The sequence below is a fragment of the Ictidomys tridecemlineatus genome, chromosome 7, assembly GCF_052094955.1.
Source record: "Ictidomys tridecemlineatus isolate mIctTri1 chromosome 7, mIctTri1.hap1, whole genome shotgun sequence".
In the NCBI taxonomy this organism is placed as follows: Eukaryota; Metazoa; Chordata; class Mammalia; order Rodentia; family Sciuridae; genus Ictidomys; species Ictidomys tridecemlineatus.
In genome coordinates, this window is record NC_135483.1 from 135,034,691 (window position 1) to 135,106,779 (window position 72,089).

Here is a 72,089-nt window from a genome sequence, read left to right on the forward strand (position 1 = left end):
TACCCATTAAACAAACATAAAATATTTAAATACTTTACAAAAATAGTACAACTGTACAACTTGGACATGAAATCGTGCTCAACATCATTATCAGATAAGTAAAATTTTTTTTAAAAAATACAAAATACCATTTAAAAAAACATTGTGACAAACATGACATACCTTTTAAAGCGAAACATACATGGAGTCCATGAATTCATTCGTGTCTCTTTTTAAAAAGTGAAAGCATATGTTCACTAAAATATTTGTACTTGAATGTTCATGGCATCCACGTTCCACAAAGCCAAAAATCTGAAACAAGTCAAATATTTGTCAGTGGAAGAATAGATAAACAAACTGTGGTATTTTGGAGCAACGGTTTGTGCAATATTATTCAGCAATTCAAACAAAGTCTACACATAGATAAACCTCTGATTTATCTGTAAAACATTATAACAAATAACCAAACCAGAAACAGAAAGCATAAAATGTATATGATTTTATTTATATGAAACAGAAGAATTACAAGCACAAATGTATGCTGATATAAATCATAAAGAGGTTGCTTCCTGGGTTGAGAATTTAAGTGGAGAGAGACACTAGGACACTTTCTGGTATTGGTAGAAAGAAATCTATTTCTATTTGGGTAGCAGATATAAGGAGATATACAAGTCAAAACTCCTAAAACTGAACCCTTAAGATCTATGTTGTTTACTGTATACATCGATTCTATGTTAACAAAAATTATTATTATTATTTTTATTATTTTTCATGGTGCTGGGGATGGAACCCATGGCCTTGGGCATGTGAGGCAAGCACTCTATCAACTGAGCTATATCCTCAACGCCCAACAAAAATTAATTTTAAAAAACAAAATAATAATATTTTCTGTAATGGAAAGGAACTATGAATACACTATCTTCTAAGGTTGAGATGTGTTTATTCCTCTAAGGATTCATGTGTCCAAAGACTGGTCCCCACTGTGGTGGTTTTAAGAGGTGGTAAAACCTTTAATAGGTGAGGCCTAATGGTATGTACTTAGGTAACTAGGAGCACCACCCTCACTAATGCTGGTCTGATGGAATTAGTTCTTAGGAGGATGTGTTGTTACTAAACAGCCAGCCTGGCACCTGAATCCCGCTCAAGTTTCCTGTCTTAGGTGAGTTCTTCTGCACTCAGCCATTTCCTTTCCCACTTCTTTGCCATGTTGTGGCCTAGCATTGGAAACCTTCTCCAGAGGTTGAACAGATAGAGCTACCTGATCTTAGACTTTGAGCCTCTAAAATATTGAACTAAATAAACCTCTTTTCTTCCCCAGCTTCTGGTTTTTTGTTATAGCATCAGTAAATGGACCAATAAACTGTCTAAATCTACAGAATACAAAAATTTTTTAAAAAAATCTTTGAGCTACTTAAGAAGCAAAAGGTAGGGCATAAAGAATATGCCCACAATGAGTACTTACCATGAATAGTATTTTGTGCCAATCAAAATCATTTGTAGATGTTGGCTTTTATGGTTAAAGGAAAATATAGGAAAGAATACAGATCACACTATAATTTACAAACCCAGATTTTTTTACTATAGTCATTAGTCATTTAGCTGTTAGGCATCTGAATTCCTTTCCTAGAAGTTTCATAGACTAAAATTTCCACTTTCAACTGCAGGAACTTCAAAGCCATATATTGCTTCCATAGGCTCTATTGTCTTGAGGCAGGGCACATGAATAGACTCAGTCAATCAACAACCATATAGAATATGTACTTATAAGCTAGTGAGAAAACAAACTGGCAGTGAACTCCTTTTGGCAGCAACACTAGCAGTACCTTCGAGAATCCAGTCATAGCTATTGCAGGGGAGGGGTGTTCATCCAGTAGCCAATGTCAGCAATGGGCAATGCCCATGCCAGGGGGAAGCAGTGCCAACCACTCATGTGGTGCCCAATGGCAGCAGAAACAGCATCCTCACTAGACAAGACTAAAGCATAACTGTGGCTTCAAAGCCATGCACTTGCTTAATCCTGCCTGCCCAATTCTTTTTAACAATTTCTATGGTGTTTCAAATTATTCTGTGAAGGACTCAATAACCTTTCAACAAACTCCTTTTCCTCTTAAATCATCCAGAGTTAATTTCTACTGCTGGCAATAAATACTCTGATGGAAAAATAAAATAACAAATGTACTCTGATACAGAATAACAGAAACAATGCCCCTCCTAGTTAACAAAACTTTTACAAGTAAGTAGAATTATTTGGTTTCCTCTAAAAGAAAAAAAAAAAACTTGTTAAAACTAACCTTTTTAACACCCTGAATTCCACTCATACTTTCAAAGAAAAATGTTTTTACAATTAATGCTATGTTTTAAAGAGGAAAGATTTTCAAAAGACCCACTGGAAAAATTTAGAGTTCTTTAAAAATTTGTACAATGGATGGCTGAGATTCTAAAGAATATCATAAAATTACCAGATCATTAAATAGAAATAAATAACCTCAGAACTAATCTTCAAAGGAATATGCTGCCTCTGACTGATGGTAGTATTCAAGGAAATGTCTTGGGAGATGCTGTCATCTGCTGCATTACTCTGAAAGGCTTGGAGACATGCTAAACATCCTACCTTTCCTATTAACTGTGAATTTCTCAGCCATCAATTTTGCTGACTCTATTTTAGAGCTATTTAACATTTTTACCTATATGAACACTTCAGGGAATGAATTCCCATAGACTCAATATTTGTTTTGTGAACTAGTGCTTCATTTATTTTTGTTCCATTATTCTTATCCTTTTGGATTAGTAATTAAATCTGTGTGTTTCATTACATAACTTTTGAAGAAATAATGCATCCATTCAAAAATTTTCAAAAGTTGTTCATCAGTCCAAGAAACATTTGTGTTTTTGTTATTCTTTTTTTTTTAAACCATTTTACCTCTTCATTCTCAATCCAATCCTCATCACCCATCAATCCATTTGGCATCCCTTCTGTGCTTAATATTAGCATCTTTAAACAAATGCAGTTGGTTTGTGTAAAAGACACACTTAATCTACCTAAATTGTAATGTGGTGTGGATGTCATTGTTTCTTATCTTGTGTTCATGAAGGTGATCTTAGTGGAGATGAAAGACAAGTTCACACATAAAATAAGATAATAACTTCAGGTAGTGGCAAATATCATAAAGGAAATAAACATGGAGATTCAGTGGTGATTGGGTTATTTTATAAAGGAAAGGTCTTTTCTGAGAACATTATTTGAGCTGAGAATTGAAAAGTGTAAAACACGTTGTTACAAGGAGAATCCAGACAAAGAAAGTACAGGTTCTGAAGCAAGAACAAAGTTGACATAGGAGACAAATACAGAAAGCAACTGCTGAGCCTGGAGCACAATGAACCAGAGGAAAAGTGGCCCTAGAGGAGGTAGGGGAAATATATGCCGCAGGCTGATGGAGTTGTGCAGCTGTGGAGGCTGTAGCCAGGAGAGTGAATTTTATTTTAGGAATGATTGGGAGCCACTGGAAGGTTACAAAAGCAAGTGAACAATGCACATTTTATTTTTTTTAATTTAAAAAGTTAACTTGAGTTGCCTTTAAAAATATATCAGCTAAAGGAATAAACAAGAAGCAGTGAGATTAGCTACAAGATTGTCTGCTACCCATGAGATATAATGATGGCTTGAAGCAGGACAGAGATGTAAACTTGCAGTGCTGTGACTCCTGAGAGTTACACAAATTTAGTGAACTTGTAGTCAGTTTCAAATGCTGCAGAGCTTACATAAATGAGAGCAGGTAGGGGTACAGGATGTGGCAACTTGGAAGTTGTTAATGACAGTAGAAGGAGGTCATTGAAGAATGAGTGGAGATTTTCCATCAAGAATACCAGATCCTACTCTCAATTTTTACTTTTCCTTTCCAAAATCACATGAAGATACAGGGAGAAATTGGTAGATCCATAGGGAGAAAGAACAGGAGAAGTTTGATGACCATACCATATTGAAGCCCAGGAAGCAAATCAGCAGTGAGTGCTGACAAGAAATCCATAGTCAGTAGTGGAGAAAGCAGAGCAGAAATTGATTTCACACTGCAAGACCTCAGAGAGGACGAAGAATTGGTGGTATCCGGTGCCTCTGAAAGTGAGAGAGAAAGTGGGGTGTTTGGGCAGGATGACTAGCTTATCAGTCTATTCACTGATAATAGACTGATAGATCCTCAGTCTTCTATATTAAGCAGAAACCTAGACATTCTCTCACCAGAGAGGTTAAAGCAGGTTCTCTAGAGCATGGGACAGCAGCATAGTGGAGGACAATAGTCATATACTGAAAATGAATCCCAGTTCAATGACAGTAGGCTTATACCCACTAGGCAGGAGACTGGAAGATTCTTCTCTGGGGATTTAACCTGTCATTTAGTTTTGCAGTACAAGAGACCCAATCTGGTCACTATTTGGGAAGATCACAGTCAAAAAATCTCTGCCCACACTATGAGATTCTAAGAAGATTTATCAAGTAGGCTAGGCCCTTCTGTTAGTCAATGAAGAATCACAAGACATTTGAGAAATGGATTCATTTTGAAATGCAGAGAGTAAACCCAATAGAAGAAAAACAAACAAACAAAACCAGTCTGGAGAAAACAGACTATGAAAGTAGATAGAAAGTTAGGACAAAGAAAATAACCATTAAAATCCTTAGAAAGATAAGAAAGATATGTCCATATAATAGCAAAATAGTATACAAGAAGCACTATGAAAATAAGAATGAGATCTTGGAAATTATAAATGATATAAACATAACTTGGTAGAAGGCTTTGAGGGAAAAAATGTAAAACACCTTATTTTCTTTCCTAGAAAATAGGAATAGAAGACAAAGATATGGAAGATTGGTGAGAAAAGTTACCCATCCCAAACGGAATAGTAAATCAACATATTTGGGAGCTGATATAATAAGATTTCCAGAAAGCTACTGAGAATACAAAAGAGACAGAATTAAGAACTATTTGAATTTTTTTTTTTCAGAATTTAAAGACATGGGTACTTAAAGAGCATAGTAATGTGGGTACTACTAGGAAACTTCCTATGAAATTTCAGAATATTGGGGCAAAGAGAAGATCTGTGAGTATTCAGAGAGAGAGAAAAAAATAATGATAAATAACCAAGAATCAAGAATCATCAATGGATTAGAGTTTTCAATACTGTGATTTAGAAAATGATGGAGTCAGGCCTTCAACATATTTATTTACAACCAAGAAATCTATACTTACTACACTTATTATTAAGTGTAAGGGTACACTGGAATGTAAATGTCATATGAGGCTTTATAAGACTTATTTTTTGTTGTCTGTAGTAGTGGAATTATCAAATTAAGTATATGCAAAGGATGTAGGAACTGCCAGGAAACCATAACGACAATAAAGAATGATAGGTATTAACTTACAGTGATACCTAAAGTAATAAGGAAAACAAAGCATGGTAGGAGTCACTGTAGTCTCAAAGAAGCTAAGGCACTGATTCAGAAGGCAGCAAAATGTGGTTCCAGAACCAAACCCTTGATGTTACTTGAGAGTATATTAGAAATACAGAATTATCAGTTCCACTCAGGCTTAATCGTTAAAATTTGCATTTTAATAAGCTCTCCAGGTGTGTACAATAAAGTTTAAGAATCATTTATAATTTATATCTTTCCTGCATTAAAGATCCATTTATTTTTGTTTTCGTTAAAGTGAATTGTAAAGCAATTTCAGTTCAGAATCTAAGTTTTTTATTTCAATTAAAAAGTCAAATTCAAACTTATTCAAATTTATTTTATCAGAAATAGTAGCTCCCTTCCTTTTTGCATTTTTTTGGGGGGTGGGGAGGTAACTGGAGATTGAACCAGGGTGCTTTACCACTGAGCTAAATCCCCAGACCTTTCTGTTTTAAGTTTTCACTCTGAGATAGGGTTTAAATTGCTTTTGAGTTTTACTAAGTTGCTGAGGCTGACCCCAAACTTGCAATCCTCCTGGCTCAGCCTATGGCACCTGGCTGTACTTTTGTTTTGATGGTTTACATAATATTTTGTTATTTAACTATGAAGACCATTCTCTAGTAAAAAAGGAACCTAAAATATGTCATCATTGATCATAGTAATAGCCAATTTTATCATACAGCTTATTTTATCTTATGGCTATTTGTGTGGTCACATCTCAGCTTTCAGTGAGACTGCCCATCAGTTTGACCGGAGCAGGTTTGGCAGTGCCTCTTATTCACCCAGAGATCTGAGGACTTGGTGCTCTGGAATGAAGGCAACGTGCCAGGTCTTCTGTAGCAACTAGACCATTTGCCATGGCAGCTTCAAATTGAGCAAGAGTTCCACAATTTCACACTTGAGTACATTCAAATTGTTCAGGTGGATGGCAGCCAGGCTCCATAAATAACTCCCTGTTAGCACTGTTCCAAAACTCAGACTTTAAAAAAGGCCACTACCCACCCCAAAGGGCCAATCTTTAATGAAATTACTGATATGACACTTGAGCAACAGCCTGAGGCTCCCATATCAGGTAAGAACTTTCCCTGTGGATGCATTTAACTCAGCCGTAATAAAACCAACTAATCTAAATAGATTTCAGTTGGATCACAATATGACAACATATGACTGATACATGGAAGGACCTCAGTTGGTTTTGTTGTTCTAAACACACTTTACTTAAGTTCATTTATAAGATATCTTTGAAAAATTGTGGGTTTTTTGTATTATTTCTGGAGACATAACAAGCTTTATAAGAAGCATTTGGCAGTGGATGTTTATGTCTAATATAACCAACAGAGAAATAAAAATTGCACATGTAAGTGGGCCCTACTACTCATTTAACAACATAGATTATTATGAGCTATACTAGAGAAATATATTTGCTTATTAATGAAATATCAAATATGAATAGAGAGCTGCCATTTGCATCATAAAATGTAACTTCATACTGGCACTCACTATTTCAGAATTATTTATCTTTAGTTTTGCCCCTGGAGGCACAGCTCAAAGGCAAAGACAAGACTTGCTATGTTTACTCCTGATCCAAGTTAGACACACAATAATAAGTGCTAGCTGAACTGAAATAAAAGGTGGCATTGTAATCAAATAGTGCAGGACTTTCATGCAAGTTTAAAGTTATAAATGAGAAGATGGAACCCATAATCAAGAAGTGTTTTCTTTTGTACAGTTGATTCTCTGCCTGGCTGCCAACCACCTAAAATACAAAGCCAATCAAATTCCACCTGTGGAATAAGAATATAAGATATCTCTATATAAAATTACCAAAAAGAAAAAAGTGTTTCATGTCTTAAGTAAGCATGAAATATTTTAAAAAACATTATTCTATTGGATGCTCAAAGTTATCAAAAATTCATGTAAAATTTTCTAAATACCTAACACACCATTTTCTCCATTCTCCAATTTTTATGCCAATCCCATCAAAAATTTAAATTTTTCTTAAAAAAATATAATGGCTCTACAAATAATAGGGTCCTAGAAATTCAGTATATAAAAATTTTTGTCTCCCCCCCGCCTTCTGTCAATTACATATTTTATCTAGAAAAGGAAAAAACTTAAACAAGTGATTACAATAGTGTTTTGGATATTTTATTGTGTTTTCCACATAGATAAAAATAAGGCTCTTTTGACAAAAAAAAATCCATTACAAAAACAATCTATAATAAATCAATAACATAAAATTTAGCATTAAGTCAGTCAAGTATTCTGCATTTGAAATTCAATATCATGAATCTTCAAGATTAGTGTTTTTTGGTAACATAAAAAAAGACTAGTAGGAAGGAAAAGGACACCTTATCAACATATAATAATCTGTGAAGTTTTTTAAAATTACAACGGGAAAACACACAGTATAGTTACTTAGGAAAAGCTATTTAGGGAAGACTTAAGTGCATCCGGTGGAGTAGACTTCAGATTACAAAATAGTTTTAAATTTGCCAAGAAATTTAAGTGTTAAAAATATTTTTCTCCTTATTTAAATTCATGTACTATTTTTGACAGATAAGTAAACCAAAGACAGAAACATTTTACCTGCATTTTAAAATAACAGATCTACAAATTCTAGATCTACAAAAAGTTCCTGGTTTGCATACAAAGGCCAATGTTTGGCCTTCATTGATCCATTTCTATGTAGTTAAAAAAATACAGTATCAAAGTTTTCTCCATCACCCCACAAAACTAGGGGAAATATTTTAAGTCTTGAGTGTGTGAATGTAGCTATGCAGACCCTCAAGTGTGCAGAACACAAACATCACTCTCCTAGGAAGATTATTTTCATCACACTGTAAACATTTCTTCTATATCTGGACAATAATCTTTGGTATCACTAGCTATTGTGCTTTGAAAGAGAATTATGGGATTTTTGTAGCAGTGCTACATAGACATTTTAGAATATAAATAAGAAAAATGCACTTGGAAATAAGTTACAATTAGCTGCTTTTGCATAATTTTCAAAAACTACAGTGTATGCCTAGTCACAGTTTTATGAGAAAAAATATCTCCTTTTCAACTCCTTAATTTTAAGGAACACTTAATCATTTTGGTTAAAAATCCATTTTTGGAGTATATCTGATGGATTGCATAACACTAAACTCGGATGCTCTCCACTTGCTGAAAGGCACATTTTTAAGAATGGATTATATAGAAGTTGATCCTGCAATAAAAGAAAACACAACAGACGTTAAGTTCCAAGACTCATAGCTAAGTGATCAATACCAACATGACATTATGGTCTTATTAAAGCTAAAGGGAGAATTGCATTCCAAATGTATATCTTTCTTAACTTTAAATCTGCCTAAGATGAATCATGTTTGATAAAATATTATGGGTTTCTGATGTAAACAACACTGCACACCACTACTGATTAACTAATATAAGGCATTAAATGAAAAAAGAGGTATCCAGGCAAGGTCTGAATCAAGTTTTCAAGCAAAAAACAGTCCACTGATATATACATGTGAGAAACTCCTAAAAATCATAAATCATAAAATCCAGTCTTACAATATTCTGGTATTACACTAAATATTTTTTAGTTAAGTGGTGGTATAGTCTAGCCAAACCTTAAGATGTGTTTTAAAACAAGAGATCTGTCATGCAACCTCTCAATCCTACATTAATGAAAAACTACTAAAATGGAGAAGAAAAATTAATCACTTCACATTAAAATATGAACATTTTTTTCTCTATGCATGCCAAGAAAAATAGTGACTGCTGCAAAAAGTATTGTAAGAAACACTAAAACATAAAAATGGAGTAACTGTTTTTAATAATTCACAGAAGATCTTGAGATACACAAACTATGCTTTAATCAAGCAACTTTATGACTCTTTTGTTTCTAGGAGTACTTAATTCATAGGTATATTCTCTTATCACATGGGTAGAAACATATAAGAAAGTTAATAAAGGCAGAAAAGTTCTAATGGATAACAATGAACTATATTTCATGCATTTTCCTAGATAAGCAATTAGAGCTCATCAAAATCATTAAAGTAGTGGGTGAATTAACTGCATTGAGGTACCTTCTGGATCTCCCATATCTGTTCTCCAGCAGCAACTGTCTTGTGACCTTTATAGGCACATGCCTGTAGCTGAACGATACCTTGGACAGCATGAAGACACAGTTCTTTCTGGATGTTATGCCGGATTTCATGCTGCACTGAATATTCAAAGTACTGTGAAAAAAGAGTGCCATTACCGATAAAAGCACCTGGTGTGTTTGGTTGCAAAACAAAATTAGCCACTCAAGGAATAATAAAGGCATGCCCCCAACAAAATATTACACTAAGAAGTTATCAGAAACATAAGCTGAGCATTTATGATAGGAGACACTATAGTCCTCCTTCAGTCTATCATCAACAGTGGTTACTTAATAAACAAGGTGTTTCTCTCCACACCAGAAACTAAGTCATCAAGTAGAGCTGGACTAGCACAGGCAGACACACTGCAGAAAAGGGCCTCTGAAGCTCATCAAGTCTTTGACTGGTCTTCTCTCCTCAAAATTTTCCTTCACTCCTTCGTCTCAATCAAAAGCACTTGCACTGAATTAGAAACTACAGGCACTCTGTATCTGTTTCTTCAACTGTAAAGTGAGTAACTTAAGAGTTCCTCCCACAGGATTATGAAGATAAATGTATTAGAACAAAGTCTATGAAGTGGTAAGCAGCTGATTCACTTTAAGCTGTTGTTACTATTATTGATGCACTCAATTAATTAGTCTCTGAGTTTTCCTCTCAGATGTTACCATCCTGTCCATTCTTACTGTTCTGTTCTTTTCTTTCTTAGACTCATAAAAATTTATACTGCAATGCCTCCAGCTACCTCCAATTTCTCATCCTGTACTGCAGCAATCCTACCTGCTGTCAGTTGGTCTTTCATAGCAGTGGTCTGATCCCCTACTGGCCCAGCTTAAGTGCATTACTGCTGTTGCTAAGATAAACTCCATCTTCCTTAATTGGTGCCTGAAATGGCCAATTTTCAATCTTGCATCAACGATTGCCCCAGTGGTATACTCTGCTCCTTTCATGCAACTCTACCAGTGCAGAATACATGCATCCATAACCTGTGGCTTTGCTTTGCAGTCTGTGCTGATGTCTGGAAAGCCCTTCTGACCCTTTTCTGCCTGCCTGACTCCTTTTCATCCTTCAGCAACCAACTAGAATATTACCTTCCCTCTTTGGTACTCCCTGAATTCGTCCTATTGTACAAAATTTCACCTTTTCAAGGCTTCCACATACGTTAGAGATTACTTTCTATAGTATACTATTGGAATTGTGTGTGTGGCTAGCTGATGTTTCTACTTAGAACACCCATTATAGAGCAAATACTTAATAATGTTGACATTCTAAAGGTAATAAGGGTTAGCACAACTGATTTTCAATAATGAAATAAATAATATTAACACCAATATTTATTGAGTCCTTATGATGTACTGAGCAGATACTATGTTAATCCTCTTATGTATTTGAGTAGGCACTCTATAAACATGAACAGAATGAGTGCCCTTGGTCTTGATCTCAGGCTTCAGTTCTATTTTCCTACAAATAAAACATCAACCATGTTTGTAACTCGTACTTCTTCCAGTGGAAACATTGGAATAAAATGGATTTAGATGTTGACAGGAAATGGCATTCTAACTAGACTTAGCCAAGAAAGATAAACCTTAGAATCCCAAAGATGGTAACAAAGGTTGTCTAGCATTCTGCCTCACTATAAAAAGTCATTAAAATGATTCTAATAAAGAATGGAAAATAGTTGAAAATCCATAGTAACAAAAAAAGTATGTAATTAGGTCGCTGAGAAAATTATAGAAACCTGTAACTTAGATTCAGGCCAAATACCCTGTAGGAGAAAGTGAATGAAGAAAAGCATTAAATGCCATAAAGCTGTAATGACTTAAACCATATCATACCAGAATACTGGCCAGTTCAGTCACATAAATCAAAATGCTTACTTTTACTTAGTATATATAAATGTTGTTATAATAGTAGAAGTGTATGCTATAAAAATTATTATGTTGCTTAAAATTGAAGGCAACATGAGAAGATGTTCAAGTGATAGGATATCTCAAAATTTTAATACTCAAAAATTAATTTGCAAAGTAAAGTGCAATGTTTCATTGAAAATAAAATTTATAGGATATAAACCAAAATAAAATCAATGTTTTAATTAGAATGACAGATGCCAGTGTCATTTTAAAATATAGACAACATTATTCTCCTGCTTGAAAACCTCTTGTAGCATTTGTTGAACTCAAAAATAAATCCAAGTTCCTTAATGGGGCTTGCAAAGTTGTATATGACAGCTCTCTTACTGATATCTCTGATCTCATTTCCTACTTCTCCTTGTCTGAACCATTCTGCTCTGGTACAACAGCTTTATGCTGTCTCTGTGAATGTGCTACTGGGCCTCTACTCTTCCCATTCCTCCTCCAGGATGCTCTTCTCCCAGAATGTGGTTATTCTCTCAACTTATTCAGGCCCTTGCTCCAAGGTCACCTTCCCAGAAAAGTCCTCTCTTGCCTGAAACCCGACACTCCACCCTGCAAATCTACCACACACTTATTCCCTGACCCACTTTGTTTTTCTTTATAGCCAAAGTTAAATATTTATTTTCTCTTTTATTGTGGAAAAAAAATGTTCCTGTGGAACAGAAGCTTCAAAAGTTAGGGACTTTGTCCTTTTTATTATTATAATAGTGCCAGTTATATTATGGGCTCTAAATAAGTTTTTGTTGAAAGAACATGTTAATTTTTCTCCATTTCAAAATTTCTAAAAGGCAGCTAGCTATATTCTATTGAAAAAAAATTAACATCATTTTATATAATATTATAAAAATATCTTTGTGGCAAGGATAATAGAAAAATAGACAAAACAATATATACAAAATCTCTTCAACTTTTTTTTTTTTGTATCAGGGATTGAACCTAGAGGTACTCAGCTGCTGAGCCACATCCTCAGCCCCTCTTTTTTATTTTGATACCAGGGATTGAACTTAGGGGTACTCAACCCCTGAATCACATCCTCAGCCCTATTTCATATTTTTTTTAGAGACAGGGTCTCACTGAGTGGTTTAGCACCTCATCATTGCTGAGGTTGGCTTTGAACTTGCAGTTCTCCTGTCTGAGCCTCCCAAGCTGCTGGGATTACAGGCATGTGCCACTGTGCCCAGCTAACCCCAGCCCTTTTTGTTTTATTTTGAGACAGGGTCTTGCCAATTTGTGTAGGGTCTCACTAGGTTGCTAAGGCTGCCCTTGAACTTGCAATCCTCTTGTCTCAGCCTCCAGAGTCACTGGGATTACAGGCATGCGCCACTGCACTAGGCTAATATCTTCAATTTAAGAGAAGATAAATGTAATACTAGAGAAATTTATTAAGTAATTACATTTGTTGACTTGTTTTTACAAATGAGGAAATACTTCCCTTTGCTTAAAACCTTATTTTTATTCTCATAGTTTAGTGTTATTTTCAAAAGATTGTAATTATTCATTTAAAAAATTAAAAAAAATATATGTATATATACATATATACATATATATGTATTTATATACACACATGAAGATATATTTGCACATAGATGTAAATATATGTATGTATGTCTAAATGTATTTCCACCCCATTTCAGAATTACCCCTTGACCATACAGTGATAGATCCAGTTCACTAGCACTGGCTTCTGGTATCTATATAATCTACCCTCAGTGGATTGATTGCTTCAGGTGAAAAAAGATCAGAACTGGATTAAGCAAAGCCCAATGATTAGAAAGATGTATGGAAGAAAACAGAACAATTGACCCTTTCTTCCTAAAACTGAAAACTTCAAAGTTACATCGTGTTAAAATAGGATATTATGAGTACTTAATACTGTAAAACTCCTAACCACATAGCCTGGACTCTACATCAAAATACCTTCTGTTCCCAGAAAACACACATTCCAGGCTCCACTTCTTATTAAATCTCTCTTCACATTCTTCATTTTGTTCTCATTTTCAGTAGCTACCTATCTTGTTCCTACTTACCCTTCAAAAACATGTTTCCAGTGTCATCTTTCCCAGGAAAATGTATGGGTACCCAGTCTAATTCAAACCCCACAGCACTCCGAATGCTTTATCTCAAACCCTTCATACTGACTATAGCTGTCAGTTTTGAAAGAGGTTTCCTGAAGGAGTTAGAATCTAAATGGTTTTAAGCCCCTCAGAGTATCTGGCATGCAGGGGTCACTCAGTGAATTTGATTAATGATAAACAAGAGAGAGAGAATTGAATCCTTCTGGGAGTTAACTTGAAAATGGTAAAGAAAGGAAGATAAAATACAGAAACTTAATATGTAATATGTTACCTACCCATAGAGCTAGATAGTAACATTTAGCATTTTAGTATTAACTGGTAAGATAGATGGTAACAAGCTGGGATCTGACTAAAGTGAATAAAGAACATACATTTTTGGAGAGCAGAGGGTGTTACTGAAATAATATCATGGCCCACAAAAAGAGCTTACAATGTAGCTGTGTTGTTATTACCACTGGATATAATTTGCTATTAAGTCCTGTTAAACAGGGGCTTATTTATAATCTTGTTAAATCACCATGTCAAGAGTCACAAAAACATTAAAAAATATATAAAAGATCATGTTCTAAACATTTCTAAAGGCATGTACTCTGCTATTTTCCCATTTTCCTTTTTACTGAATGGGTAAGCAACTTCGAATTATTTTCAGAGCCAGACTGGAAACCAAGGCAAAATACTTTACAACTTCAGTATCAGTCATCAGTCTCAGTCTAAAAATATGTCACACACTAGCTTACTGGAATAAAAAAGATGAGTTAGGACATCTGAAAAATAAGTAACATCTTAGTTGTATCTATAGTTGCTAGTGAGAAGGCAGGATTTCTGACACTCACCTGGTTTCCCCCAAGTCCATGACATGTGTACAGAATCAATGGTTTGCCTCCTTGATTATTTTCTCCAACATCCAGGCACAGAGGCTGACTAACACTTTTAATCTAAAGGGAAAATTTCAAATCATAAAAAATTAATCTATGTAGTTTACATTTTCCAATTAATTCCTAGGAAGTAATGTTGTAAAATTGTAAATGTAAATGTAAAATCTTAAAAGGAATATACCAGAAAGTATTCCAACATTTTTCCCTAAACCACATAAATATTAGCGGCAAGGAGTAAAGGAACAGGAAAATACTTACATATCCAGATATAACAGGATTAAGGTCTGGCACATACACTTCTGGATAAATAGTTTTCAGATACCATGTAAAGTTCTTACACTGAAGGCGGTTTTTTATTTCAAATCTTTTTGAAAGATCACCAAACGATTTCTAGAGAAGGATGAGAAATGAAGGAATGTTTCATCAAAATAGCTCTACTAATGGACTTCAAAGCTCCTGTTTGTGTTTATATTTAGGAAGAAAAAAATAAAATTGTGGTCCAAAATACAAGACACATCTTAACAGCATTTGCCATTCATTTAGGCAATGAGCATGCCTTCCCAATCCTTCCTGGCTTCAGGGAGAATCAAATATCATTGTAGTGCTGACCAGACAGTATTTCATTCTTCATTTGTGCCACAAACTTCTTTATACAGTACAAAGATCTCTACTGAAATTCTGTGGGCACAGGCGTGGCAGTGGGAGCATTCTAAATTAATCCCAACTTTATACTTAGTTGTCTATAGAGCAAGGTGAGAGAAAGTAGGAGTACATAAACAGTATACACAGTGTAACTTCCATCCCCTTGTCAAGAACACAAAAACAACCACTACAAAACAGCACAATTGGGAATACATTTTTTTTTCCTAGTGTAAGAGCTTTACTCTTAATATTCCAAACTAGATTTTTAGTAGAAAAAGAAAACTTTCTTTTGAAAACATCATTAAACTGAAAATGTATTGGGCTAATAGGCAAATTTTCACAGATAAATTATGTTTGATATCTAACTGTATGACAAAAAAGTAAATACTCAACTTATCATTTCAATAAAGGAAAATATTTTCTCATCCCAACTTCAATGTCATGAACTCTTAAGGATTCTGCTTAGCTCAAGTAAATTTATGTGCTTTATGGTAAGAAGAGGTGCCTAATGGCTCACTCACCCCTCTGTGGGTGACAAGCAGAGCTTCATTTAGTTAGCATCCACTTGCTGCCTTAGCCAAGTAATCTTGTGCAATACATAATCTACCTAATTTGTCTTAGTGGTCTTGAGTTAAAAAGATTGCAGTCTAACCCAGTAGTGCTCTAAATTTGCATCTTACTGACAAGTTACAGGGAGACATCAGAGAACAATGAGAACATACAGTTAACCAAATCTTTCTTTACTACCATTCAAAATGTTGATGTCCTTGACTCCCAATAAATACCACCACCACCTCAAATTAGAACTGTTTCCTACAAAGACAGGCTCGGGTGCCATTTACTGAAGCATGTTCTGAAACTGTCTGGTTAATTTATACCACACCCAGTGCTTTCATACTGCTGTTCATGTAGATGGAACTCAGCTCTAATGTGCTAAGCATTATGTTTTTGCTGACTAGGTGATCTCTGACAGGTTAGAGACAGGGTCACTGTATGTTTGTTATCATCTTCTTATTTCACAGCTACTCTGGGGAAGAGCCAAGGCATGTATTCCATCCCTTAAGTCAGGCAAGGAGAAAGGAAAAGACCTGTCACACATTCCACCTCCAGCTCCCAGACACCACTCTATGAAGTGCCATCCCCACCGTATGTTCCTAAAGGGGCTCTGCCAAGGTACACCTCCAGAGAGTAGCAGAACTGAAACTTCAAGGGGAAAAGGCTTGATATTCCTGTCCATCCTCGCATCACACTGAGACATCTTTTCTACCTTCAGTTTGAAAAAGCACTTAAAACCAATATTTAGTTGTCAATCACATCCCCCAAAACCAATAAAAAGCACTTTTACTTAATCTAATTTTTAAAAGCAAAATACTGAAACAAGATTGTCACAAAATATCTTTCAAATGAAAAATGATAATATCAAGCAGAATGTCTGAAATTTTGAAAAGTAGTTTGCTTAATATTTTTTCTTAAAAGAGGAAATGATCATCCTTCAGTTACACATTTTAAGAGTTAAAATTGTAGCTTCAAAAATAATTTTGACAAAATGTTTTGTACTTGAGGCAATCAAGCAAAAGTATATGAGACATTGGTATAGGTTTTTTATTTATCATAACATAATAATCTTGCTTTAACTTACTTGTTTAACAATTTTTGCTGCATCTGTGTTTCTCCTATAAAATATCTCCTTATATTCATCCATCCAGACTTCTGCAAGGCGAACTTGGTTGCGAGCAATCACCTGAGTGCCTTTTGGAAAGGTATGAGGGCTTTTGCTGCGAAAAACATGTCCAACAACAGAGCAAGGCATAATCTCCAACTGCCCACCACATTGCCATACCTGATAATTAATGATATTTGTTTAAATTTACAGTATTTGGGGAAAAATCAAAGTGTTGCTTTTAAATTCACCTTTAAAATATTAATAAAAACAAAACAAAGAAGATGTTTACTCCAATTTCAAATAGTCTCTGTTCCCTGCCAGTTCAATATAAGTTCTGTAAATGTAAAGAATAATTTTATTAAATAGTATAAACCCTAAAGACAACAAAAGGGTATCTTCAGAAAGTAGGTAAACAAAATAATGATTTTGGGATTTTTCATAAAAATTAATTCCCAAATTACTTTTTGCAAACAATCATGCAAGTTCTCTAGTATACGCAGAAGAACAAAGGCTCTTGTTCACTGGCTTCCATCTTATACAACTTACATGGTCACTTCACTTAAACCACAGTGCTTCTTCTAAGGCATGAGCCAGCAATCTGGGGATAAGTGCACCCTGACTCTTTATCTTTTATATATTAAATTTGATAATATAAAAGCAAAACAATTGAAAATAGTCATTATTACTGAAATATGGTCTCGTAAATTTGTAAAGTAGTTGGTCATTATACTTATTTGCACTAATTCCAAATAAAACAGAAAATCATGAAATGAATACATTTCACTCAACTGTCTTAATAATTGGTTCTGCCATAAATAATTGCAAGCAAAATATCTGAAAAGAAGTCATGTTTAAAAGTAAATGCTAGTACTAAGGAAAGTGATCGCATACACTTTTTTCTTCTTTAAACAAAAATAAGAAAACTCAGTGATATGTTCTATTCGACAAATTATGCTTGAAATACAAGGGCTAGGGGCTGAAAACACTGAAATGAATAAAACAAGACCCCTGGCCTTAAGCAGTCCAAACTGGGCTAAAATCATCACTGTCAGTATGTGATGAACCCACGTCCCAAACTTAAAACTAGTTCATTTCTTTTTTCAGTACATTCCACCCTAAGGGATAATAGATGAATGATAAGGTCATAGCAAAAAAACAAAACAAAACCTTATGAAAATGAATACATAAGATACATGTAGAGACTATCCAAAATCTTCATTTTGATTTTTCATATTAACTTTTAACATACATATTTTTTAAAAAATAGCTCATTTAATCCAAAGAGTTAAGTTCAATATACTTTAAAAGTATACACAAATGTTTTTCCACAGACTCCCTTGATAATCAACTCATTTCCTGAAGCACTAGGTTTAATTATATTTGTCTTGGCTGGAATTCAGTAGCTACAAGTGCATTAATTGGTGTTATTGCCTGGACATGGGATTTTAACCAATTCCTCTTGTTACATTGGCAACCATGAATAAATATATCAAGTTACAATTTAAAAGGAAATATTCTTATTTCAAAATTTCCAGCAATTAAAACTTAGAAAGCAAAAGAAGTAAAGACTGCATACATCCATAACAATCTGTACCAGCCAAGTAGAGCATAACACATTTCATTGTTTAACATGTGTGCTGTATTTAGTCTCCTAAACTTACTCTGAAAGACATTTCTATATTTTCACCTCCCCAAATTTCCATTTCTTCATCATAACGTCCAATATGCTCAAAATATTCTTTTGATATGGAAAAAAGGCCTCCCGCAAATGTGGGTGTTCTGAAAAACAATCCATTGTCAAACTTTGTTATAAAAACGAAACAAAATTAAGTAGCTTATTTAAGAACTTAACTTTATAAGGTATATATTACAATTTCAAATTTTTCCTATGCATACTGTCTTTAAAGTCAAGTTTTTTTGGGGGAAAAATAAATTCTCAGTGTATTCTCCAAGGTTAGTAAGTGTCTTCTCCTAACCTTGTTTTAATATTCTTAAGTGGTGATTTATGAGGAAGATATGAGATAAATTTTACTTTCAACTTATTATTCAGTAATATCATGCATATGTGCCTAAGTAAATTACTTTATTATTTTCTATGTACAGAATTGTGTTCTTTGCTTTTATTAGTATGAATTACCTCAGAGGCAATTGCTGCAAATACAGAGTCCATACATATTTAATATAAGATATTACAGTATGAATATAAGACTTTGAGAGCAGTCCTCTTACTTAATTGGGTAGGTTTCATCTTGCCTTCTTCGCTTTTCATGATCAGGAAGTGATTCCCAGCCAAATGAAAGGCTCCAGTCAAAATTTCCACGATTATGGTTACCTCCATATGGAGAAGGTTTGTTGAATTCAAATGTGTTCATATCTATGGAGGCAATATCTGGACTCACCACCGCAGTGTTGTTCTCAGCTATTCTGGCCAGCAAAGGTTCTAACCAACCATAGAAACACTCACCTGAAGAAGACAGAAGTTTAGTTCATTCAGTGAGAACACTGAAGGTTTTTTTCTTTAGTCATTAAAATTTTCATTTTAGTCATGAAAATTTATAGAGAAATGAGAATAAGAAAATAACTTATGTCTTGAACATGTATGTAACAGTGATTTACTTTTTCCAGCTTTCATAAGTTATAATAGACAAATAATAACTTTATGTATTTATGATGTCAAGTTTTTATATATATACATATATATACATATACTCATGAAATAATTATCACAATCAAGCTAATTAAAATATCCATCATCTCATATGTGCGTGTTTGGTGAGAATATTTAAGATATAGTCTTGACAAATTTAAGTACACAGTATATTCATACTATAGTCACAATGTTGTATGATAGATCTCCCAAAGAGAGTATTTTCCAAATGTCTCTCATGAGGAGAACAGGATGAAAAGGGTAAAGGAAGATTGAGCATGGCTAGGAAAATCTTCCTCCAGATGGTCTTTTTCTCCTAGAAGAAGCAAAATGATACTAATGTGTTTAAGCTTCAAATGATATGTGTCCCTTTAAAAGAGGATATGAATCAAAGATAACCTTTCCATCTAGTCCCCAAAGTACTCTAATTTAAACCTGTCCCTTTGGAAAACTTCATTTCTCTCTGTAGGGCTTAAGAAAAAGTAAGTGAAAGAGTCAAAATATTCTGATTTTAGCAGTTGAAGAAGAGCCATTCAAATCTGCCCCAGACCAAGACAGTAGGGGCCATGGAGTCCCATGAAAGGTGTAGATTTTCATCATGGGATAGTCTGTCCCACATACTGAGCAGAGCCAAACAATACCTATGCAGTTCTATTCTGGGATCCCCATTGAGGAATACTTGGCAGTCATTGTGCAGAAGGCTATTAGACATATTCTCCAGAAGAGTAAGAATGCCCAGTCGGATCACATTAAAATTTGGATCAAAAGAAGAAATACTAGAGAACGGTGTTTTCCTTTACAAAGGCATCTTTAGATCTCTCTTCATCTTTTAAATGCCCAGTATACAGAGAATACAGGATACAACATCTCTAAATAATTCAAGCAAACCCAAAAGTTCTTCTGTATCAATGTATACAAAATCAGTTACTGGGTCAAACATAACCTATAGGCTGGCCAGTTCAAAGATTAACACTCATATAATAAGTAAAACTCACGAAGTATATAATGCAAGTGACTAAATAACATTAATTGATATTTATCATGCCCACTGCACATTTGGGTCCAAGTATACTTCCTAAATATTTTTAAAATATTGACACTTTTAAAAATAAAAATGTATTTTTATTTTTAAGGGATGTAGGTCAGTGATATAGTGCTTATTCCTAGCATGAGCAAGTCTCTGTGTTCAATCCCAGTACCACCAAAGCATAAAGCAAAATATACAAACAAAATGTTGACACTGAAAAATATTAAAATACAAAGAAAAAAACTAATAGCAACAAAAAATGATGAAACTGACAATATTCATGGAAGAGAGAGAAAAAGACGTTGGAAAGGGGTACCTGTAACTTGGCATAAGAAGGAGTTCATAAGTCTTAAAAAAGAACTGAAATAAAAAAGTTTCAGTTGGGACAAAGTTTAATGACAGGATTGGTTAGACTTAAATAAATTTTCATTTTAATATGTAGGGATTCAAAAATAACAAGGAATTTTTTTTTTTTTTGGACAGAATGCATATGCGGGGAGGGGGGAGAATCCTAGGGAAGGATACCTCACTGGGAAAGTTGGTCATGGCAACATTAAAGTTGAGGAGACTTGAACACAGAAGAACTAAGAGCTATATAAGTGAAGTTCCTAGGCAGAGCCCTTATCTTTGCTATAATCAGTTGAAAATGCTGTTCAAGATAATGCAATTAGACAGCTAAATAAAATTAACCTCTAAATTTGAGGGAAGGGAAAGGAAGGGAAGGAAAGGGAAGACGTTCCATCTACACACATACTTACAGTGAGCATCTAAAAATGTGAGCGTCTCAGCTGTTGCTACTGCTGCTCCTAGCAACCGAGCTGTGATCAGACCTTTCCTTTCTTTTTGTCTGACTATCTTTACTATAGAAAATTGTTTTATATATTCTTCTAACTTTTCATGTAAGTACTCTGTAGGGAAAAATAAAATCAGGATTAATGCTTTCTAAATTTATATATACTATATTAAAACAAAAGAAACAACAATGACTCCTCCAAATTCATAATGTTAATAGTTGCATGTCTTCTTCCAGTAAAATGAAAAAGTCTATTGTAACTCTTTACTGGGAAAAAGGGGAGGGGATTTCTATACCCAAATCATAACTAACACACAAAATTATTACACATGCTTATGGTGAACACTTCATAACAATAAATACAGTGTGTTTGTGAGAAAGTGAGAGAGTTAAATGTTGTGGACCCCAGAATTTAAACCAACAAACAAACTCAGAGTTCAGAACAGACTGACTATAGGAGTAGAAGAAATGGAATTAGGTCAAAAAGATATTCAGTGATTTTTAAAATTGGCATTTACGTCTGGAAATCTTAATGAAAAATCACCTGCATCAAAAGAATTGATTTTCTGATATTTAGGCAATGATCAAAACAATTTAAGAACAGAATGTTGAGGGAAAAGGCAAGTAGTAAAGTCCAGAGCCACAGCATTTTGGGAACATTTCTACAAAGACTCAGCAGAAATATTTTGGAAGTTTTGGAGTCTCCTGACAGATTTCTCTCCAGCAAAAATATAGAAGTAAAAAGGAGCATGTAAATCAGGAAATGAAAAACAGGCAGAACTTTAATGATGGGTATGTAATTTGAGGTACTCAATATTCCAATTTGGATGAGATACATAATAAGCAAAAGTTGAGACAGTAGGTGAAAGAAAAATCCATTAATCAAGTCAATCAAGTGCTGTTCATATTTTTAAACAACATCTCAAGCCTACTCTTTTTGTCATTAAATTCTTGATTCCTCATTAAGTACATAATGTAGTTCTTCAAGTGGTTTTCTTGGGCCTATATCATAGCCTCAAAAAGATTTAGAAATACAAAAAAAGTCAACAATATCCTGGGGTAGATATTTGCTTCTGCCATACTTCCGAAGCAAGTACAGATGACATTGACTTTATCTGGGAATATAAATGTCTTTTCAGTTCTCTGGGGATACAGAAAAGAGAGCTGCTAATTTAAAGTTTAAGCATTCTTAAGGGAGGTGAGACTTCATGAACAGCCCTTATGGTAAACTTAACCCATCTAAACACTATTATCTCAGAGTAGAATTAAACACACATATATGCATATATGTGTGTGTGTGTGTGTGTGTGTGTGTGTGTATGTATGTATGTATAATCATAAATATATTCTACTTTAAAGGAGTTATAAAATTTAAAAGATCTTAATGGGAATTGACATTTTAAAAAGGAGTGACTATAATCCCTTCAGTATAGACTCTCATTGTTTGAATTTACTAAAAACTTTAAAAATTTATTCTGAATTTTATATAAATTCTTTTTTATTCCCTAAATTTAGTCCCATACTTCTCTTTTTGGAGATTAAGCACACAAAGCTATATGGGACCAGATGTCCTGGATTCAATTTACAGGCACCATCACTTTTAGTTGTGTGAATTTGGACAAGCTGGTTCACCCTTTCTGTACCTTACATTCTTATCTATAAAATGGGGATAATAGGACTCATCAACAGTAGACTGACGGGAGAATAAAATGAGAGATTAATGCACAAATACAGCATTAAGATATCTTAATATGTTTTTAATAAGCATTAAATACATATTAAGATATGGTTTATGTTCTAAAAATGCTTTTTTGTTTGCTCTCCCAGGGATTTAACTATTTTATTATTACCTGACTATCTACATATTTATGCTCTTTTCTCTAAATACATTGAAATCAAGGGCTAGTTTCTATCTCACAGGCTCCTTTACAGAAAAGAGGAACATATTTTCCACAGTAGTATTCATTGGATAGTTCTTTGATTTAATGACAAACGACACTAGTATGCAAAGATAACTTTCACTAAGAAAACTGTCCCATATCTCCTGTCAAGTGTCATAAAGAATTATAAAAATATTCAGATATTTTGACCAAGCAGTCCTATTTCTCCTAACTTACTATCTAAAGGTATAATGCACAAGAAGTAAAGTGATGTAGGCTCAAGGATATTACTCACTGCCATATGACACAGTAATGCTACAGTGTGAAGGAAAGATAAATGGTTAGTAACATCTGTCCATCACTGTCATGGAAAAAAAAAGTTTTGAAGGTAAAGTAAACAAAGTTATGTGAAAACGTCAGCTTTCAAAATCACATTTATGGCATGGATATAATAAGATAAACATTATATGTTTATTTAGATGTAATTATAGAAGAAAATGAAACGATTGAAATGGTTCAAACAGGAGGAAGATTATGTATGAGTACCCATCTTTTCATTCTGATTTCCTTTAGTTTTTAAATTTTGTGCAGTTAAATAAAAATGGTACCTTCAAATGAAGGCTTACTAAAAGTAAACCTACAGTGTCCCTATTTTTCTCACTATTTGGAAAATCAATCCAAATAAAAGTAATCTGAGAGAAAACATTGAAGAAACCAAAGAATAAGATTTTACGATCAAGTTTGTTGTTATTCTTGTTCTAAAGGTAAAACATGCAAGTCAGCAGAACTCAGTCAGACATCTCTTGAAACCCATGGACTATAGTCCAACTAGATAGAATAAGGAACCAGAACAGAACCAGTAGTAAAGTAAACCAGTGAATCATGGTTAAGTGGCAAATTAACTTGGTCAAAGGTATTAGAGATGAAAACTAGAGCTCTCTAACATATAATCTGAATCCAGGGACTTGAATTATAAAGCTCCAATTTTTGGAGTTGGAGGTTTCACATGCAGGCCAAAAACCTCTGGTGTTAAATAACTTTATTCTGCCTAAATATTCATGTATCTTGAGAATATAATGCTATTTTACCAAGATGTTTAATTTTGAAATTATAAAAACATTTAAAATTGTATGTAAGAATGATGAAATAAGCCAAGTTAATAATTTCATTTATTACCATATCTGATATATTTTATAACTGATAGAATGTAAGCATTTTTTTCTCATATGTAAGAAATGTTGGTATAAATAATGATAGTGCTTTGGACTTGATAAAAGAGTATTATTTCCATTTTATAGACAAGAAAACAACTAACTATTTGGGTTAAATATCAACACTGAAAAAAAAAAGCCAAAGTAAAACATGATGTATTGACTCTTTCTTGATTTTAATTACTGATTTATATTATTTATTAATTGGTGTGTTACTTATATTAACTCATTGATTTTTTTAAAACAACCATAGTATTATGTATTAGTTCTGTATTTCCCCAATTATCAGCAATAAAATTAGATACTTCTTATACTCATTGTCATGTTAGTTTAATTGACTGTGGGTTTTTTCTTTTTAGCAGTTTACAAACCAATGACATATGTTATAATAAATTTGATAAATATGGTATTATTCCCATTTTATCAATAAAGAAATGGAGGCAAAGAGATTAAGTAACTTGCCCAAATTACATAGTTGGTTAGAACCAAAACAGAAATTTAAATCAAGGCAACCTGCCTCCAGGTTCAAGTCTGTGCTCCTAACCACTATGCCTTAAAATAAAAGCCACACATTGAGGACTAGAATGTTATGAATAATGTCATTTAATATATTTTCGCACTCCAAAATATTGGAATATGTACATACTTGGATTCTACTTGCATTCATCATACACACCATCCAAACTATTATATTCCAGTTCCTAGATGGCATACATAAAGCAAATATAAGCAAGTAGACTTTGTACACCACCACACGGATTTACTTAGAAAACAATCAAATTGGAATGTACTCACTTACCATCTACACTAGCATCATCCACCAAAATGATTTCCTTCAGCAGAATTGCAGGTGAAGAATAGAGCACACTGTGGACAGTTCTTAGCAGTGTGGACCATGCTTCATTATGAAAAACTATTATGACGCTGGTGGTAGGCAGAGGAGGGCAGCGCTTAAACTTTTGTTCAATACATCTAGAAGAAGCCAAAAAAGTAGAAGAGCAATTAAGACTTTTATTAGTTACCTCACAGTTATCCTGCTGCTAAAATTATCATTATTTAATCTTTACCACAAAAAAATGACAGCAAATACTCTCTATGGAAGATAATCTTAATGCTATATCAGTGTAAATGGATAGCAACATATTTTTACAAGCAGATTAGTCACCCAGAGATCATGTCCACTGATACAAACTACAATTTCTTATTTTATGCCTCTCAACAGTATAATATTTAAAAGCATATAACATTTAAATAAAAAATAACATATAAAAGAAACAACATGGCCAGGGATGGTGGAGTACGCCTGTAATCCTGGAGGCTCAGGAGGCCAAGGCAGGAGGATCACAAGTTCAGAGCCAGTTTCAATAAAAGCAAAGCACTAAGCAACACAGTGAGACCCTGTCTCTAAATAAAATACAAAATAGGGCTGGGGATGTGGTTCAGTGGCTGTGTGCCCCTGAATTCAATCCTTAGTACCTCCTCCAAAAAAAGAAACATGAAAAATGAAAAATCCTGGTAATTGCTCCAGTAAAAAAAAAAAAAAAAAGAAAAAAAAGAAAATCTATTTTCTTGCTGAAATCATCCATTTTTCTTATTTGCAAGTTTATTAATCCAATACTCAATTTTTTAAAAGTTATTAGAAACTTTCATAAATATGTAATGTATTTCCTATTTATCAAGTTTATTTAATCACTTTAATCAACATATGAAATCAAAAGGGGAAGACAGCCTACCACAAACTTAAGATCTTACGTAGATCATCATTTGATACCATTTCCTATGTGTCTTAGAGATTTTGCTCCAATAATGTAGTCTACTTTTGCATGTAAAAATTTTCTTTTAATAGGACATATTTAGGAGTTTAAAAAAAAAAGACCAAAATTCATTTTATAAGTCCATTTTATAAGACAGTGCTTCTGTCTACAATGTGATAGGCACAGGAAGAAAAATCCCAAGTAATTCTGAGGAGTGGTGTTATCCATTAGCTAACAACATCAGTTATGTATGGATTTTGAATTCATCTTAATAACAATGATTTCCTCAGAAAAAATAATCTTTATTTAAGTCACTGGGTGGCCACGTTCAGCCTCCAGCCTTTGAGATGGAAGTGGGGATAATCACAGCGGCTAGCCCGCTGAAGTGAGGTGAAGTTAAAGTGACTAACATACGGGAGGAGGAGGGCTTCAAAACACTGGCACATAAAACAAACCATGTGTGGACTGTGGCAAAGATAAACAAAGCAACTGCATCTTTAAAGTCACTTAAATACCAAATGTGGCTGTACAAATTTTGGACAACAGACTATAAAATCCTCCTACCCAGTCAAATCCTCCCACACTAGGAATACAGTGTGTGAACTCAAGCAAACACTGCTGCTCAAAACCAAAGATAAGGAAGTAAACCATTCACTCCTGGAGATAAGAGCCCAACACACTTCATTTGCTTTCCAGGGCCATTGAAGGATAGGGGGGCACTGTAGCCTCCAGCCTGACAGTAGAGGCCTGGGAAAGTCACCCTAAAAGGACCCACACATTATCTCATTAGTGACTTAAGAACCATACCTGAGTGAGAATGTCTTTAGCCTTTTCTAAGAGCAGGTCCACAGAGTGGGATGTTTATAGTGATAAGAAAGGAATTAGGTTGGGAGTGAAATGCAAAGAGGAGGTGTCAACAGCACTGAAGAGGGAAAGGAGGGAGTGGTGCTGAGTGAAAGTGGTTCGGCTCTCTAGAGCTTCCACGATTTCAAAGCGCCACACAAGCGCATGGCCAGAAGTAAAGCACCACATTTTTCCTCATTTGTTAGAGTGAAAGCAAGGTATTTATTCTGAGATGAATTTTGAATAAACTACCAATTACAAATAAAGTTCAAAAACAAACTATATATTCTCTTGAATAATAATTACACAGAAATAAATGACTAAATATGAGCTCATATTTTAACACATAAAGGTTTATAAACCCACATAAATAATAAACAAAAATCTTGAAAAGCTCCATGAAATAGTATTTTATATTTTAAGGAAGAAGAAGGAAAAGAAGCACTTCATGATTTATTGTCTTATAAATATTTTAGAGAGAGAAAGAGAGTCGAATTTGGGGATTAAATTTTTTTCCCTAACTTTATTTGCCATGCAGTTAGTTAGTTAATACAACATTAATCAAGTATTATAAAAAACTGAAGATATAAAGTATAAATGTTCACAAACATTCACACCAATAAAATGTTATTACTTAATCTTACAAGGATTTCCTTTGGTTTAAGCTAGGGACTTATTTGCTTAACTGATAACTACTAATATTAGTTAGAAGTTAAAAAAATAAGGCAGAGCAGCCAGAATAAAGCATCATATTTTACCATTAATACAAATGATAAAATTCCACAGTGCGATTTTACAAACTCTATTCAGTTTGAAACAATTTATGTTAGATTCATCCTTTAAAAATCATTTCACATGTTATTTAAGATAGTGCAAAAAATAATTTATCAAAGTGACTACATTTTTCTAGTTAACCATTAGAAAAATTGGGCATATAGAAACTTGGTTAAATCAGTCACATGATTATCCATATTAATAAAGACTAGATCTATATGTGGAATGAGAATGGAAAATACCTTCCTTATGGATATAGGTGACTTTCAAATTAAGAAACAATTAAATCTTCACTACCACCACAAAATCCTTTCCAAAGTAATAAATAAACAAACCTTTTATTATAACGAAAAAATGCTGTTAATGTGCTTAGTTAGTTGCTTTTTACTCACTTAACAATTAATAGTGACAAACATTACTCTAGCCTTGTAAGACTGCAATAAAAAAGCTCATCTTGAGCTGATATCGTCATTTCAAAGAATAAAAATCATGCTTATTGATTTTTGGTATGGACTGCTTTTTGGTCAAGAACTCTCTCCAAATCAGTAAAATGTAATACTGCATTTGAATCTATTGAGAAAGGAGTTGTGCATATTATAACTAAATATTTTACAGTCATTCATTTGTTTCTTTTCACATTTTTTTCAAAATGAACCATTTCACTTTGGATCACACAGATTACCACAAAGTGACAGAAGCCTAATCTATACAAATTCAACATTAAGGGACTCGTATAGTTGATGCAGGTTATCAACATTACAAATCTAGAAAAACCTGAATAAAGCAATAAACCAGCCCACAAAAGTCCTTTTCTTTCAGGTTCACAACCAAAAATAATCTGTTATACAGGAAAGCAAAATAGGTGGCCGTTGTTTGATTGCTATTTGCCAATCAAGTACTCTCAAAAATTCATTTTGGCCTTTGCAATTCAAATATCAAATTTGAATATTACCTTTCTGATAACAAAACTAAGGACACAGAAAAAGCACACGAGGTCCCAGAGAGAAATTTTAATCAAAATATCCTATGCTTGAGAAAAACTTGTAAACAAAGTGACTGAATGAGTTTTGCCCTCTTAGTATCTAAAGAAAAACAGCCCTATAGATATGAGAACTTTAAAAAATTATCGACAAAGATGTTTACTAATAATTGTTAAAATAACTTAAGAGAAAGCATACCAAAAAACGGGCATTCTGAAACCTAGTTAAACATTCAAAGCAGCCATGTTTATAAATCCATAAAATATTATCTAGTAGCTACAAAATCTTGGCACATTTTTTAAAAATTTCTTTTCTATAGCAGCACACAGAGAAGTGAACAAACTTTCTTAACCTCCTACATTTTCCATAAAAACTGTCCAATATTTCCTTCACAGCATTTAAGAATGAAGGATTTCCTTGTATAAAGAAGTCAGATCTAGAATTCTGTTTCTAATTTAAAAGCTAATAACTTTTCATGTCTGTACTATATACTAAGCTGAGATATGGATAGCTATCCTTAATAGTTATAAACAAAAACATGAAAGATTAAAAAACAGTATTTGCTGATTTCCCACCTCAGAGTGGCTAAAGAATAAGCAAATGCCTTAGCTAATGCCTCTCCCCTTCAAACCCTCGTAATAAAGAGTAAATAATGAATAGTCTTCAACATACTCAGGAGGTCGGGTGTCAGGTCCAAGATCTCGGTGTAAAGAAATCCTGTCACTTGCAAAAGCATTAAAACAGTGTTTTACTTCCCCACGTTCTTTTTCCTTTTGCTCTTCAATACTTAAATTGGTTGTCTTGAATGCTTTGCCAGAAGCACCAGGTGCGTTAGAATCTTGTGGTGGGCGGTCAAGAGCAGGTTTCAATTCTGCTGCTGTATAATATCCTTGCAAACAGGGTCTCTTACCAACATCAATGTTTTGCCTGACAGGTGCTCCTATTTGCATTTTTGGCATTGCATCTTTAATATTGTTTACAGCTTCTAGCATCAAATCAAACACCTTGTTCTTGTTTTTCATATTTCTTTCCATCCTTGATTCTTCTTTGGAATATTGAACACTTACTTCTCTTTGCATTAAAATCAAAACTATTAAAAAGAAAAAAATTACTGCACCAAGCTTCCAGAACTTTTTATGGTAATGTCTTTTAAAATGTAATTTTACTAGTCGTTTTAGGTGAGCCATTCTGACATTAAATGCTTGTTACTTGACAAATAATAGTTATTGTTTCCTCTGTTACTTATATTTTTTATCATAGATTTGCTGGCAAGAAGGTTTCTTTAAATGGTAAAACCTATAAATAGAAATGATAGATGTTATTAGTAGCTATTCATTCCTTATAGGCATAGTACAATTTATTCATTCAAACAACTGAACTGAAGCTACAAACAATGTACTCTATGGTTAACAAGAATACAAAGATATTCTGCCCTCAATCAAATTACACTTTTGAAAGAGAACAATTGTTATAATTAGCTACAATTCATTGGAGCTGAAAAACATTAAGAATTTCTCTTTGGAAAAAAATCATATTTTTTGTTAACTCTGGTGGTAACATCTACTATATTATTTGCATAAGATTATTTTTTACAAATATATTTTGAGTTTTATTTTAAAAGAACATATTAAGCAGATAACCAAGAAGTCAAAGAGCTTCATTAAGGAATTCTAGGAGGGGAGAATCCATAGAAAAGCAAGGTATACTGACAGCTCCTAACAGGCATCTGATACCTATAATGGCTTCATTTTATACAGCTTGCCCTTAACCTGTGAACTCCAACTAGCCAAAGTAATGCAGCAGCTTTGACAATAATTAAGTTGGTATTCTCATAGATTTGTTCACCTGATAATATTTGTGAATCCTGACATTCTCTGTAAGGGTAAGAAAATTAAGAATATTTAATTTCATTATTACATAACAGCTATTTTCAATACCTCATACAAATACAAAATCTAATAGCAAAAAGAAAATACACAATCTTCTCTTGAAGGTCTCCAGGATTCCAAAGGCAGAATATGGATTGATGGAATATTGCTTGCAGTTGATTGTAAAAACATGGTTACAAGTTTGCTAAACCCTTGTAGGAATCACCACAAGCAAAAGAAGGAAAGAAAATAGAACACTGATGACAGACTGAATCACAGTGAAGGTTCACTTTCCTCACAATGTTTAAAAAATGTAATGTGAAGGAATTTCAGTCACTTGCATACTATATGCACAATTATATCCAGTAAGGTAATTTTCAGGAGAAAGGGAAGGGAAAATACCTGTTGTCCCTAAAGCCTAAATATATTTCAAAGGAAATGTTCTTTTTAAAAAAATTTTATTTAGTTTTAGATGGACACAATTTCTTTATTTTATTTATATTTATGCGGCGCTGAGGAATGAACCCAGTACCTCATGCAAAAGAGGCGCTCTACCACTGAGCCACAACCTAAGGAAATGTTCTTTATAGCAGTGCAAACTAACTTTGACACTATTCAGCTTCTTTTCTAAAGTTATAACTAAATTTAAAATAAGAAAACCAAGTTCTAAAATGAATTCCTCTGACCTTTGGCAAGAATTTTAAGATGAATGTACAAAATAGGATGAACTTAGTTCTATATACTATTTTTAATTGTACTGCCTATGTATATTCTTTTCAATATGGAATTAAAACTTTGACTTCTAAAGATGCCTGAAATTTTGATGTATGTTTCTGGTAAAAGTGATATGCCAATGTTTCTGAGCTTCAATTGCTTTGAGAACTTTATGTGAAGAATCGAGTGACTTGTTAAATTTTTCTTTTTTTCTTTTCCTGTGTTTGAAAACTTCATATAAGGAGCTGCAGAACCACACAATTATATGTGTGTAATTTCTTAAGAATCAAATGTTGTTCTAGGCTGTGGCTACAAAACTAAAGATAGCCCATAGGTTCAAGAAACAGAGACTAATATGAAACACAGCAAGTCAACAGGCAATCACAAACCAGGGGCATATGAGCTGAGAACATAGTCTGTGAAAGCAACACGGAGGGCTGAGAAATGTTATGGAAAATTTCCCAGGGATGATAATGTTGAATAGACTCTTGAAAAGTAAACAAATTTTAGGTAAGTGAACAAAAAGGTGAAGTTAGAAGGAATGAAAGATATAAAGTCACTGAAGCCAGAAAAGACATGATCAGTCCCTTAGGTTAGCAGTAGTGGAAATCAGAGGTGGGAAATGGCAGGAGATGAGGTTCAGAGGTTAAGAGGAGTTCATGGAGAACCTGGTACATCTTCCAGTGACTCTGGAATGTACCATATAATTTTTAGATGGATGAAATAAAAAATAATTGAATGAACTTTAAGAAGAGATTATAATCAAATTTAGGCTTTAGAAAAATTACAAAGTTTTTCAGTTTCAGTAAAGGTGGTACTGGAGAGATAAGGAGCACCAGAAGGTAGAAAGGAAGAGCAGGAAATGGAATTAAATAATCTGACTTGTTGAGAGAACGGGAAGAAGAGGAGATGAATGGGTAAAGTGACAGAATTAACAAATGCAGGAATTGCTCAAAATCTGCCCTCAGGAGTCTCAGAAAAAGCCATTTATGGAGAGGGCATAGAACCCCGGAACTAGCTAGGTGATGAGAAAAACAGCTGACTGCTGAAGTCTGAGAGGCTGTCCTCCGCAGGACTTAAGTGCACTTTTCTTGTGCAGCTGGGAGCAAGATGGCTCTGACTTTCTGGAATTGAAGGTTAGGGAGCCAGCTCCCTGGGCAACAACCAATCTAGTGGAACCTCCAGTGTGCACATGCGTGGATCTGGGAAGAATGTCTGGCAAGCAGTGACCTGGGCTGTGGAGCAGGTCCATAATGTCAGTGGCTCCAGGACACACTACCACTGCCCAAATCCAGCTGTGGAGAAAATACAGAGGGTGAAGCTTGCCATCTTCAGAGAAAGCCATGCCCTGCAGGTACCCAGCACTGGAGAAAACCATGTGAGGACCGGAGCAAGGGAGGAAAAATATGACCAGAAAGAGCCTGACAAGTGAGTATCTCTGAAATTAGAAAGAAAACCATGTTTAACCCTCAGTGTTCCTTCAGTATCCTCTGCTGACAGGATTTAACATCATGCCAGTTGGCATGGGAAAAATATTTACAAGGTCCAGCTTCCTTACTGCGGAATAGGCTAACAACTTTAAGACAGAAACAACAGATTGATAAGCAGCATAATCTACCCTAACTATTCAGCTTCACTGATCCACCCCAGGGGCTCAATGTTGTAGTAGTCAGGACACATTAGAAAAGTCAAATGTTGCTGAGCACGTGCACATCTAGCCTCCATTCCTGCCACTAAGGCCACTGTGCATAGACACAGTGAACACACTCTCAGGTAGCTGGGAAGGGAGTCTGACCAACATCTTGAGTGTGCCATTTTGTCAACTTGATTAAGAGCCTTCTCTCCAATAAAAATCCTTTGGTGGGCATTACAATAGGCACAAATATTTTCAGGGTCTGCACAGTTTGAAAGGCCACACTCTCTAACCTCAATATTCCCTGTCACTAGTCTTCCAGTCAAGGCCCTGACCATATAAATCAGTAGCAACTGCCCATCAACCAATATAGATTAATACTGTGGACCATCTCTCATTTCAGGCACAGTGGATAAACAGATCTACTATTCAAATTTCTGCCTATTGAGGGAATTTTCTATCTCTACTGTACTTCACAATTGCCCATGCATAAGACTATATATAGTTCTGCAGCTCTCCACTCTTAAGCAGTATGAAAATATGATGTAGACTTATCTGTAAATCAGGCTTGAGGTTTTTTTCCTCTATCAATGAGTTTAAGTAAATACCAAGAAGCCTTCAACATGGGTTGAAGGAAACAAGGTGCTATAATTTGGCTAAATATCCCCCAAAGGTCCATGAATTAAAGACAGTCCACGTATGATGGCACTATTCAGAGGAAGTGGAATATTTAATAGGTAGGACCTGGAGGGAGGTCTTCCGGACAGTGGGGGCATGCCCTTGAAGGACTCCATCTCCTTCCTCTTTCTCGCTCATGCCCCAGCCACGAGCAGAACAATTTTGCCACACACTGTCTCCATGAAGTGCTCCCTCAACACAGACCCAAAAGCAGTGGAGCCAACCAGTCATGGACTGAAATCTCCCAGACTGTGAGCCAAATTAAACCTTCTCTTTTTCCAAGATAATTATCCTAGGTATTTGTCACAGCAATGGAAAACTGACGATCACACAAGGCAATGCAACAGCAAGTTGTTTTTGAAGGATCTGGAGTCACGTGGACATGCACTTTCCAGATCTTCCCAGGCTCTGTCTCATATGCCATTTTCACCTGATGATAGATGGCGGCTGTCCATGGCTAGCCTACAGCTAACTAGGCCAGACAACACCCAGTTAATGATAGGAAGCTCAGTCCACCTGACAACCCATGGTTATGCATTTACTACCTACCTAGTAGCAAGCCAGAGGTTGTTTGTCAAAGGGTAAACATTTATCTGGAGATGAAATAGGTTTGCTTCAGAATCCTAGAGATGTTTACTCTGATGCTGGTCTTGGTGCTCTCCAAAGCCTCCATTCCACCCAGCGTGCCTATTTGCTTCAAAGACTAAGAGAATCTTGGATTGGTTAGCCTCAAAAGCCAAAGTGGTGGTATAGCTTGCACTGTGTAATGGACTTTCTGCCTAACTTTCTTTTGCTCTGATCATAATTTAAAACTGGAAGCCTAATGAGTTCTCTGTAGGTAGGTGATGAAGTAACATATTCAAATGTGGTCTATGATCTTTCCAAAATCCATAAAAGACCTATCAGGTATAGTGACCACTGAATGCCTAGAAATGTTAGTGAAATGCTATGCCTCTAAATTTTTGTGGGAATAATCTATCACCCTCTAGTTCTCAGGTGCTTTACTAGACATCTAAAGGACTTGCTAATCTCTGCTCATCAGATTCAATCAAGATGACATCATTCACACAGTGAGACACTGTGAAAATTGGTGGGATGTTAGGGTGATTAAGATCTCAAGAACTGGAGAACTGACCTAGCCCTCAGGCAAGCCTGTGAAGGTATACAAATTGCTGTTGGTGGTCCTTTTAAGTTAGCATAGAGAAAAAGGTTATTAGTCAAACCCATAATTACATACAAAATTCCAGGGGTTGTGTAATTTGATAAAGACACTGCAGTTGGGTTAGCAGCCACATTTGGAGTTGCTCAATGATTAGCTTTATGATAGTCTACAGTTTCTAAGATCCACTAAACCTCTGTACAAGCCAAATGGGAATGTGATTTCTATGACTGATGCCCTCCATCAATATAAACAATATCCTCCGGGCTATGGTATTACTTCTAATTTGTTATTTTAGAAGGGAGGGCAGGTTCTAAAGTCCTCACTTGAATTAGTATAGAGATTTTGCCAGTTATCCAGTAAGTTCCATTAAGGAATTGAGGAAATAAGCACAGGGTGGATTTGCTGACTACCTGGGCCCACTGTGAGTCCAACTCCATCTATTGCTTGACTGCTGTTGGTTTTCACTTTGATATTTTGGTTCCCTAGGAATTGATATGAAAGGTCAGAGTATTTCCTTTTCTCCAAAGCATAGATGCTAGTAGATAGTTGTTGGTCCGTTTGGAGAAGAGTGCTGGGTCTGTGAGTTGACATAGATCTAGAACTATGTGAGGCTGACTCTTAGCTATAACAACTTCAATTTTTTCTTTTGCAACCAGAGATAGTAAGAGTTTTTGCTGTTAGATAAGTGATACTCTAACTACTGTTTATTTTATTTTATTCTTTAGTTACCACGATGATTCTGCGAAAGCCAGTATCTTGGCTACCAGAATCACCTAGAGGCTGGTGCCCTCTGATAGTTCTATGTTCTTGCTTTCCATTTTAAAAGATGTACCTACTCTATCATTGATGGTTAAATGCTTGCTGCCACTTGTCTTCTGCTACTATGGTATCCCATTATCTCCACTAAAATCAGGAAGGCAATTTCAATGACCTACAAAGGAAAGCAACAGCATTTTTTTTTTAAAACAGATGCAAAGACTCCCTCACTAATGTATTTCTCAAAATCTTAGTGAAAGGTTTGTCCACTGGTCCTATTTTTATGGAATGTAATTTGAGGGTGGGCATTCAGGCTACACTAAACAAATCCAATCAAACATTCCTTTTTTTGAAGGAATAAAAAAACTCGTAAGTAGAAGACAATTTCTGTCCATTAATTCTCCCTTTGAAGCCTCAAGTATATTAAAGAATGAGGAAGTGGGAGAGCAAAGGAATAGGACTGCTCAATCATTGTTAATTCACAAGCACCTTCCTATAGGTTTACCTACCACTCATTTAGTACATAAACATCCCAGACACCTCTCAATTTCCAATACCTTGTAGAAAAAGTGTCAGTAAACTTTCCATAAAGAGCCAGTCAGCAAATTATTTTTTGCTTGCAGACCATTTGATGTCTATTGCAACTATTAATTTCTATAGTTGTAAGGCAAAAAAAAAGACAATATAAAAATGAATGGCCATAGTTGTATTCCAAATAAACTTTGCTTACAAAAACAAGTATCTCTGGAATTTTTCCCAAGGGCTGTAAAATTCCCAATCCCTACTCTAGAAATTCTAAGATTTAAACTTCAACACTTTTAAATTTCCCAGTCCTTACCACTACTTCCCTATTATTGCTACCTCCCTAGATGTAAAACAAGAAAAGTAAACATTGCACAAATCATCTACAACATCAAATTATTTTTGCTAAACATAAAAACAGTGCCAACCTTTAAGCTTAGGCTGTAAATATGCCTAATTTTAAATATAAACTATTCCTTTACTTTTCCAACCACCCCCGAAATTTCTACATTGCCCACTCTTCACAGTTAAAGTATGAAAAGTCTCCTTTGATATACAGGTTTAAGTTGCAAGTAAACCAGTCTCTGTCTAAAATTTAACTCTTCTTTCAGCAGATAACCTCAAGTAGGGTAATTTTCCTTAGAACCATGCATCATCAAACACCAGAAACAGGGAGGCCTATTACAAATATGTCAAATGCCTAGTTCCAAACCACAAGGAAGGATTACCTAATTGCACATGACTTATACTTCTCAGGCAAAGGAGAGAGGCACTGGTGGATTTTAAGCAAGGTGAAGACTTAATCCAAAGGGAAATTTAGAATGGTTATATTCTTGAAGTTGTACTGAATATGAATTTGGGTATGGGGTGCAGATAGGGGACTGGAGGCAAAAATGAGTATTAAAAGTAACCTGGGAAAGAGATGGGTAAAAGGGATATGGAGGCTTAGAAAAGGGATTTGGGAGGTACAGTTAGTTGAACTCAGCAAATCAATTAATATCAGGGCAGGGAGGTTGCTAGGTTATGATGTGTGTACAGGAAGTATTCTTGACTTGTTATAAAGGACTTACTAATGCAGTGCTCTCTGGGAGAAAAACTGAGTATCAGAGGGCAACAGTGAAAGAAAGACTTATATTTTTCATCTGAAATCTGAACCCTATGAATAGAAAAACTACTAAAATAAATAAACAAGAGAGAAAAATGTGTAAAGGTAGGAAAAAGATTTTTAATGCATTCGATATTTTGAATTTTTTAATTCCATTTCTCAGGAAGCCAGTGGAAGATGTACTGCATCCAAATGAGGGAGTGATTAAATAAGAAGTCATAGTGTCTATGGAATGAGAGTCCGTCAGAGATGTCAGCAAAGGGAAACACAAGAAGCTATGGAACAGGCCTAGAAAGCAGCAGTCCAAATTAAAACAAGAGAATGGAGAGCTTCAAGAAGGGACCAATAAATCTGAAAGGGTAGACTATGTGGGAAATGAAACTGACATGTTAGACTACATAGAAATATATATGCCAATAAACATATGGGAAAATTAGGCAATTAATTTTTTCTTAAATTCGTTAGTTATTAACTCACAGTGATATGCACCATGCACCATTAGTCCCAGCTACTTGAGAGGCTGAGGCTGGAGGATCATTTGAGCCCCAGACTTTTAGATGAGCCTGAGCAATATAATGAAACCATGCCTCCAAAAAGACAAACAAAATAAAAATTCTTCAAGTAAATAATCATATGCACAATGTGCTTATTTGGCTCTGTAGCAAACAATATTTATGTAATCATAATAAATAAATATTAATATGAAAACCAAAGAATGTAAGAATGATATTGATTGAGAAAGGGAGACAGAGGTGTGTGTGTAAAAGAGATAAATATTTATCTACTTGAATGTGAAGTCAGTAGACAATGCCAAATATTGATGCATTAAGAAACAGCAATATAAGCATATTATTTCAAAAGGTAAATACTGGAAGAAACATCTAAAAGGGTGAGAGTCATTGCTTTTAAGCAATGTTACTGGGGAAATGGAAGAGGAGGAACTGAATCGTTGCTGTTGTAAATCTTTCAATAATTCTATTTAACTTTATTTGTATTACTTTATTTACAAGTAGGATAGAAGTGCAGGATTTTGAATCAGACTTTCTTGGATTTGAATTGTGGCTCCAAGATTTCAACAACCTTATCGATGGAAGCAAATTATTTAATCTCTCAATTTTCTATCTCTAAAACAGAGAGAAAAATAATAGAGGTTGCTTTGAAGATTAAATGCATTAACTCATTTAATTTGCTTAAAATATTCTGGGCATATAGTGCACATTGTAAATAGTAAACAAAAAAATCAATACTTATTATGGTGATAAATATGAACAGTGGATAAAAATATTAAGTCCCTAATAACAAAAATCTAATTTTTAAAAAAATATAAACTATAAAGTCTACCTCATTGTGAAGAAATTTTAATTTTTAAAGGTTAATAAGCAGCACTTTATTTCTTTATACTATAGTCTTCACTCTACTCTAGGTTAGGATTGGAGGCAGTTGAAAAATTCCAGTTATAATTAGTGCTAAAAAAGGAGATCAAATGGGAATGTGAAGGCTGAATATTAGCTGGATAGGACAAAACGGAAGAGAAATATGTATTACAGGGTAGGAGAAAGACACCGCAAAGACCTGCAGGCAAGAGGAATATGGCAATAAAACACAAACTGTTAGAGGCAGAGAACAGTAATGAGGAGAGTCATGTGTGCTGGGCAACCTCTGAATCACGCCCAACCTTTCCACCATATTAAGGAGTTACCTTACTCTAAGGGCCAAGAAGGGCTTTAAGTAGGGGGTCATCATGACCAAATACTTTGAAAAATATCACTCTGGATGTCAGTGGAAGGAATCAACTCAAAAGAAGCCAGAAAGAGTTCTGATAGACAAATAGAGAGGCCACTACAATAGTCTATTGCAAGAGATGATGGTAATGTGAGGAACGGAGAACAGTGGACAAATTTGAGAACCATTTATTTAGAAGGTAAAATCAACAGAGCTTGGCAAAGGACAAGTCAGGGATTTGAAAGACAACTAACTTTAAGGAATTTTTTTGCCCTGTTTTATTTGGCGAGTTTGTTTTTGTTGTTGTTGTTATTTTCTTTTGGTTTAGTCTAATAAAATTCTTTAAGTAAAAGTTACTCTCTTTTAGATCCTCACTCTGAGTAATGTTCTCAATTGTGCAATATACACATATAAACAAAACCTTCAAGATACTTCAATCATAGTTAACATTTCACTTCTAAATGGGAAAAACCAGGTCTTATAACTAACCAAATTGATACCCCAAAATAACATGGAATTCAGAGGAATGAGATGTGAGTAGAACAATATAAATTAAATACACTAAGTACAATAAAAAATGTTTCCTATTCCCCAATTTCTTTGGTCACTTCTCGATGTCTCTCTGACATTTTTTTTTTTTTTATGCTGAGGATAAAACGTAGGCCATTGTTCATGCTGTCAATTTTACTCACTTTCTTACTTCACATTAGGCTTAAAGAAAACCTGTATGCTTTGCAAATAATTCGAAAGATGTGATGTGTATATGCATGTGTGTGTTTGTATACAGAGACTGGTGTGGAAACAGACTCTTCTCTCTCTCTCTCTCTCTCTCTCTCTCTCTCTCTCTCTCTCTCTCTCTGTCCACACACACACACACACACACATATCATATATCACATGTAAAATGCATGTGTACGGAGGTATAGGAAGGTTGTGACATTTTCTAAAGAAGGCAAGACCTCAGTTGAGTCTTTAGAACTATTAAGAGTTATAGGGAAGCAAAAGAGAAGGTACTCTCAGTGGGGAAGAGTACAAAAGAAAAGCACAGGAAGAACAATAAACTCTTGGTGTGATACAAAATTTTGTTTTATGAAATATAAATCAAGAAATAAACAAGGGTCAGATTCTGTGGGAACACTTGAGGGCCACAGATTCTATCAGGTGAGTTATAGAAAGTGCTGAATGACTTCACACTGAGGAGACAATAGTTCTAACTTATATTATGGTACTCTAGCCCTAGTAATGAGTTGAGAAGACCCCAAATTGGGGAGAAGTATTGTCAGGAATTTGTGATGGGGTGGGAAGGTATGAAATTTAAAGGGATTCAGTGATTTGATGATTGCTATCTTAGTCTGTTCAAGCTGGCTATAACAGAACACTTTGGACTATCTAATTTATAGATAGAAATTTATTGCTCACAATCTTGAGCAGGGGAAGTCTAAACCAAGGTACAATCAGATTCAATGTCTGGTGAGGACACAGTCCTCATAGATGGCATCTCTCACATATGCTCACATGGTGGAGAAGCCAAAAGCTAATGAACTCCCTGAGGCCTCTTATAAATGTACTAATCTCATTCTCCAGGGCAGAATCCTGATGACCTATCACCTCTTAATACCAAAGGCTCTCACCTCTTAATACCAATGCAATCAGGGCAAATTTCAACATACAAATTTTGGAGGGACACAAATATTCAGACCATAGCCATTATGAAGTTAATAAAAGAGCATTTATATGACCACTGAATTTCTGGCACAACACCTGGAGAGTGGTTCCTATCCATAATCTATTCCATCAAATCCATCGAGCCAAATATGTTTCAAATTCCAGAACTTTTTAGATGCTAGAAAGGTGATAGCATTCATACCCAATATAACAGTATACTTCAGAAAGTCCTGGGGCAGTATTACACAATCAAACTCAGTACTATTGTACCAAGTTCAGTAGATAATCTCCTGACAGTTCACCCTTGGTTTTCTGCAAATGAATTGAATTTTTGCTAAAAAATGAGTCACATTAAATTTTTCAATTTTTGGAGGCTGATTGTGGAATTGTGGACAGGACATGGTAAATGAATTAATACATGTGGACAGAAATCAGGAACTGAAATAGGTGCGATGAAGGTCTTGGTTTACAAGTGTACAATCTCCAGTTATTATTAAAGGTATCATATGAATAAGCAAATTAGACATTTTGACATTTAAACAAATACAGGGAAAAGGTATAGCTGGGGAAACAGTTTATTTAGTACCAGAAATATAAGCCCAATTCTGAGAATGACTTAAGGAAATTTCATCTAATTGTCCATAATCACTAATGACCTATAATCTAGGATCTACTTGTCTTTGCTTTGCCACTTTGGTCTCTTGCCATTACTGGAATTGATTTGAATTCAATGTTGCCATTGACAGTACATTAATTATGATAAAATCACCCAAATTGTATAATATTAATTACTCTGATAATGACTGATACATAATTGGACTGCTTTCTTCTCAATCACTTTTAGATCCAAAAAAGAGCTGCCATTCCAAATGCATTTTTATGCTTTATGGACCTGAGAACATCTGAAGATATACAGGTATCAACCATTTTCAAAATATTAAATATGGTGACATTCTTTAGCAGAAAAATTATTTTCACTAAGAATGTGAAGGGAGGTTAAAACAGAAATCATTTATGAAAGACTAATTATTCAACCAGAGCTTCTAAGACTATATCATGGCAAATCTCTTAGATATATAAACTAATTTCTCAACTAGCCCTTTTTGGGGGAGAGGGTGTGATTCCTATCATTTGTTTCTTATATCTATTTCATAATAAAAGATAAAGATAAAAAATATTAACAGAATTTTAAAAAAATAATAAACTGGACTATGTTTTTTTTCAGATTCCACCCATAACTCTAAATCAACCATTAAACTTAGAATTAAAATAAAGTTGGACAGAATTATTTTTCTGTCTAAAACTTCGACTTGATAATTGTTACTATCAAAATCCTCTCAGAAAAACATTCTAGTTTTTTTCTGTTCCCACATACAATGCTGCATGATGAAAACCCATTTAAAATACAATACTGTTCAATGAGATTTTATGCAGTCCCTAATATTTGAAAGATTTAATCGAGCATCCAGATCCTAGTGCCTCAAGTCCTTCAAGAAATGTTTAACTATTAGAATTATTAGAATTATAGTTTGATTATATGAAAAGATAGTTTAATTTGAATGTGTGTGTGTGTATGAGAGAGAGAGAGAGAGAGAGAGAGAGAGAGAGAGAGAGAGAGAGAGAGAGAGAGTGTGTGTGTGTGTGTGTGTGTGTGTGTGTGGCGGGGGGGAAACACCTGTAGAAAAATGAACCTTAAAAATGTAAATTCAGGCCTGGGGTTGTAGCTCAGCGATAGAGTGCTCTCCTAGCACGTGCAAGGCCCTGGGTTCAATCCTTAGCACTACATAAAAATAAATAAATAAAACAAAAGTATATATAAAAGTACTCCTTGTTTAAAAAAATGTAAATTCAACAGGATAGCACCATATTATATGCTTCAGCCCATTAATTGTCATAAAACCAATCTAGTATGCTGAGGCCAGTTTTTAAAAATAAAATAATAGGGGACATTCATGTTATATAGTTAAGTATTGTTTTATGAAACTTGTTCCACTTATATGTGCATATACTTAAGAGTGTACTCAGCTGAAGCATAAAATGCATTTTTTAAAAAAAAAAAACTGAGCACTACAGCTTAAAAACATGTTTAACAAACACTGGTGTTAAGTAAATATGCTTGAAACCAAAAGTCTAGAGTATTACAAATGGATGGAAGATACTGGGTCACTGCCTCATAAAATATGTTTCAAGCCAATATAATAAAAGATCAGAAGACTAAGTAATGTTGTCCAAGTTGGCTCAAAAAATTAACTGTGGCTCTGAAATAACAAGAAAGGTTTAAAAATCTCAATCCACATGGCATCTTCAATATACATGTGATCATGATGAGAAAAAGAGCATGATGGCCTTGGTGAGTCTTCATGAAGCCAGGCATTACTTGGACAAGTCGAAGAAATTAGGCTAAACCAAGAGCTGGACCAAGAACAATTGACTATTCTATAATTACAAAGGCCTTACAAATTACATGAAAGGAAAAAAAGATAAACATCTTCTGATAAGTGAGCATGTGGGTGGTGAAATGTAATGATCCAGGAACCCTAAGTCAAGCATCTGGAATAATAATGTTATCTCTAGATGAATTTTCAAGGTGAACTGAAGTGAGAATACCTCTCAGTTTCAGGTTATCACATGCTGGATGGGTGGACTGGATATCCAAAGCAAGATGAGGAGCCTGAGAATGAAGGGCTACAAGACATTCCCTACATTATCTTAATGTAGGGAAGCAACCCTCCCCACCAACTCCATTTTACAGACTTAGATAGAGGCACACTGTTACTCTAGCTCACAAGAACATATTATATTACTCCTTGGAAATAAGAACAAAAACAGTCTGACAACACCTGGCCTATAAACAATGAATATTAGGTCAATATTCAAATTTTAATACCTACCCTAATTTTACTGAGTATTTAACAGATTTATTTCTTGTAAGAAAACAAGATTAAGAAGGCAGGTAAGGGTCTTTTGAGAAAACTAAGAATGTCCTGGTTGAATTAGTAATTGTCTTGTTATGCTGTGATTGGTGTGGTGTTTTAGCTTTTAATTGACCTTCTTTTTTAAACCACAAGTATTACCTAAGGCACTTTAAGTTAAATGTGCAATTTAAATAAATTTTAATAACTAGCAAGGATAGAACTAAACACTAAGGGAGTGGAATTGATATTTGTTGTTGAAAATTTCTATGTAAAATGATGGTTAAAATAATATCAGAAGGAAGTTGCTTGGTACAAATAAGTGGCTCAGACTTCTAAAATTAACATGTAGGCAGATTTCAGATATTAATAGTAAAATATAAATTTAATGAAATCTAATTGCAGGGTGTGACTTTAACTTCATGTATTTTAGTCAAAAACTCAAAGAAAAATTAATTCAATAAAACAGCAACAGATTTTCTCACAACCAGCAATTTTCAAATTAAAATGTAGTAACCTTCTGATTTTTAGCTATAAAACTTGGGTTTGTCTTCATTATGTAGTGTAACTCCCATAGCAAGTTATATTAACTTAATGCCATGTTGCAAAAATCAGGAAAATGGGTAACTTGATATGGTTCCAAAAGCAGAAATAGTTATTTGATGAGTTTGTGAGAGAAGGAAGTAAGTCTAAGGTAAGCGTGGTTCACCCTTAATTCTTAGGCTTCAGAAAAGCCTAATTAGACAGGACAGGAATTTGGGCCTGGCACACCCAGGTTCAGACGTGGCAGAATTCTGAAACAAAGTTTTTTTTTTTTTTTTTTTTTTTTAACCTTTGAGTCATATGCCACTGGCAAATCATAACCTCAATATACAGGTCCTTAAGTCAACAGGTCCTCCAACGAGATGGTGCGCAGTTGGTGCGTGGCAGCTGGGTTTCCTCCTGCCACGAAGAAAAGAACTGAAGTCTTCCCGATCAAACCGGAAAGTGGGCGCAGCTCTGGCTTGGAGAGTGCACCCGGAAAAGTGTAGAGTCGACCCACAGCGAGAGGGATGTCCGCGTCCCGACCACACAGCGCTTTCCAAACCAGTCGGAAACCATTTAAATGGCTCGGGGCGGCCGCGGTTTTCAGCCTAGGACTGTCTGGTGTCCGGCTGGGAAAGTTGCCTAGCAAAGCTGTGCCCTTCCCTGTCGCGGGTTTGTCCCTCTCGGGCACACGGGAGGGAGGAGACAGGCAACCTGCAAATCCGAGTGTAAACGCCCGTTTCGCGCCTGGCACACCCGCTCCTGTCCCCGACTCCGAGACCCTTCCACGGACGAGTCCGGGGCCACAGGACTTTGGCTCTGACCGGGCTCCGACTGGAGCCTCCCTACGGGGATTGACAGGGGACACCTAGAGCAAGAGAGTGACCTGTCTTCCACCGGAATGCCACCTCCCCACGGCCTCAGGCGCCCCTTTCGGCCTCTCCCGCGGGGCAACTGAAACCCTGCTCTCGAGACCTTCTCCAACCGGCCGCGGGACTCGTAGCCCTCTACCCACTAGCTGAAGCTCCGCGGACGTCCCACCATCCCCCGTAGCTGCCCAGGGGCCACCGGTCCCCGCTCCGGCCTCTACGCTGGCCGGTCGGCTTACCTGGCGGGTAGGCAGGGCAGGGCGGCGGGAAGCGGCGGCCAGCCGAGTGCTGGACGTGGGCCCGGAGCCAGGTGCAGGTGGTGGCAGGCGGAGACTCCGGTTGCTGTCGCTACAGTTGCCGCTCAGTCGAGCTCCTCCTCCGCCGCCGCCTCCTGCCTTCCCGCTGGGCCTCCCGCGTTGCCAGGAGAGGCCGAACCGAGGCTCCGCTTCCTCTAGGAGTCTCCCAGGTGAGCTCTAGTCTGCGACGTCTGCAGAGGCGAGGCCCCTGTCCCGCGCCTGCGCGCCAGGCTTCTGCCCCGCCCAAACCCTACCTGAGCGCTCCAGGTGAGGACCGAAGACCCAGCGCGCGCGGGGCGCGGGCGTCGTCCCAGTCAAAAGCGGCAGCAGAGCAGCTTCTCTCTCCGCAGTCCACGAGGCTGGTTTTCTGAAAGTCTTGCCAACCAGGCGGTGTACATTTGAGAAATTCTGTACTGACCTGGTGGCAGTGGTCACCTTCAGAACACACAGTCTGGGCCCTTGGAGAACCAAAACTAGGTTCTCCCAACACTCCACTCTTCTTCGGTTCGCCCAGATACAGGGGTGCGGTACCCCCAGGACCACTTCTTGAGGGCTGCAACTGTTGGATCATGTGGTTTCCTCGGGCAGGGTTCAGCAGCTTCTGTTACCAGTTAGGTTGGTGAGCTTCCTTCCATGTAGTCTAGATTTCATCACTTGACTCACTTCAGCGCAGCTAGTGGTTTCCGTTTTTGTAACCCGGCGCTCTGGTAGGGGCGCCTCACGTCCAAAGGAGGAGCCTCCTGCCTCTTCCAAAGAAGAGTCTCTGCTATTTGGCAGAGCCTCGCCAATTTGGGGCGCACCTCCCCTTCCTGGGTTGCTATCTAAAGACAAACCAATTGCCAGATGAGAGGGAAAGCAGCGACAGTAGAGAATCCTGCTGTCCTTGTTTGGAAAGAGACCTTGGTTTCCTGGAGAGGGCTTGCTTTTACTGTAGGTTTGTTTAAAAGTTCAACATCTATTCTGGAAGGTGAGAATACAGACTCCAGAAACAATCTAGGTTTTGCTGTTGTTTTTAAGACAAAAGTTTATTTTTTAACTTAGTTTTCCCTTTGATGACATTTACAACTTTGTTTCAGCCTTATGTTGCTGTGACAACTACACACCCAAAACCAGGTATTAAAATTACATTTCTACCAACTTATTTATTTGGCTTTATTTCAAAATATATAGGGATGTAAATGGAAAAATGTCCAAAATCTTTGGAGTAACATAATTACACGGTGACAGATTTTTCTGTAAAGATTATCTGTGGCCTTCCTCCTACATTTGGACACTTCCTCTTATGCTGCTTATTGACTGATTTATTCATGTTATATATGACCTAGAAATAAGGTTTAAACCACTGATTAGTACAGAATCAGCAGGGGTATGATAATTTGACTGGCCATATGATAATATGACACTGTTTGTAGAATCCAATGTACAATTTTATGCCATAACAGTCCTGAGTTGGACTTAACACTTTAGATAATTATTTGTTTTGTATGTTATGTTTATTTTGCAAGCATCAAGAAACCTTTTAATAGCAGTACATAATAGGAATTTTTAATCTCCTTCCAAAAAAATTCAGGAGATATTTGCAAAACTAGCTTGGTATGGTAGTGTTTGTCCTTAGGTCTAGAGAGCTGAAAACATTAGCTCTATAAATTCTCTCTCTCTCTCTCTCTCTCTCTCTCTCTCTCTCTCTCTCTCTCTCTCTCTTTCGCTCAGTTCTGTAAATTTCTTTGCTGTTTCCTGTTAAATGGAGGTTCATGTTAATCTTTTGGGAATTTGTGAAAAATCCTAAATGAATAACTAGCAAGTTTGAATCTCTTGTCATATATCACCCATCTCTGCATAAAGCAGAAGCCAAGAGTTTTGATGTCCCAACAGGCAAAGAGCAACAATTTTCACTGACAATCAGGACAGAGCAGATGGATATAGAATAGCAATCTGGAATGAAAAGACTGAGATGCAGTGACAGCAAGACTAATAACATCAGACAACAATTGAAAAGAGAGGCGAGGGCAGATCTACAAAAAGAAAGAGCAAGCAAATAGGACCAAACTGCTGCATGAGGAGTGAACAGAAAAACATATAAAAACATAAAAATGATCAGAAATTATTTAAAAAAAAGGATTTTCAGTTTTACAATGGAGAACAGGTTATTTAACCAAGGAAAGCAGTATTTCTGAATCTGGCATTACTTGTACTATTTCATACATTACTTGTACTACTGTGTCATATCTTTCTGGAAGCAAAGTCTTAAAATTAATGAAAGTTTTTCTACTTCACAATAAGTTAAAATGCTGCAGGTGCTCAAAAATATCATTATACTGAAACATTTAATGCCCTAAATCTAATCAGATGAAAGAAATTTGAAAGTGCTATTCTATCCAAAATTATGAAATGAAGCATTATTTTATAAAATAAGCATTTTATCATAAAATAAAATCCAGGAGACTTAGTGTATATATGCATCCCAGAAATGAGCTTATTTTAATAGCACATGTTTGGCATATCATGACAATTAAGTAAGAAAAAGAAGGACAAACATATTCCCCATACATAGATACATGTGTGTACAAACACACATAACTGATTCCAAATACTTGTTTATATGGATTTAAAACAATCCTCACTATTTTTTAGGAGGTGTGGGGGGTTACCAGGGATTGAACTCAGGGGCACTCAACCACTGAGCCACATTTCCAATCCTATTTTGTATTTTATTAGAGACAGGGTTTCACTGAGTATTTGATGCCTTGTTATTGCTGAGGCTAGATTTGAACTGGCAATCCTCCTGTCTCAGCCTCTGGAGCCACTGGGATTACAGGCTTGTGCCACTGCACCAGGCCTAATCCTCACTATTTAATCATTCCAGCTAACTTTTAAAGCCAGTTCATGGCCTTGTATTTAGTAGTACTGGCCAGTACATAGTAGGTGTACAACAAATATATGTAAATGAATAAATTGATCCATCAAATACTATGAAAAATTCAACATGCATAGTGTCTGGAGAAAACTATGAGTCTAAAGAATGGCTTAACATAGCAGTCTAGCTAAATTTAAAAAATTACAAATAAAAGTAATGGATTGGGGGCTGGGGCTGTAGCTTAGGGGCAGAGCAATTGCCTGGCACATGTGAGGCACACTGAGTTTGATCCTTAGCACCACATAAAATAAAATAAAGCCATTTTGTTCATATACAACTACAAAAAAAATAATTTAAAAAGTAATGGATTGGAAATCTGAAGGACAGACCTTTAGTATCTACCAGTTCTTACCAATATTTCATAAGGCACTATGAAAAGTAATTTATATCCCTACTATTTACTTTACTTCTAGGCTTAAATTTTCTCGTCCACAAAATAAAATGCCAGTATGTACAGGGTGATTTCCAAGCTGTTTTACACTTTAACTGTATTTTACTAAGAGAATTGTTGTGCAAAATAATGACAATGACAAACCCCTCCTAGATATACCAATAATAATTAGTAGACAACAAAGAAGAAGAAAGTAAACTTACTTAACTGAAATGAAATACTAATTAATAAAAATAATTGTGACACACAATGAATAAAATCATGCAAATTCACTAACTCCAACTTTAAATGTTTCAGTTTGTTAATTGTTTAATTGTTGGTTACCCAGGGCTTAGCAACTTTTTGAAACATATGACCTGCCTTAGACTTTAAAAACAGTTTTCCTCATGAGAATCTCAAAGTCAGACTGAGAGATTTGGCTCAAAGACCAGCAGATTGAAATAATTTTTACCAAAAGAAGTGAAAGAATTGAAAGGCCATTGATTCAAAAGGAGAGAACAGTAGTGGTGCCTTAGTGAAGAGCCACAAATATGTGGGTTTTTAAAAATAATAACTCAGTATAATCCTACATTGTGTTAGTTAAAGCAGTGAAAACATAAATAGACTATTCAAGTTTGGACATTTTTTAGACACTGTTTTGTGTGAATATTTTTGAAAAATATTATCAGCACAACCATCTCAGAGTTTCAAAGAGGGAGATATTTCTGTGAGGATACTTATTGACATAAAAATGTAACAGAACTGTGTCTTGTTAATCTTGTATACTTAATGCTTGGCACATAGTAGGTGTTCAATAAATATTTGATGAAATATATTGAATAGAGTACAGTGTTTCAAGCTTTTAAGCATTAGCATAAAAGCAAAAAGAAATGCCATGCTGAGTCAGACTAAGAGTCGATCTAGCTAGCTCTAAATTTTGACAGTGGCACCAAAGGATATTTTGTGGGAAAATATGTAATAGTCTTGCATGATATTGACCTCTGAGGTGTACTCTGGGTATTCCTGACTCACACTTTTCCTAGATGGATCTTTCTTTTTCTGTAAAATGATTTTTTTTTTTAATTTCAGAGAAATGTATGCTCATTACAGATTTTTTAAAAGATAAAATAATAGTTTTAAAGTAATCAAAATTGTTCATATCAAGTTGAATAACACTACCAGATCCTTTCTAGACAAGTATTTTTTTGTTTAATTATTTATTTATTCTAATTAGTTATACATGACAGAAGAATGCATTTCAACTCATGGAGACACACATGGAGCACAATTTTTCATTTCTCTGATTGTACACAGAGTAGAGTCACACCATTTGTGTCTTTTTTTTTTCTTCCCAAAGTCTGTGCCATTTTTTTTTTATTGTTGGTCGTTCAAAACATTACATAGTTCTTAATACATCATATTTCACAGTTTGATTCAAGCGGGTTATGAACTCCCAACTTTAAAAGGAAAGGGAAAGGGAGTGAGAAGGGAAATCGCATGGAAATGAAGGCGATCCTCAGGGTTATACAAAATGATATATAAGAGGAAAGGAGGGGTAAGACAAGATAATACAAATGGAAGAAATGATTTAAAGTAGAAGGGGTAGAGAGAGAAAAGGGGAGGGGAGGGGAGGGGAGGGGGGATAGTAGAGAATAGGACAGACAGCAGAATACATCAGACACTAGAAAGGCAATATGTCAATCAATGGAAGGGTAACTGATGTGATACAGCAATCTGTATACGGGGTAAAGTTGGGAGTTCTAGACAAGTATTTTAATGTGTGAGAGTGTGTATGTTTGGGGATTGGGAGAGTGCTGGGGATTCAATCCACAGGATTGAATGCTGTGCTCTACTATGCAGCTAAAACACCAAGTCTCCCAGTACTTTTTTTTTTTTTTTTTCAGTGCTGGAAATTAAATCCAGGCAAGCAATCTACCACTGAGCCATGTCCACAGCCCTTGGGATATTTTCTATTGTGTATCTTTCCAGATAATTTTTTTTTTATTGAAGAAATTGGGGAAGTGGAATAGTGAATACAGAGAAATGGAAACATGTTTGTAAAATAAAAGAAAGATGATGTGGAAGACTTGTTCTGTAGCCACAGTTTTCTAATTAACACACTTTGTTGTTAATGAACATTTATTGTGTTTTTAACGGCTGCATGGTATCCCTTTGTATGGATACACTGAATCAGTCCTTACTGTTGGACAATGAAGATCCTTTCCAAACTTTGCTATTGCGCATAGTTCTGTGACAATCACAGATTTATCTCTTGAAACATTTATAATGATTTTCTGTATTTCTGTTGACAGAGTTGGGAGGTTATGAAAAGGGGGGAACGAGAATGGAGATATTACACAAGGAAAGGAGATAAAGGACTTAGAAAATAATAAAGAAGGAGAAGAGTTGACCACAAAGGAGTCATTCATGTGGGAAGTCCTCTGAAGGCCTATTGAGAACTTTTTGGCCACATCCTTTGCCATGGGATAAAGGTCTGAGCAATGTGGCTTCATTCCAGGGATCATACATGGAGCAGAGGAGATAAACCAAGGAGCAACACCCAACTTCTGCAAACTTTATAAAGACGTCATTACCTAAGCATTGTAGTAAAGATCATGGCCTTTATCACAATCCAGCATGTAGTTGATTCCTAGAAAGATGGTGTCCAACAGGACCTCTGTATCCTAAAAAGAGCTTTTTGTAAATTAGAAAATCTCGTCACTGGGCAAAGACAGCTTATAGGCACAGGGCTTAGCAAATAGAAGACCCCTTCCTTACTCTAGGGCATCCGGCTAGCTAAATGGAATCTGGGCTGCATTTCAGCCATTCTTTCTCTTTTGTAAGATGCTCTTCTTTAGGGTGCAAACTATATAACCCAATGTCCAAATAGGATAACCCCATCCTCTGATAGCCAGCTATCTTCAGATGACCGCATGATAAAAAATGAAAACATTGCCCCCACCTAAAACTTTGCTCTTGAGTAAAAGGCAGATTATAAAACAATAGCTACAAACAATACTCCTCTCACTGGAGTGAGAGGACTCACTCCAGTGAGCATGTTTTTTGGCAGTGAGACTTCACTGCTCTTTCCAGTAAGAGGTGAAGTTTGTTTCCCTTTTCAACTCTACACTGGCTATGCTTTTGCTTTCAACAACAAAATATGGTGGAAGTGAGACTGTGTGGCTTCCAAATCTTGGACTTTGATTTTTCACCTTTTTCTCTCCCTGTCTTGGGATGCTGCCCTGAGGTGGTCATGTCACGAAGAAGCCCGTGGTGAAAAGAACATGTAGAGAGATCCACTTTCCTGATATTCTATTTGAGCTCAGATCCCAGTCAGCTCCCAGCCGAATGCAATCTTATGAAAAAGACTTGGAAAATAACCTGCAAAAGAACGACCTGTTCAACCCACAAAATCATGAGAAATATTACGGTGTCATTGTTTTAAACAACTAAGTTTGGGCGATCTTTTTAACTATTTCACTTAAGTTTGGTATCATAACACAAACAAGCACTTGCTACATTTCTGTATCCTGTATACTCTACCTATTCACAGAGAAAACTCTGGAGATGCAAATGCTTGGATCTATTGGTATTTTAGAAGTCTAAGCTTTGAAAGATTCTGCACCAAACATATGCCGTATGCCATTTATCTGGAAGAATACTTTTTAGTCTGAGTCAGTGTAGTATTCCCAGGTCAATTCTAGATAAAATGTGTGCAGAATGGAGAAAGACAAGAGAATTGGGGATAGATGAGAGGGTAGGCACTGGCAGTATGCCTAAGAAAATCCCTTGTAAACCTCTTACTGTTTTGAATGTGCCACCATTCACATAGAACAAGATGTACAATGAAGTGACTTTGATCCTTGAAATGACCCTGTTGAGGGAACTCTGAAACTCAAATTTAGTCTCATAGGTCCTATACTACAGAGAAATAAGATCTCATCATGATCCTTATCCAGCGTGTTTAAGAACAGAAAACATTTCTGAATGGGGTCTTGAGGCTGACAGGTCTTGGATAGCCCAACTATCTTCATGTGCTTCAGAAAGATTTAGAAAGTACCCAAAATGTCATGCAGATGAAAGACTTTAGTTTAACATGTTTTTATCAATTAAGTTTTAGTGGAAGCAAGACATGTTCATTCATTGACCTGTTGACTATGGCTGCTTTGACACTACAATGGCAGTGTTGAGTGGTTGTGACAGAGACACACAGTCTGCAAAAGCTAAGATATTTACTATATGGCCCTTTGTAGAAACAAACAACAACAACAACAACAACTTTGTTTAGATGAAGCACAGAAAACTAGAAAACTTAAATATGCATGATAACACAAAACAAAAATAAAAAATGTTGACCATGATCAAAAGACACACTGGGACCAGGATGGAGTACCAGTGTATGACAGCCTGGAGAGAGTCTTACATAAACCCATTCCACCCCTGTCAGCCCCTCTCTTGCACTAGGGAGAACTTATGGAATGTAAATATATCCTTAGTGAAACAGCAGAGTCCCTGATTTTACTAAAATGGGTTATTATCACATGGTATAACAGGGATTTGAGAGGAAAATTAACTCTAGGTATAGATAGAGAAAAATAATATTACTTAATTTTCTTACTCAGTAACTAGCAGGTACCTTAAGGCTTCCATAGTGATAAATGCAAAATCAATGCAAAACAAATACTTGCTGAATGCTCTGCCTCAAAGTTTTCCCCTGGTCTCTTACAAGACTGCAGGATGGCATTCCCATTTCTGTGGGAAGCATATTATTGGCAATTCATGTTACCAGTGGTTACAGCAGTGCTCCTTGTTGTTGCCTCCAACTCTTCCCTCCTGGGACAACAATTTCCCTCCTTTGTCCCAATCTCCAAGTATAAAAGAGATTGGTGGGTAGAAGCACTTCTAGAAGTGAGTGGGAGGAGGCAGTAGGGGAGTGGTTACAAGACTGGTAAGTGTTTAGGATGAGAAGGAAGTGGCCCTTAATTCTTTGCCATGACTTCATATTCTGAGAAAATTTTACTTCCTACTTCATACTGAGGTGTGGAAGCAGGAAGAACATTTACTGAGTATTAACTGTCTGTCAGAAATTATCCCTACATTTTCTCATTTAATCCCTGCAATATTCCCATGGTGAGGAGCCTCAGGGAGAAGTTTATATATATGAACAGCTAATACAGCAGGAACCTCAAAGCAGGTCTGTCAAATCCAAAAGAAAATTAGTTAAAGAAATTAGTTAAGTTCACACTCTATAAACTGTATGCTAAGAATTGTGAAGTGATTTTACCTCTAGTCTCAAGGTGGATGACTTATCATCCTTAGTTTGTCCTTAGGCATTCACGAACAGTTGCATTTATATAATGATAATATGAAGAAAAGTTAAGTAACATAAGATTTTGTTTTCACGTAGAAATTTTACAATGCATTTTTAAATGCATTAAACCAAAATAACTAATTTTGAATCGAAGTTTCCTTAAAGTATATGATGCTATAAAACAATGTCACATCAAAACAGTAAATTTAGCACCAATTTTTCAATAAAAACATGGAAGAATATAGAGATGAACAGAAAATTGTATTATCTCAAGGAGATAAATGGGAGCACAACAAAACCATTGATTCCATGCTCCATTTAACAATAAAAACATGTTTTTTCATTTGGTTACTTTAAATATAACTTAAGGGCTGAAGAAGTGGCTCAGTGGTAGAACACTTGCCTAGCATGTGCAAGGTCTTGGGTTTGATTCCCAGCCTTGAAAAATGAAATAAAATTAATATAACTTAAGTATAATGAGAATTTTAAAATGGGTTGCTACAATTTTGGTATAATTTTGTAATAGGATTTTCAAATACATTAAAATGCTCCTTAGTAACGCTTTACAATATTTAATGGTGTAATTTGGACATTCAGTTATAATTAGAAAAATATAAATAAAATACACTCAAATTGACATTTTGATGTAAAAATAAGGGTTTGTCTTTTAAATAATACATAAACTATTATTAAAAGTGAATGACTTTGGAACCAATTATTCTTAACTAATTTCTTGACAGAAGCAAAAATGTGAAAGGAGAAGATACTATAAAGTTTATTATATAAAAATGGAATTTTGAGCTTTATAATTTAATCATACTGGAGCACATACAAAAACTATATATATATATATATATATATATATATATATATATAAAGAGAGAGAGAGAGAGAGAGAGAATTTCAGAGACTAGATTGCATTTAGGGAATTATTCTAGAATTATGTAATATAAAAATTATCTCTTGACAAAATTAAGAATCCTTGTATATAAATATATTTTGCAATTTTTTCAAGAGAGATATTTCAAGATAATATTTCATTTCTAAAAATTTCAAAAACAAAAGGCGTGGGACAACCTGTCCATTTGTTTTATGGAATTTGACCTTTTGCAGCTTCACATAGCAGGATAAACTGGACTTACCAGTTTTGCCATCTTCTCATTTTTTTTCCTTAACAGTAAGTAAATATTGCCATAATCTCATAATCAGAAAATGACCTTGCAGGTCATTAAAAGGTTGAGGTACTTTCAGTATATTTTGCTTAGGTATAATAGTGACAATAATTGTTTAGCACTTTTTTAAAATTGTTTTGACTGAATATCAAGCAGTGTCAAAGGAACAGTTGTTAAATAAATGCAATATACAAAGAATCATAATGCAGTGAAAAACTAAGAACTTAAAATGTACTTAAAGGAAAAGAATATCATTTTGTTATCTACCATGAGACACTCTCAGTCCTACCAACTCCAAATTCTGAATTTGTGTTTATCATTTCCCTTGCTTTGCCTTAGAATTTTGCCATATACATTTATATGTATAAAGAAAATATCATTAACTTTGTAAATTTTGAAATTTATATATTAATAGATGTATGTGTAGTATATTGTTCTTTGACTTTTTTGCTCAAAATTTTGTACGTATGATTTATACATCTTGTTACATGTAGCTCCAGTTAGTTAATTTGCACACTGTATTAGGGTTACCCATTTTGTTCTTCATGAACCTTTAAAAATTTCTCAGTGCAATGTGTGAGAGAGAGATTACCAACAGAATCTTCTCATACTTGAGCCCAGTATAATTGTGCATGCCTACAACCCCATCGATTTAGGAGGCTGAGGCAGGAGGATGGCAAGTTCAAGGCCAGCCTCAGAAACTTAGTTAGGCCCTTTCTCAAAATAAGAAACAGAAAGGACTGGGATGTAGCTCAGTGCTAAAGCACCCCTGGGCTTAATCCCAGTACCACAAAAATAAATAAATGAGAACATTTTCTTAAACTTGTCTTCTGGTGAAAGAGTATATGAAAAAGTTTTTCTTGGATGAATTCCTAGGTGTGAAATTGAAAAGGGATAGCAAATTTACCATATTGCCCAATTGTTTTCCAATGTGGTTATATAACACATTCTCATGGTCTTAATGGCATAGCTCTTTACTAATCTATTACATATACAGATTAATGAGGGAATGTGTGTGTGTTTATGTTTGGTGTTCTATTGTGTCTCATTTCCTTTTCTGAAAGGAATTTTATATACCAGAAATCTAAATGACATTATTAGTACTGCTTTTTCAAAAACCCAAGGATTGTGGGAGTTGTGGTTGATTGGGAATTTTTGTTATTTGTTGCCAGGAAATAAAATATTAAGGAAAAAATGGGAAGAATGTTTTAGATGTGTCTTAATAGATGGAAAAACAAGTGGATTTACCTTTCACTTGCCTTCTATTACATGGTTGGTGTCTTTATTTTAGGGACTAAATCGTCATTCACTCCAGTTTCAATATTGGTTGTTCTAAAGATGTCCCAGGGTTGATGGGTAACATTTAAAATAATGCATTGTGCAAGAATCCAATTTCAGGAATGGAGTGTATTTCTTCAGCTATAAGTCCTAAAAGTCATCAGAATGTGGACCCTGGAAAAGTTTAATATATTTTTTTATCTCCTCCATAACTATTTTTGGTGGATTTTTTCTTGTAATAATTATAAATTTTAAATTGCAGGAGACCTCATAACTGCCCAACTAGGCATATTTTAAATACTGTATAGATTTAGACTTCACTTGACTAAAGTCCTCTGAGTACAATACCACCAAAATACTTCTCATTTTTTATATAATAAAGTTTTTTTAATCAGTGCAGGCACATAGAATGTGTCATTCTTTAAAGAAACATTTTGCATAATGCAAAAAAAATCTATTATACTCCCTTCCTATAAACATACTACTTTTTAAAGCTTCCCAATGTTATGAGAACTCCAAATTAGAATCTGGTAAATGTTCATATTATCTTGAACGTTCCTTGAGTGTTGCCCCCAGCTCTTGTGCTCTGCTGACCCATGTGTGTGCCCTGATGGTATACTACATTAGAATCAGAAAGCTGCAAAATTCTATGTTGTTATTAAGATGCAGTGGCTTAAGTATTTCTTCATATGTTCAATTCAGTGGGGCAGTGCTTTTACTAATATGCTTTTTAAATACTAAGCAACCAGAGGTACTTATTACTATTATCCTAAGGAGGAATTTATTAGATATTAAATAATATGATAAAGAACATATTGCAGTCTCTACTGCAAATTACATGGAATATCACAGAAATTTTCTGAGTTTTCCAAGCCAAGTGTAAATTATCTGGTTATTCTAAATTATTTGGTTATTGTTTTCACTTTGTGTTGGAGACCTACTCAGAACAGAGATGGCTTTTAACCTACAACCTAGTATTGCAAAACAAACATATCAGCCATTAAAAAAAATTCAAACATTTTAAGCTCAAATGATAATGATATTAAGTGAATATTTATGAATAATTTTAATGGGTCCTAAGCATTTTGTAAGCCTAGTCTTAATTAATTTTCACAAACGGTTTTTGAGGTAGGTAATCTTACTCACAGGTTACAAATGAGAAGATTGAGGCTTAGAGGATTATGTGAGTTACTCAAGATTGCAAAACTATTGAGCAGCAGTCATTCCCTGCAGACTGATGTAAAAGATTGTGTCCTTCACTACACCTTGCAACTCTAATCCAATGTGTCTTCTATTAGTACCTTCCTTCTCACATCAATGAAGTTTCACAGTCCAAACACTAAGCATTAGATATATTTACTCATTATTCTGTGTACTGTGCCATGGGAAGTAATATCAGAATTTGGTCTCTATCCTTTGTCCCATGGAGTTTACAATGTAGAGTGGGGAATAATACATGAACAAAAATATAAAGAGTTGAAAGCAAAATGTGGCAAGTGCCATCAATGACATACAGTATCACTGTACAAAGGAAAGAAGTCCTGTTGTCTAGAGAAACAAGAAGAGTCTTTGTAAAGAAGGTGATATAAATCTTTGGGGAAAAAGTGAAGTGGAAAGTCAGAATGTTGCAGAGGCCATGATCTGCAGCCAAAAGGCATAAAGTATTGCAGGCATGATCTGTTTTGTTCTAGTTGGTTTGGGACAGGGTTTGGATAATGAAAACTTAGATTCTGGAGGCAAGAATCTTGCCATTTAGACAGTGGGGAACCACTGTAGGCTTGGAAGTAGGGAGTGGTATCATTTATTTAACAAATATTTATGGGTTATCAGTGTGTGCCAGGAACTGTGATAGATGCTAGAAATATTTAAGTGAACAACAGTCTATTTCTTTTCCTCATTTCTCTTACCAGCTGATGGAGAAAAAGAAGTTTTCAATATGAATGAGAAAGTCATGGATGTTTATGAAGCAAGAGCAAAACCTGAGTAGAAAGGGACTTTGGTGCTTTTGTTTATGTTTCTTCTATCACTTTTTTCATGTGTGTATTACAGGGGTTGTGCACAAGGGCTTCACACATGCTAGGCAAGCACTCTACCACTGGGCTACATCCCTAACCCTTTTCATTTTATTTTTTATTTTAAAATGTTTTTTTTTTATTAGCACATGCTGAGAGCCACAGCCAAGTCGGAATGGCCCCTGGCATTTTGCCAGAAGTAATGGTTGAGAGGCAAGCCATTCCAACTGGGCTGTGGCTCTCAGCAAGCACATTATAGTTATACTTTACAATGGGGTTCATTTTGATATAATTATACATGCATGGAATTTACTCCACTTTAGTCCTAAGCACTTCCTCTTTCCTTCCTTTCTTCCCTCCCCATGTTTCCCTAACTCCACTCTACTGATCTTCCACTTATTTATTGCTTTTAAAAAATGGTACTTATAGGTATACATAAACGTGAAGTTCACTGTGGTATATTCATATATGTACATAGCATTATTTGGTCCATTCTGTTCTGCGGATTCTCCATTTTCCCATCCCTGCTCCATACTCTTCTATCCCCTTTCTCTACTCTGCTGATATCCCTTCTATTTTCATGGGATCCTTCCTTTTGTTTTTGGTCACAGCATTCAAAAGCCATTATTTTATTTTCCATTATATATAGTATTTCATACAACATTTTTATTATTTATATATTCTAATTTGTTATATATGATGACAGAATGCAATCCATTTCATATTACACATACAGAGCACAATTTTTCAAGTCACTATACACAAAGTATTGTCACACCATTCGTGTCTTCATACATGTTACATGTACTTGGTGTAATGACATCTAACTCATTCCTACCCCTTTCAGTACATTTCTACCCCATTGCCCCCTCCTTTCCTCTCCCCCCCATTTGCCCTATCTAAAGTTCCTCCATTCCTCCCATGCTCCCTCTCCATTACCATTATGAATCAGAATCCTTATATCAAAGGAAACATTTGGCCTCTGTGTTTTGGGGATTGGCTTACTTCACTTAGCATTATTTTCTCCAACTCGATCCATTTACCTGCAAATGCCATGATTTTATTCTCTTTTAATGCTGAGCAATGTTCCATTGTGCATATGTATCAAAGTTTTCCTACCCATTCATCTACTGAAGGGCATCTGGGTTGGTTCCACAATTTAGCTCTTGTGAATTGTTCTGCTATAAACATTGATGTGGCTGTGTCCCTGTAGTATTTAAGTTTTGAAGTCCTTTGGGTATAGACCACGGAGGGGGATAGTTGAGTCAAATGGTGGTTGCATTCCAAGTTTTCCAAGGAATCTTCATACTGCTTTCCAGATTGGCTGAACCAATTTGAGTCCCACCAGCAATATATGATTGTGCCTTTTCCCCCACATCCTCACCAACATTTATTGTTGTTTGCACTCTTAATAGCTGCCATTCTGACTGGAGAGAGATGAAATCTTAAGAGTAGTTTCGATTTGCGTCTCTCTAATTGCTAGAGATGTTGAATGTTTTTCCATATATTTGTTGATTGATTGTATATGTTCTTCTGAGAAGTGTGTGTTCAGTTCATTAGCCCACTTATCGATTGGGTTATTATTATTATTACTTTGGTGTTAAGGTTTTTTGAGTGCTTTATATATCCTACAGATTCGTGCTCTATCTGATGTGCTTGTGGTAAAGTTTTGCTCCCATTCTGTAGGCTCTCTATATATCTCAGTGATTGTTTCTTTTGCTGAGAAGTAGCTTTTTAGTTTGGGACCATGCCATTTATTGATTCTTGATATTAATCCTTATGCTACACGAGTCTTTTTAAGTAAGTTGGGGTCTAATCCGACATGATGGAGATTTGCACCTACTTTTTCTTCGATTAAGCACAAGGTCTCTGGTTTAATTCCTAGGTCCTTGATCCACTTGAGTTGAGTTTTGTGCATGGTGAGAGACAGAGGTTTAATTTCATTTTGTTACATGTGGATTTCCAGTTTTCCCAGCACCATTTGTTGAAGAGCTTATCTTTTCTCCGATGTACATTTTTTTGTGTGTGTGCCTTTGCCTAATATAAGATAACTGCAGTCATGTGGTAGCTCAGTTGGTGGAGTGTTTGCCTTGCATGCACAAGGCCCTGGGTTCAAACCTCAGCACCACCACAAATATATAAATTATTAAATAATAAAATAAAATAAAGGGATCCTTCTTTATTAGCCTTATTTTGCTCTTGCTTCCACATATGAGAGGAAACATTTGACCTTTGACTTTCTGAGTCTAGCTTATTTCACTTAGCATGATAGTCTTTGGTTCCATCCATTTACCAGAAAATGTCATACCTTTATCATTCTTTATGGTGGAATAAAAGTTCATTGTGTTTATATGCCAAAATTCCATCATGCATTCAACTAGTGCTGGTTCCACACTAGGCCATTGTGAATTGCACTGCTACAAATATTGATGTGGCTGTATCACTATAGTATGCAGATTTTAGTGCTTTTGGATAAATACTAGGGAGTAAGATAGCTGGGTCACAGGATGGTTCCATCTCTAGTCTTTTGAGTAATTTCCATACTGCTTTCCAAAGAAGTTTTACTACTTTGCAGTCACTCTAATAATGTATGAGTATAACTTTTCCCCCATGTTCTGTCCAGCATTGATTATTATTTGTAATCTTGATGATTGCCATTCTTACTGGAGTAAGGTGAAATCTCAATGTTGTTTTGATTTATGTTTTGATCGATAGGAATGTTGAATATTTTTTCACATATTTGTTGGTCATTTGTATTTCTTCTTTTTAGAAGTGTCTGCTTAGTTTATTGATTTTTTATGCTAATTTTTAAAATTCTTTGTATATTCTACGTATTCATCCCCTTTCTCAGCTGGGAAAGATTTTCTCCCATTCTGTAGGCTCTCTCTTCACACTTTTAATTATTCCTTTGCTGTGCAGACGACTTTTTTTTTTTTTTAAAGAGAGAGGGGGAGAGAGAGAGAGAGAGAGAGAGAGAGAGAGAGAGAGAGAGAGAGAGAGAATTTTAATATTTTATTTTTTAGTTATCAGCGGACACAACATCTTTGTTTGTATGTGGTGCTGAGAATCAAACCCGGGCCGCACGCATGCCAGGCGAGCCCGCTACCGCTGAGCCACATCTCCAGCCCTGTGCAGACGACTTTTAACTTGATGTTATCCCACTTATTGATTCTTGGTTTTGTTTTGTGAGTTTTAGGGGTCTTGTTAAGGATGAATGTTTCTGCAACAATATATTGGAGTAATGACCATATGCTTTCTTCTAGCAGTTGCAGAGTTTCTAGTTTAATTCCTAGGTCTTTGGTCCACTGTGATTTAACTTTTATGCAGGGTGAGAGATAAGGATCTTCTTCTACATATGGATATCCAGTTTTCCCAGCACCATTTGTTTAAAAGGCTATATTTTCTCCAACATGTTTTTGGCACCTTTTCAAGTATCAGAAGGCTCCATCTATGTGAGTTTGGCCCTATGTCTTCTATTCTATTGGTCTTCACATTTTTTTTAATGCCAATACCAGTATATTTTTTGTTACTGTAGCTCTGTAGAATAATTTGAGATCAGGTATTGATGCCTCCAGCATCACTCTTCTCACTCAATATTGCTTTGACTATTCTGGGTCTTTTATTATTACAAGTGAATTTTAAGATTGATTTATTTTCTAGTTCTGTAAAAAATGCCATTGGTATTTTATAGGAATTGCACTATATCTTTATTTTGGGGGTAATATAGCCATTTTGACAATATTAAGTCTGACTATCTAAAAACATAGGAGGTCTTTTCATCTTCTAAGGTCTTCTTCAGTTTCTTTCCTCAGTGTTCCATAGTTTTTATTGTAAAGGCCTTTCACCTCCTTGGTTAGATGGGTTTCCCCCAATTATTTTTTCTGAGTTTATAAGATAGTTTTCCTGATTTCTTTCCAAGCAAATACATTACTGGAATATAGGAAAGCTACTGATTTTGCATATTGATATTATATCTTGCTTTGATGAATTTGCTTATCAGCTCTAAAAGTCTTCTGATAGAGTTTTATAGTTTTCTAGATATAGGGCTATGTCATCACCAGAGATAATTTGACTTCTTTCCCTATGTATCTCTTTGATTTCTTTCTCTTTCCTGATTCCTATGGTAACGTTTCAAGAACTATATTGCATAGGAGTGGTGAGAGGGGACATCTTTGTCTTGATCCTGATTTTACAAAATTGCTTTCAGTTTTTCTCCATTCAGTATGATATGGGCTTTGGTTTGTCATATATAGCCTTTATAATGTTAAGGTAAGTTCTTTCTATCTCTAGTTTCTTCTATCCCATGAATGGATCATGGATTTTGTCAAAGATTTTTTTCCTTTATCTATTGAGGGAATCATATAATTATTTTCCTTACTTCTACGTATGTGGCAAATTGCATTTACTGATTTACATATGTTGAATCAACCTTGCATCCCTGAGATAAAACCTACTTGATTAGAGTGTACTGTTTTCTTTCTTTTTGGGGGGAGGAGTGGTTTACCAGGTATTGAATTCAGGGGCACTCCACCATGGAGCCACCTCCCCAGCCCTATTTTGAATTTATTTAGAGTCAGGGTCTCACTGAGTTGCTTAGCACCTCGCTTTTTTGCTGAGGCTGGCTTTGAACTCATGATCCTCCTGCCTCAGCCTCTAGAGTTGCTGGGATTACAGGCATGTACCACTGCAATCGATTTAATGTGTTTTTGAAAGCGGTTTGCTAATAGTTTATTAAGAATTTTTGCATCTATGTTCATAAGGAATATTTTTCTGTAGTGTTCTTTTCTTGATGTGTCTTAGTCTGGTCTTTATTTTATTTATTTTGAGACAAAGTCTTGCCAAGTTGCCCAGGCTAGCCTGAAACTTGCAATCTTCCTGCTTCAGCTTCCTGGGTAGCTGGGATTATAGGCATGTAACAGCATGTCTAGCTTATTGTTTTTTAAAATAAGTATTTTATTATAGAATAATTTAAAAATAAATTTAGAGTATTTTTATTTAAGAATAATTTTAGATTCTATTACTCTTTTAAAATTACTTTAGTATTATATAGTGACATTTATTTTTAAAAAACATAATTTATGTTATCTGAAATTAGTAGGGTATTTTCACAGATATGCAAAATATTTTCTTGACAGATGTCTGATAAAGATGCTTGATGAAATGTATCTATGTCAATGTTAAAATTGATTTTGGGGGACTGGATGTGGAGCTCAATTCTCCAGTGTGTGCTTAGCATGCATATAGCCCTGGGTTGAAATCTCAGCTCCAATAAATAAATATACATAAAATGGTTGTTTGTTTCTTTAAGACATGTCAGAATTCTTTCTGACAAATTTCAGATAGACAAACACTTTTGCATATTAATTAGTTGCACAATCCAAACTGTTAACTAAACATATAAAGGATGTTTTTGGTACATCTGAAGGTAGCTCTGAATCCTCTCAGCTCTCAGCAACTAACAAAATATTATTTGAATTGGAATATTAGAAATTGAGGACTATACAACTATATTTTTTATTGGTTGTTCAAAACATTACAAAGCTTTTGACATATCATGTTTCATACATTAGATTCAAGTGGGTTATGAACTCCCATTTTTACCCCAAATACAGATTGCAGAATCACATCTGTTACACATCCACATTTTTACATAATGCCCTATTAGTAACTGTTGTATTCTGCTCCCTTTCCTATCCTCTACTATCCCCCCTCCCCTCCCCTCCCATCTTGTCTCTCTACCCCATCTACTGTATTTCACTTCTCTCCTTGTTTATTTACCCATTCCCCTCGCAACCTCTTATGTGTGATTTAGTATAACAATGAGCGTCTCCCTCCATTACCATGCAATTTCCCTTTTCTCTCCCTTTCCCTCCCACTTATTGTATCTGTTTAATGTTGATCTTTCCTTCCTGCTCTTCCTCCCTGCTCTGATCCTGTTTATTCTCATTATATCAAAGAAGACATTTGGTATTTGTTTTTTAGGGATTGGCTAGCTTCACTAAGCATAATCTGCTCTAGTGCCATCAATTTCCCTGCAAAATCCATGATTTTGTCATTTTTTAGTGCTGCGTAATATTCCATGGTGTATAAATGCCACATTTTTTTTATCCATTCATCTATTGAAGGGCATCTGGGTTGGTTCCATAGTCTAGCAATTGTGAACTGTGCTGCTATGAATATCGATGTGGCAGTATCCCTGTAGTAAGCTCTTTTAAGGTCTTCAGGGAATAGTCCGAGAAGGGCAATAGCAGGGTCAAATGGTGGTTCCATTCCCAGCTTTCCCAGGAATCTCCATACTGCTTTCCAAATTGGCTGCACTAGTTTGCAGTCCCACCAGCAATGTACAAGTGTACCCTTTTCCCCACATCCTCGCCAGCACTTGTTGTTGTTTGAGTTCATAATGGCTGCCAATATTACTGGAGTGAGATGGTATCTTAGGGTGGTTTTGATTTGCATTTCTCTGACTGCTAGAGAAGGTGAGCATTTTTTCATATATTTGTTGATTGATTGTATGTCCTCCTCTGAGAAGTGTCTGTTTAGGTCTTTGGCCCATTTGTTGATTGGGTTATTTGTTTTCTTATTGTTTAATTTTTTGAGTTCTTTGTATACTCTGGATATTAGGGCTCTATCTGAAGTGTGAGGAGTAAAAATTTGTTCCCATGATGTAGGATCCCTATTTACCTCTCTTATTGTTTCTTTTGCTGAGAAAAAACTTTTCAGTTTAAGTAAGTCCCATTTATTGATTCTTGTTATTAACTCTTGTGCCATGGGTGTCCTGTTAAGGAATTTGGAACCCGACCCCACAATATGTAGATCGGAGCCAACTTTTTCTTCTATCAGGCGCAGAGTCTCTGATTTGATATCTAGCTCCTTGATCCACTTTGAGTTAACTTTTGTGCATGGCGAGAGGAGGGGATTCAGATTCATTTTGTTGCAAATGGATTTCCAGTTTTCCCAGCACCATTTGTTGAAGATGCTATCCTTCCTCCATTGCATGCTTTTAGCTCCTTTATCAAATATAAGATAGTTGTAGCTTTGTGGATTAGTCTCTGTGTCCTCTATTCTGTACCATTGGTCCACCCGCCTGTTTTGGTACCAGTACCATGCTGTCTTTGTTACTATTGCTCTGTAATATAGTTTGAAATCTGGTATCGCTATACCGCCTGATTTATGCTTCTTGCTTAGAATTGCTTTTGCTATTCTGGGTCTTTTATTTTTCCATATGAATTTCATGGTTGCTTTATCTATTTCTTCAAGAAATGCCGTTGGGATTTTGATTGGGATTGCATTAAACCTATAGAGAACTTTTGGTAATATCGCCATTTTGATGATGTTAGTTCTGCCTATCCATGAACAGGGTATATTTTTCCATCTTCTAAGATCTTGTTCTACTTCTCTCTTTAGGGTTTTGTAGTTTTAATTGTATAGATCTTTCACCTCTTTTGTTAGGTTGATTCCCAAGTATTTTATTCTTTTTGAGGATATTGTGAATGGAGTGGTTGTCATTTCCATTTCAGAGGATTTGTCGCTGATATACAGAAATGCCTTTGATTTATGCGTGTTAATTTTATATCCTGCCACTTTGCTGAATTCATTTATTAGTTCTAGTAGTTTTTTTGTGGACCCTTTTGGTTCTTCTAGGTATAGAATCGTGTTGTCCGCAAATAGTGATAATTTAAGTTCTTCTTTTCCTATTTTTATGCCTTTAATTTCTTTCGTCTGTCTAATTGCTCTGGCCAGTGTTTCGAGAACTATATTGAATAGAAGTGGTGATAGAGGGCATCCCTGTCTTGTTCCAGATTTTAGGGGGAATGCCTCTAATTTTTCTCCATTGAGAATGATGCTAGCCTGAGGCTTGGCATAAATAGCTTTTACAATGTCGAGGTAAGATCCTGTTATCCCTAGTTTTTCTAGTGTTTTGAACATAAAGGGATGCTGTACTTTGTCGAAAGCTTTTTCTTCCTCTATTGAGATGATCATATGGTTCTTATTTTTAAGTCGATTGATGTGGTGAATAACATTTATTGATTTCCGTATATTGAACCATCCTTGCATCCCAGGGATGAATCCTACTTGATCATGGTGTACAATTTTTTTGATGTGCCTTTGTATCCACTTAGCCAGAATTTTATTGAGGATTTTTGCATCTAGGTTCATCAGAGATATTGGTCTGTAGTTTTCTTTCTTTGAGGTGTCTTTGTCTGGTTTCCGAATCAGGGTGATGTTGGCCTCATAGAATGAATTTGGCAGAGCTCCCTCTTTTTCTATTTCCTGAAATAACTTGAAAAGTATTGGTATTAATTCTTCTTTAAAGGTTTTGTAAAACTCCACTGTATACCCATCTGGTCCTGGGCTTTTCTTGGTTGGAAGTCTTTTGATTGCTTCTTCTATTTCATCTATTGATATTGGTCTGTTTAAGTTGTGTGTGTCCTCCTGACTCAGTCTGGGCAAATCATATGACTTGAGGAATTTATCGATGTCTTCACTATCCTCTATTTTATTGGAATATAGGTTTTCAAAATAATTTCTAATTGTCTTCTGTATTTCTGTTGTGTCTGTTGTGATATTGCCTTTTTCATCCCGTATGTTAGTAATTTGAGTTCTCTCTCTTCTTCTCTTCGTTAGCATGGCTAGGGGTCTGTCAATCTTATTTATTTTTTCAAAGAACCAACTTTTAGTTTTGTTAATTTTTTCAATAGTTTCTTTTGTTTCAATTTCATTGATTTCCGCTCTGATTTTAATTATTTCTTGCCTTCTGCTACATTTGCTGTTGTTTTGCTCTTCCTTTTCTAGGTCTTTGAGATGGAGTGTGAGCTCATTTATTTGTTGGTTTTTCCTTTTTTTGAGGTATGACCTCCAGGCGATGAATTTCCCTCTTAAAACTGCTTTCATTGTGTCCCATAGATTCCGATATGTTGTGTCTGTGTTTTCATTTATCTCTAAGAATTTTTTGATTTCCTCCTTTATGTCTTCTGTAACCCATTGATCATTCAGTAACATATTGTTCATTTTCCATGTGATGTAGGATTTTCCCTTCCTTCTTTTATCACTGATTTCCATTTTCATTGCATTATGATCAGATAAAATGCATGGTATTATCTCCACCCCTGTATATTTACTGAGGAATGCCTTATGACATAATATATGGTCTATTTTTGAGAAGGATCCATGTGCTGGTGAAAAAAAAGTATAGCCACTTGATGTTGGATGATATATTCTATATATGTCAGTTAAGTCTAGGTTGTTGATTGTGATATTGAGTTCTATAGTTTCTTTATTCAACTTTTGTTTGGAAGATCTGTCCAATGGTGAGAGAGGTGTGTTGAAGTCACCCATAATTATTGTGTTGTGGTCTATTTGATTCTTGAACTTGAGGAGAATTTCTTTCATGAACGTCACAGCCCCATTATTTGGTGCATAAACATTGATAATTGTTATGTCTTGTTGGTGAATGGTTCCTTTTAACAGTATATAATGACCTTCCTTATCCCTTTTGATTAATTTAGTATTGAAGTTGATTTTATTCGATATGAGGATGGCCACTCCTGCCTGCTTGCGAGGACCGTGTGCGTGGTATATTTTTTCCCAACCTTTCACCTTCAGCCTGTGTATGTCTTTTCCAATCAGATGCATCTCCTGGAGGCAGCATATTGTTGGGTTTGTTTTTTTAATCCATGTTACCAGCCTATGTCGCTTTATTGGAGAGTTTAAGCCATTAACGTTTAGAGTTACTATTGATGTATGGTTTGTACTTCCAGCCATGTTTTATTATTTATCTTCTTTTAGTTTGTTTCTCCTAGATTAGCTTTCCCCCCGCCCTCTGGCTTTATAGAGGCTCTTCCCACTGATGGTTTTGGTTATTGTTTTTCATTTCTTCCTCATGTAATGTTTTGCTCAAGACGCTTTGCAATGCTGGTTTTCTGGCTACGAATTATTTTAGCTTTTGTTTATCCTGAAAGATTTTTATTTCGTTGTCGTACCTGAAGCTTAATTTTGCTGGATACAAAATTCTTGGTTGGCAACCATTGTCTTTCAATGTTTGAAATACGTTGTTCCAGGATCTTCTCGCTTTCAGCATCTGTGATGAAAAATCTGTTGTTAACCTTATTGGTTTACCCCTAAATGTAATCTGCCTCTTTTCTCTTGTAGCTTTTAATATTTTCTCTTTGTTCTGTATGTTGGATATCTTCATAACAATGTGTCTTGGCGTTGGTCTACTGTGATTTTGTGTGCTCGGTGTCCTGTATGCATCTACAATTTGTATATCTGTTTCCTTTTTTATTTCTGGAAAGTTTTCTGTAATTATTTCATTCAGCAGGTTACTCATTCCCTTGGTATTAATCTCTGTGCCTTCTTCTATCCCGATGACTCGTAAATTTGGTTTTTTTATATTATCCCAAATCTCTTGGATGTTTTTCTTGTGATTTTTTACCAGCCTATCTGAGTTGGCTAGACTCCTTTCAAGATGATATATTTTGTCTTCATTATCTGACGTTCTGGCTTCTACTTGCTCCACTCTGTTGGTGATACTCTCGATTGAGTTTTTAATTTGGTTTATCGTTTCCTTCATTTCTAGAATTACAGTTTGATTTTTTTAATAATCTCTATTTCCTGATAAAGATGCTTAACTTCTTCTTTTATCTGTTTCTGTAATTCACTTTCATTGTGATCTTTAAGGTTCTTTTCCATCTGTCTAAGGTGTTCCTTGAGTTCTTTATATGGCCATTTTTCTGATGACTATAAGTCCTCCTGAATATTTAGGCTGTCCTTCATTGTTTGTACTCCTTTTCTTCCTTGCTTTTTTATGCTCATGTTACTTCTTGCTCTGTTTGACTGCTGAGTTACTGTTTACTCTTATAAATTTATTTGATGCTTGGGAGGAGAGATATTAGAAGGGAAGGGAAGAAGTCAAATCCGCTGTTGTTTACGTATTCAGCTTCTCTGCCGGTAGCGAAGTGAAAGAGGCAGCAGATGGGCGCAGAGCGCCCGCGGCTCTGAGCAGAAAAGCGTCTCTCTTTCAATCTCTTTGTTTTTTCTGCTGCTTGGCAAGGTGGTCCACTACAGATTAATGGTGATAGGAGCTCTAACACGCTGCGTGAAATCTTGATTAAAGCCGCTGCTCAGAGCCCCACGCTCAGCACTTCAGCAACCCCTGTACGCAGCGGCCATCTTTTCTCCAGAGGCTCTAACCTTTCCTTCTTGTGAGATCAGGATGCCTTGCAGTTTGAAGCTTCCTCTTGTTCTAAATGATCTGTTGGCTCTCCAGAGTCAGGCCTCTGTTCTAAAACTCCAGTCAATGTCTGGGCTATGATAGTCTACAGAAGTTTTGCAAGATATTATCACTGGGGAAACTGAGGAAGGTTCCATGGGATCTCTTTTTTTTAAAACTGCATGTGAATCTGTCAGGCCGCACTGCTGTAAGTCCTGCTCCTGCACCCGCGTCCTCACCGCCTCCAGTCGGCCCTTCGCCTGGAAGGCTACTAAGAAGCCCGGCACTTGGCCCTCCATCTGGCTGCCCTATACAACTATTAAAATATAGGAAGGCCAGTTTAAAAAGCAGTCAATAGGAAATGTATATAAACTACCTAACTATGATCAAATGCCTACATTAAAAAAAAAAAAAACTGTGGGTAAGATTTGCTTTCACTAAAGCTGTTTCAAAGACTGAAAAATGCAAAACTAGGGCTGGGGATGTGGCTCAAGCGTAGTGCGCTTGCCTGGCATGCATGCAGCCCAGGTTCGATCCTCAGTACCACATACAAAGATATTGTGTTCGCCGAAAACTATAAATAAATATTGAAAAAATTTCCCTCTCTCCTCTCTCTCTCTCTCTCTCTCTCTCTCTCTCTCTGAAAAATGCAAAACTTAGGGTTTTATAAAATTAAGAAAGTAAAGATTACTGAACTAATCCTGAAAAGTAATGTCAGTAGAAATTAATAGTAAGGTAAGCACTCCAAAACAATCAAATTAGCGTAGTTACACAAGTTCACAAAGGGAGAAGGGAGGTGATTTATTAGAAATAAGATTTCAGAAATCAGAATTCAGCCAAATGTTTTCAAAATTTAAATGGAATATACTAATTCTTACTTTTTTTAAAAGGCTCTTAACACATGATATTGGTAAAAGTGGAGGCAGCTGGTAAATGTCTGTATTAATTGCCAACATCACATAACCAATATTTACTATTAAATTTTCCCCTTATAGCTTTCACCATCAGATAGCCATATGTACACAGAATTTGGTTTATGTTTTTAAATATGTTTGTTATATTTTCCTTCTCCTTTAAAAATTATTCCCTAATGTGTTTACTTTTAGAATATTCCAAATATTAAAATTCAAAAGAGTTTCCTATAAAATACCACTGTCAGCTGTTTATGCTTACCATTTCTTATGTAAGAATTTTATTTGCTAAACTAAATTTTGTTTTTACAAAATAAAGGTCTTTTCAGGAAATACTTCCCCTTCCCCTTTTCCACTGATTCCATGCCAATGATATTTCACCCCCTATTTAGCTATCCTAAACTTTCAAAGCAGCAGCAATTCTGCTATATATTATCCTTTTATCTGGTATTTTTTTAAAAAAAATGTATTTGGCTGAAATTTATATTTAAAAAAGACTAAGAGTGACTTCAATAGAAGTATATTTTTCTTTTGGCAGTAACACATATTTTTTTTTTCATGTAGGTATTTGATCAAGTAGGTGGTTTCTACCTTTGGTTCAGTTTCTCAACAATGTGATCAATAACTTACTGTTCTTTCCATATTTCTGCTTCATTGTCTTTAGTGTTTGGTTTTCCTATCTCATGGCTGACATATTTAGAATAACAAATGCAGACAACAGGCTTTGCATGCTCAAGCAAGGAGAGGATGGATTGTTATTTTCAGATAGCTGTCTGTTTTTGTCAAAAATGCAAAAGTTTTCCGGGAGCTCCCTTACCAACTTCTCACTCCCAAGGCCCCCCAAAACTTCAAAGGATACTGAGAGAGCAAAACACAAGATTCTCATGACTGGCTTATATTATTGTGCAGCACTGCCTAGGACTGGGTACATTGACAGTTGAAACAAACTCAAATTCTGTTAGCAAAGATAGAGGAATATCTGGTAGAAAACAGAAAAGATCTGTCCAAATTCCTTAGTTATTTGGCATGCAATCTTTTCAAAGACTGAAATTGTGTCTATTCTCTTTCTTGTATATAGGATTCGGGTCTTAAAAAGTGTTAACACTACAAATCCTATATCCCAAGACAGTATCCCCCAAATTAATTTAGTTGTACTGATATGAGAGGGTCTATACAAAGCTAGAGAATTACCATAAGTATACGTATTCTCAGTCATCTCAGGATCCTATAACAAAATATCATTGACCAGGTGGCTTGAACAACAAAATCTATTTTCTCACAGTTCTGGGGGCTGAGAATTCCAAAATCCAAGGTGGCAATTGGTTCAATTTCTGGTGGTACTCCTCTTCTCTAGTTGTGATGTCCTTCTTGCTGTTTTCTCTCATGGAAAGAGCATTGACTGGTCTCTTTCCCCTTCTTATAAAGACACTAATCCCATAATAAGGGCCTTGTCCTTATCTCCTAATTTTCTCTCAAAGGTCCCATATCAAAAACAAAACAAAACAAAACAAAAAAATACCTACTGGGCTTAGAGAGCCAGCATATGAATTGGCAGGAACACACACATTTAGTTTTAAATGTATAGTATCTGCTAATAATAAAATAGAATATACCTTGGAGTATATTTTTTTACCTATCATACCTTCCTGTACTTTATTTCTTTTTTATTATTTTTTTTATTGTTGGTCATTCAAAACCTTACACAGTTCTTAATACATCATATTTCACAGTTTGATTCAAGCGGGTTATGAACTCCCAACTTTACCCCGTATACAGATTGCTGTATCACATCAGTTACCCTTCCATTGATTGACATATTGCCATTCTAGTGTCTGATGTATTCTGCTGTCTGTCCT

At 35.5% G+C, this 72,089-nt stretch overlaps 1 protein-coding gene across 3 annotated transcripts; it reads right to left on the reverse strand.

Annotated features, from left to right (window-relative positions):
• Positions 1–7,548: 7,548 nt before the first annotated feature.
• On the reverse strand, positions 7,549–45,734 carry Galnt3 (polypeptide N-acetylgalactosaminyltransferase 3). 3 transcript variants are annotated; one of them, XM_021728264.3, is made up of 11 exons: positions 45,311–45,734; positions 29,302–29,925; positions 25,078–25,250; positions 21,153–21,302; positions 18,950–19,184; positions 18,382–18,499; positions 16,697–16,897; positions 14,674–14,805; positions 14,374–14,475; positions 9,499–9,651; positions 7,549–8,633 (listed from the first exon to the last, which is right to left on the reverse strand). In XM_021728264.3, the coding sequence occupies exons 2-11, from the start codon at positions 29,814–29,816 to the stop codon at positions 8,511–8,513; spliced, it is 1,902 nt and encodes a 633-aa protein (XP_021583939.1). In that variant the 5' UTR covers positions 29,817–29,925; positions 45,311–45,734; the 3' UTR covers positions 7,549–8,510. The 3 variants fall into 3 exon arrangements, with proteins under 3 accessions (XP_021583939.1, XP_005315765.1, XP_040150343.1); XM_005315708.4 differs by lacking the exon at positions 45,311–45,734 and adding an exon at positions 45,000–45,284; XM_040294409.2 differs by lacking the exons at positions 18,382–18,499; positions 45,311–45,734 and adding an exon at positions 45,000–45,286 and having other exon boundaries at positions 16,697–16,832.
• Positions 45,735–72,089: the final 26,355 nt, after the last annotated feature.

What these genes read in the sequence shown, in the direction of transcription:
- Galnt3 (XM_021728264.3), bottom strand. Translation starts at nt 29,816, where the DNA reads ATGGCTCACCTAAAACGACTAGTAAAATTACATTTTAAAAGACATTAC. An exon ending in GATGAAACCTACCCAATTAA is followed by an intron (nt 18,500 to 18,949) that starts GTAAGAGGACTG and finishes ATTGTTTTTCAG; the next exon opens with AACACCCACATTTGCGGGAG. An exon ending in ATGGACTTGGGGGAAACCAG is followed by an intron (nt 9,652 to 14,373) that starts GTGAGTGTCAGA and finishes CTTTTTTCACAG; the next exon opens with TACTTTGAATATTCAGTGCA.